The 72,089-nt window shown below is 49.5% G+C and overlaps 1 protein-coding gene across 1 annotated transcript; it reads left to right on the plus strand.

The window, feature by feature from the left end:
* The first annotated feature begins 21,878 nt into the window (after positions 1–21,878).
* On the plus strand, positions 21,879–48,799 carry PEX39 (peroxisomal biogenesis factor 39). The gene is made up of 2 exons (XM_069608921.1): positions 21,879–22,011; positions 46,553–48,799. Exon 2 carries the CDS (start codon positions 46,663–46,665, stop codon positions 47,029–47,031), a length of 369 nt encoding a protein of 122 aa, XP_069465022.1. The 5' UTR covers positions 21,879–22,011; positions 46,553–46,662; the 3' UTR covers positions 47,032–48,799.
* Positions 48,800–72,089: the final 23,290 nt, after the last annotated feature.

Raw genomic sequence — 72,089 nt, forward strand, 5'->3', positions numbered from 1 at the left:
GGACAGCTACTTGGGCCCTCCACCTTCCCTGAGGCTCTTGACCACATACACAGAACAACAAAATCACAACACTGTGGGGCTGTTAGGCATACAAGGCACTGATATGTTCTCATTTTTCTTCCGGACCGGTCCAGAAAAAGATATGCAGGACCCAAATTTGCACAATATGGATTGACATGATCAGAAGCAACATCACAGTAAATAATACTGCAAGCAGTGGCATCCGCCTTCAGTACTCTAGGAAACCAGTGGTAAAGCCATTAAAAGAAGTGTTCACATGTAAGCCAGTAGATTAATGTGCTGGCCAAAATATAAATATTCACTATTATTGATATGCAACAACTCAAACGTTTAGTAAACCATGATGGTTTTTCTTCATAGCTAAAATTGCAAACTAAATCACCCCTAGCGACACCCAGTGTTAGCTGATCAAACACAGTGGGCCTCATTATGAGTTTGGAGGTAGCCATGCCATTCTTACCGGCATGGCTACCCCCAAACCGGGTCCCAAAAATAGGGAATTACCGGGCCATTCCGACCTTGGAGGGCCCGGTAATTCCTTTTTTCAGGACCCGGTACGTCCCCATTACCATTTGAGCCCCCATAGCGCTCAATGGGAATGGGGAGGATGCTATCAACGGGCCCATTAATGACGTGCCCGTTGTTAGCATCCTGGAATGCTAGCGGGTCCCGCTCTGCACGTCTGGTCTGGCTAGGCGTCCAGAGCGGGACCCGCTGCAGACCTCGTAATGTGGCGGCCCGGAATGAACAGTGCCGGTCCCATACTGGCACCGTTCATTCTGCGGCTGGACACGTTGCAATGAGGCCCAGTGACATTTAATGATTTGCCCAGGTTCACACATTTCGTTCAAGTGGTGACATCAGTATTTTGACTCAGGCTGTTATTTAAGCACTTGACTACATATCTTCCCAGTGATAGGCCACACATATGTTTTAAGGTTGGGTTTCCAAAATCAAAATAATTCGTTTTTATATCAATGCTTTGAAAAGTACACAAATCACATAAGAAACCAAACTGATATTATATACATTGTTATAGAAATAGGTCAAGCAAAAGACATGTATAGCTTTATTTTCACCACCGTGAATGCACGATTGCAGCAGCAGCAGCAGCCTGCAAAGGAATGTGGACCTAAAACAATATGGCATCCTACTGGCAATTTCTCTACCCCAGAACATGTGTAAGGGTTTTAGATACGTAAGTAGCCCGCCCAGATGATTGTTATGTTTGAATGATGAGGGAGTTGTAATGCACTGCATGATGAAGCTGATTTCTTATGTTTAACTAGTTTTGCAACAGCGCACTGATGCCCTCGGGCTTAGGCGCTTTACAAATGAAAAATAAAAAAATACATATATATATATATATATATCATTTGGTTTAAAAAAAGGTATTCACAGTGAAAGAGAATTCAATATAAGGTAATCTGCTTGAGCCATTATTTTACACAGCATGCAGCGTTATACTCCCCTCCTTTTTATTATCACCCAGCAATTGCATCTTCTAAGGGACAGCACCCCTGTGTCTGGGTCATCAACCTCTAATCGGTTTATTGAAATGAGGTTGACACACAGCTGACCCTGGGCATGCTGGGGGAGCAGTTAGAAAGGCCATGTGCTTGTCAGCGCTTTAAACTGTCACACAAAAATTGTGTGAGCTGGGAAGACTTTGGACAGCCGATCCTGCTTCACAGGAGAAAAGTGGATCTACGTTAAAATAACGAATTCCCACAAGCTCGAGATTCAAAATTGCGAAGCCGACTTGCTCGCATTTTTGTTACACCCCGACATTCGCCTCATCCCACATCCCGGTGTCTGCCCCGTGCCCCCCCGGTCTCCCGCATTAACAAGGACAGTTGGGGAGCTCTATGTAAAACTAGAAGGAGGAACAAGAAAGTGGTTGCTCTTCATAAGGGGCTACGGCGCTGTCATGCACCTTTTTTCTCACAGTGGCAGCTGCCATGGAGAATAGCTGCAATAAACTACATTTCCCAGAAAACCTAACATGGGTTGTAGTTTCCGGCATTAATACGGGAGCCTCGTTTTCGATTATGTTCCGCCTCCTTGTTGTTACTTAACCTACGGCGGTTTTTCAGAACACCGCTTCTGTTTATAGTTGCAGCCGGCATTTTTTTTAAGTGCTACTTTCTGTGCCTTAATTCCGGAAGTCTCCCGTTTTCCCCGTGTACCGATCTTGCCTGCACACGGACTCCTAAATCTTGATTCTGCCTTGGGATTGTTTGCTGTCCGCCCGTGTACCGACCTTGCCTGCACACGGACTCCTAATTCTTGATCCTGCCTTGGTTTTGTTTGCTGTCCGCTCGTGTACCAGATCCTTTGCCTGCTCCTGGACTCCTGGATTGTGGTTTGGTTTTGTTTGCTGTCCGCTCGTGTACCAGACCTTTTGCCTGCATCTGGACTCCTGGTTTATGACTTTGCTACAGTTGCTTCCTGTATGAATACAATCTCTCACTTGTCCATGGACTATCGAGCTCATTCCTCGGAGTGTGTGCCTTCTCCTGGGGAATAACACTGGTAAGGCCAATTCTTCATTTTTGAGTCCTGTTTTTTCACCGAACTGTTACCCCATCTTTTGGATTACATTGCTTTAATTCCTAAAGTACATTTTGGAACGCTTTGCTGTGGTGCACCATCCCAAAACCAGTGCGACCCTCGTTCCGTCCGGGGATAGGTACCCTACTAACCTTCCTTTTTTTTTGTTTTATACTTTCGTTGTTGCCCGGGATTCTTTGCACTATTCTCGCCTCCACCAGTGGTAAAGTATTATTCCTTGATTACCATCATTGGGCCGTTTTCACATTTAGCTAGTACCTAAAGTCTCTTCTGCTTTATAGGTTGCTCCAGGTCCTTTTTTACTGCATAAGGGGAACTCACTCAGGTACTCTATTAAGGGTAATGGTTTTGGGGAAACCAGGGTTGATTCTGTTAGAATATTCATCTCTTATCTTTTCTTTACAGCTGGGTCCGTGGCGGTGTGTTCTCCCCGCTCTTTTGATTGATCGGTCACCTTGCCTGGTGCAGTTCAGCAGGTGGTCATATCAGTTTAAAGAGTTCATTTCCCTCACAGAGAGGAGGCTCGGGTGGAGGCTCCAACCCGAGCTCTTCAAGCAAATACCCAGCACAAAAGGACCGATCTGTTTTTACACACTCCCCATACCGGTGAGTAACAAAAACAGAAGCCATGGAAGAAGTCGATCCTTTGGCCACCTTGGTTCGTTTGGCGTCCGAACTTCGGTCTGACATGACAGCTGCACATGATGCTATCCATCATAGGATCGACAGTTTACGGAGTTTTCCAACTCCCCAAACCCTGGGGGTGGATACTTCTGGTGCTACTGCATCAAGTTTGAGTGTTTCTACGGCCTCTGCTTCTGGCTTTACGGCAAACCCGGTGCTTATGGCTACTCAGTTCCCGCTGGCCCCCCCAGAACGTTTCTCCGGGGAACCCAAACAATACCGGACATTTATCAACCAGTGCAAGTTACATTTTCTGTGTCAGCCCATTGCTTTTCCTAATTCCACTACAAAGGCAGCCTTTGTTCTTTCCCATCTTGGGGGTACAGCAGCAGCTTGGGCTAATCCATTACTCGAGTCCAATAGCTATGTCCTTTACAATTGTGATGCACTCAACACTGCCATGAACAGAGTTTTTGACACCCGCTATAAATCTCAGGCTACTGACCTGGAGTTCCTCAATCTGCGTCAAGGCACGTCTTCTTTGTTTTCGTACCTTACCAGGTTCACCAATTAGCAGCTGAGACAGATTGGCCTGAAGAGAAAAAATCAGCCGTTTTCTATAAAGGGTTGTCTGAAGAATTAAAGGACGTTTTGGCTACAGTACCGGTGGTTCCTACCACTTTTGGTGAATTGCTAGATTTGGTTTTGCAAATAGATGCTAGAAGGTCCGAAAGAAAAGGGGAACGCAAGGCACCAGTCTTTGTTACTCCCCCTTTGGACCAGACCTCTCCTTCCACTTCTGCTCCAGAACCTATGCAAATCGAGGCAGTAAGAAGCCCTTTGACCCCTGCACAACACGAATATCGTAGATCACATAATCTATGTATGTATTGCGGGTCTGCTGAACACCAATTGAAGGACTGCCCTAAGAAACCTGTCAAAAAGACAGGAAACGCCAGAACCCGGCGATAGACAGAGTCCTTGCGCCGGGGGTACTTTCCTTGGACTCCCATGGTGCTGCTTTTGCTCCCGTTAGCCTTCCGGTGGTGTTTACCACTATTGAAGCTAATACCTTTCCGTCCTTGGCTATCATTGATTCTGGGGCAACCGGAAATTACATGGATTACGATTACACCACACGTAATAATATTTCTATTTTGTCTAAGGCCCAACCCGAGGCTGTTCACGCTGTGGACGACACATCTTTGATCTCTGGCCTGGTTACACAAAATACCTCCTTAGTTCGTATGCAAACAGAGGAAGGACATGCAGAGTTGATTTCCTTCGATCTAATCAAGGCCCCTCAATTCCAGGTCATTCTGGGCATCCCTTGGTTGCAACACCATAATCCAGCTATTGATTGGACAAAGAAAACCGTTCAGTTTCCTTCATCAGAGTGTAATGAGAAATGTTTCCAAGACACTAGTGTTCCCCTGAGTCTTCCTGTCAGGCTTTGGTGGCGTCCATGTCTGTAATTGGAGCCATCACTAAGTCTCCTGAACCTGAAATCCCTCCTGAATACAAGTCATTCCAGGGCGTATTCGACAAAGGAGGGGCAGACCAGTTGCCGCCCCATAGGCCCTATGACTGCCCCATCGACTTTTTGCCAGGGGCTAAGATTCCTGCTGGAAGGGTCTATTCTCTTACCTTACCAGAAGATAAGGTGTTGAAGGAATATATAGACAAGGCCTTGGCTATAGGCTTCATCAGAACTTCCAGGTCCCCTGCGCCCTCCCCTCTCTTTTTTGTCCCTAAGAAGGAGGGAGGCCTCCGCCCCTGTATAGATCATAGGGCATTAAACGCAAAGACGGTAAAGAACCAGTACCCCCTCCCACTCATTTCAGTACTATTAGATCAACTCGGTTCCTCCGTAATTTTTACTAAACTTGATCTTCGGGGTGCATATAATCTCGTTCGGATTAGAGAAGGGGACGAGTGGAAAACCCTATTCAAAACACGTTATGGATTGTATGAATATCTGGTTATGCCGTTCGGTCTGTGCAACGCCCCGGCCACTTTCCAGGCGTTTATGAATGACATTTTCCATTACTATTTGGATCAGTTTGTAGTGGTATATTTGGACGATATGCTCATATATTCGTCCTCCAAAGAGGAACACACGAAACATGTGCAAATTGTCCTGCAACGGCTGAGAGAAAACCACTTATTTGTCAATGCTGAAAAGTGTGTTTTCAATTTCACTGAGGTGGAATTTCTTGGTTATGATCTGACCAGCCAGGGTATACGAATGAGCCGTTCCAAGGTTAGAGTTATTTTGGACTGGCCCGTTCCTACATCGATTAAAGCTTTGCAATAATTTTTGGGTTTTTCATACTTTTATAGGCGCTTCATCCGTTCTTTTTCCTCTATCTCTGCGCCTCTGACGGCACTGAATAGTTCTAAGAAATCCTACCAATGGAACCAGGAGGCACAGCAAGCTTTTGATGCCCTTAAAGCAGCATTCACTTCCGCTCCAGTAATACAGCATCCTAACCCTTTACTCCCATTTTTGGTTGAGGCCGACGCTTCTGGGTCGGCTATCGGGCAGTTCTCTCCCAGAGATGTCCAGATTCGGGAGAGGTTCATCCAGTTGCATTCTTTTCAAGGAAATTGACCCCTTATGAGCGTAACTATCCGATCACTGAGCGGGAACTCCTAGCCATAAAAGATGCTTTCTCCGAATGGCGGCATCATCTTTTGGGGGCTCGTCATCAGGTCACGGTCTTTTCAGATCATCAGAGTCTTTTGGCATTTAAATCAATGAAATGCCTTACTGCCCGACAGGCTCGCTGGCATCTTTTTTTTTCCCAGTTCCATTTCACAATCACATATTGGCCAGCCCGATTGAATTCTTGCGTGGATGCTTTGTCACGCATTGCCCTTCATTCTGGCAGCAAAATGTCTGACAAACCTCTTTTATTACCTTGTAACGTTGTCTGTGCCTGCACCCCTCAACCTACTCTGCGGACTTTGATTTCAGACTGGGGCTCCACACATAAAGAGGAATGTGACACTCTTAATCTTGATGTGGTGCAAGGCCTGCCCTACATTCAGGGACACCTGTTTGTGCCTCCAGGGCAGGCACGCCTGCGTGCCCTGGCTTGGTCGCACGGCTCCCTATTCGCAGCTCATCCAGGTCAACAGAAGACGCTGGAGGCCTTACGCCGATGGTCTTGGTGGCCCACTATGTCCAGGGATGTGGTTGACTATTTGGCATCCTGTTCACTATGTTCTTAATGCAAGTTCTACCGTTCTAAACCTGTGGGTCTGTTACGGCCTCTTCCTGTGCCCCACAAGCCATGGTACATGGTTTCTATGGACTTTGTTGTGGACCTACCTCCTGTGAAGGGCTTTGATACCATATGGGTGGTCATTGACTACTTCACCTGTTCGGTTCTGCCCTCCGCTCCTGTCTTGGCTTCCCTTTTTCTTAAGAACGTTTTTCGATTCTTTGGTCTGCCTACCATCATGATTTCGGACCGTGGCTCTCAATTTACATCACGTTTTTGGAGGGCCTTGACTGCGTCCCTTGGTATTGATGACCGGTTCAGTTCGGATTACCATCCTCAGACTGATGGAAAAACTGAGAGGGTTAATGCCACCCTTGAGCAATTCCTTGGATGCCTCTGCCTTTGCTTTCAAGCCTCATGGTTGACGATGCTTCCCTCTGCGGAATTTGCTTATAATAACTCTATGCATACCGCCTCAGGGGTCTCACCGTTTTTGCTCTGTATGGATGTCATCCACGATCATTGCCACTAGACACAACTCTTCCCATCGACAACCTGGCAGCTCAGGATTGTGTGAGGGAGTTGGTAACGATCCGTAGAACGGTCCAGTCCCATCTATTCCAAGCCCAAGCGAGGGCTAAAAAGAACGCCGATCATCACAGAAAACCTGCACCCGACTATAAAGCGGGCATGAAGGTTTGGTTGTCCACCCGCAATTTGCGAATGCCTGGTAAACACTTGTTGCTGCCTAAATTCATGGGTCCTTTTTCCATCACTGAGATTGTAAATCCGGTGGCTGTACGTCTTTCCTTACCTACCTCTTGGAAGCAGCATCCTGTGTTTCATGTCTGTCTTTTGAAACCTTGTCCGCCCTCTACTCGGCTGCCCGATCGCCCTCCTCCGGTTCAGGTGGATGGGGGTGATGAGTATGAAGTGGCAGAGATTTTGGACTTTCGTCTCCGCAGGGAGCGCCCCTTCTATCTGGTCGATTGGAAAGGGTATGGTCCCGAGGACAGATCCTGGGAACCATTATGCAACATACATTCCCCAGTGCTCTTACGCCACTTCCATGCTCGGAGGGGGTCTGCGCCGCCTTTGGGGGTGGATGCTGTTACACCCCGACATTCGCCTCATCCCACATCCCGGTGTCTGCCCCGTGCCCCCCCGGTCTCCCGCATTAACAAGGACAGTTGGGGAGCTCTATGTAAAACTAGAAGGAGGAACAAGAAAGTGGTTGCTCTTCATAAGGGGCTACGGCGCTGTCATGCACCTTTTTTCTCACAGTGGCAGCTGCCATGGAGAATATCTGCAATAAACTACATTTCCCAGAAAACCTAACATGGGTTGTAGCATCTGACATTAATACGGGAGCCTCGTTTTCGATTATGTTCCGCCTCCTTGTTGTTACTTAACCTACAGCGGTTATTCAGAACACCGCTTCTGTTTATAGTTGCAGCCGGCATTTTTCTGAAGTGCTACTTTCTGTGCCTTAATTCCGAAGTCTCCCGTTTTCTCTGTGTACCGATCTTGCCTGCACACGGACTCCTAAATCTTGATTCTGCCTTGGGATTGTTTGCTGTCTGCCCATGTACCAACCTTGCCTGCACACAGACTCCTAATTCTTGATCCTGCTTTGGTTTTGTTTGCTGTCCGCTCGTGTACCAGACCCTTTGCCTGCTCCTGGACTCCTGGATTGTGATTTGGTTTTGTTTGCTGTCCGCTCGTGTACCAGACCTTTTGCCTGATCCTGGACTCCTGGTTTATGACTTTGCTACAGTTGCTTCCTGTATGAATACCATCCCTCACTTGTCCATGGACTACTGAGCTAATTCCTCGGAGTGTGTGCCTTCTCCTGGGGAATAACACTGGTAAGGCCAATTCTTCATTTTTGAGTCCTGTTTTTTCACCGAACTGTTACCCCATCTTTTGGATTACATTGCTTTCATTCCTAAAGTGCAATTTGGAACGCTTTGCTGTGGTGCACCATCCCGAAACCAGTGCGACCCTCGTTCCGTCCGGGGATAGCTACCCTACTAACCTTCCTTTTTTTTTGTTTTATACTTTCGTTGTTGCCCGGGATTCTTTGCACTGTTCTCGCCTCCACCGGTGCTAAAGTATTATTCCTTGATTACCATCATTGGGCAGTGTGATGCTGGAAATGCATCGGAGGGACAGGGCCTCCGTATCCTTGTCCTTTACTGCTTTTTATCGTATGTTCTGTCGTGTTTTCCGCGCAGAAGTTCATGTGGGACTCCTGGCGGTGCAGCTCTCTCTCTTTTGGTTTGGTGAACGGACCCGTGGGATACTCTTATGGCACCCATGGGTGGGGGTACAACCCTGTGCCCCTAGTGTATGTTTTTGGGCACCTGTGGGTGGCCCGCAGAGCAGGGTATGGGCTGGTGGCAGCTCAATGCTGAATTTGACAGGTGCGCGGAGGATCCTCCATTTTGGGGATACCCCGGCCCTGCCATTGGGATCAGTTGATTCCTGATGGAAAACAAGATAGCCCCTGTGGCCTCTTGCTTTCTATTACCTATTACCTTGTTTTCCCAAAGTCCTTGTAAGCCCTGACTCTGTCCCTTCCCCCTGACTGGCTGTTGGGTGGAAATGCCATATATGGTGTTGTTGTGAAGGCCCGGCCAGACTAGCTGGAGCCTTCCCAGTGATGTATGTTGTGGGTACCTCCTGTGGGTGGGACCTGGGTGAATAGAGTGTGTGACGAATATGCATTCTGTGTTGTGGATGTCTAGTATCTGGTGGTTGACACAATAACTGAGACAGCCCTGCCCGAAACCGGTATGAATGCAGTTTGGAGTGTTGAATGGCTCTGTACTTGTCCCAATACACATAACTTGTTGTGAGTGTCTGGAGAGAAGTGAATGGCCTGAATTCCTCATGTGCCTGATTGGCTGCCTGCCTGCATGAATGCCCTTAGTCGTGATTGGATGCTTGAGTGTGACCCCGCGGAATGAATGGGAGATCAACAGTATATCTGGGGACCTCTCACTGCTAGGAATCGTGTTCAGAAGCTGAAGACCACTACGACGAGTAACTGGAGTAACTGAAGCTTGACCTTGAAGCCCCACTGGATGAGAAGAAAAGCTGTTGCTCTCCTTCACTATCTGAAAGCTGCTGTGTCTCCAAGGACTGACCCAGAGAGGACCTGGTAAGGCGCCCTCTTCCCGAGCTACGAGGGACCATCGTGCACCGCTGATCTTTGCCAAAGCTCCCTGGTCGACAGACCTTCGACAGGCTCCCTACCTGAGACGGGGACTGCCACGGAATCCCAAAGAGAAGCACCCGGACTGTTGTCCGCCACTGTCGACGACCGCCATCGCCGACCGGAGCCGCCGTGCTCCTGTTTGCCTAAGAACTTCATTTGATCATCAGACGCTCTTGTCTGCATCGTCGCCTGCTTTATCCTGCTGGAGAAGGCCCGACCGTTGACGTGCCGAGGAGCATCCGCCGGTGAGTTTCCCGCCACCAAAGGACCACAGAGACGCCGACGACTCGACGCCCTTGCTGGGCCACAGTTCTTCATCATCTCTTTGCAGTCCAGAACTATCGTCACCGAGGTGCCCCGCACGCCTCTTCCTTGCAGGACGCCAACGCTCTGTCGTCGACGAGCACCGCTAGGAACGAAGCTGCCACTTCACGGCCGTAGTTCAACCTGTTCGCTGTCGGACGTTCGATGACCCGTGACTCCTGCATTAAAGCGAGGGCACTCAAGAAGGGCCGTCGATTCCCCGACACCGAACGCCGAGTTCCTCGACGCCTCTCGACGATCCGTGGCTCCTGCTTTAAAGGGAGCCACTCAAGAAGGATTGGTCGACGCATCTTCGGAGAACTCTACTCCACCAAGTACATTGGGGGGCTAAAACCTTAATAGGAGGTAATAAGACTACCGTTTCAACCATCTTACGTTCCTGCCTATCTCTATTGCTGGTTTCCTCGTTATTGATCTGTGTGACATTTTAACCGTACAGTTGATGCACTTTAATGAGATTCGATAACATTGGTGGTACCGCTTTAGAATTGTATATATTTATCATTGTTGACTTCCGAGTACAAAGTGCGTTATTGTGATTGTGTACATACCTTTGAATATTAATTATATAAAGATTGTGTTTTCAGTAATACAGTGTGTGGACATTCCTTTGTGGGGGTTCGGGGACTACTCTGTACTTAAGAACCAGCCCGCATCACCTCCTGAGAAGCTAGGCCTTGATTGCTCGTCCATTGCTACCAAATAGAGAATCTTGGCTGGGGTCCTCTGTGCCTCTCCTCTACCATATAGAGAGCGGAAGTGTAGATACCCCCTGCCAGTCTTTACACTGGTGGCAGCGGTGGGATGCTTATGGTTTTAAGAATCAGTGTATAACCGGGCCACTTACAAAATATCTGCACTTTATTAAATTAAGGTTTGGTTGTGTACAAAATAACTGCATTACAAGCAATGGAGTCTATTGCAAATGGTAAATTGACTCGGATGAGCTTAGAGGCTCTCCAGAGTGCTTGTGAAGCCAGGGAGTTAGACTTTGTGGATAAGTCTAGGGCGGAGCTGATAGCTGCCCTGGTGGACTACCAGACCGATGGTGAAAGTCTTGATGAGGGGGGGAATGCAACCAATGAGGACTCTGCCCCTGGGGTTTCTACTGAATCTGTTTCTGGGAATGCCACCATTCCTGCTGCCTCTAATCCGAACCCCAGCAATTCCTTGGAGCTTGGGTTATTGAGGATGAAATTGGCCTTTGAATATCGCAAGTTGGAAATAGATGCTTCGGAAGGAGGAGTTGGCTCAACAAGTGGAGCTCAAGAATAGGGATCTGGAACTCAAAAATAAGGACCTTGAACTCAAGAGCCAGGACACTGAATGTCAGAGAATCCAGCTAGAGAAAGCTAGAGGGGAGACTTTAGCGAAACCCAGTGAGAGTGTCAGTGTCACAATCACACTTTAAAGGAAAGGAAGAGAGCTCGACACTCTCCCCCGAACCACGGAAGCCGAATGAACTCGACCCTCCCACTGTGGTTGGCACAGATGCCTGATATATAAAACAGGTCGCCACGTGGCAGCCAATGGGGGAAGAGTGGTTGGGGAGAGGTTGTGGATAGGATGGGGAATTTAGGAACACCGGAAAAAGGGTAAGGAACTCCTACTTTGGATGGGACAGGGGAAGCACCAGGAAAGAACCCTACTCTGTCCAGCATGTAACACTGTCCACGTAAATAACCTGACTTCCTACCTAGTACACCTTAATACGTGAACTAACCCCTGTTGGTTCACACGAAAACACATAAGCAAGCAACATGATGAAAACAAACATTAGGAAAACTTCCCATCATGATAGACAAGACACATGGCCCTCTGGGCAGCAAAGCAACATATAACATAAATGATTTCCCCCCTACACTAGTTTACTGCACCAGTGAAGATTTGGTGAACTTGGTAAACGTAATGTCCATGTATCATATTGAGTCTTTTGTCAGTAAATAGTTTGTTACTCATAGACACCCAGTAAAGATGCAGATTCACCATTGCTTGATACACACTAGGTTTGCCCAGCACAACCGTATATGAGTGAACACCCTGGATGCCCAACGCAGCAGTACATGAGCGCATACACTGCGTTTTCTCAGTACAACATTCCAAAAAACATTTGCCGCTACTTATCCTATGTCTGGGAGCCCCTCAGGACTTCCCAGACAAAATGCGACCCGCTGTAAATCACTCCCAACAATGTAAGCAATCACTGTGCATTTCCCCGTACTTATCTTTGGTCTGGGGAGCCCCACGGGCCTTCCCAGACAATGACCGTAAAGCTGTGATCCTTATCAGCACTCTCCTGCTCTTTCCGAAATGTGGCCGTCTGTAGTTCATGCAGTCCTGCTCTCCATCGTTCCTCTCCGCACGCGGCCTGCCTGCCTCCACGCTGAATCAGAATAAGCCACACCTGCACGCTGCCGTTACCAGTTAATATGCTGTCCTTAATCCCAGACAGCTGGCCAAGAACACCCGTAGGTTTTTGAGAAGTGTCCTCCTGAATGGCCAGCCTTCTACTGGTTTGAGAGACACTGGGGCAAGCATGACAGTGGTGGACAGGACCCTGCTCAAGCCAGAGGACTATGTAGGTGCTCCTCTGAGAACCACCAGGTTAGCTGGTGGGCTTCCCAAATTATCGCCTGTTGCCCGAGTCACACTCGTAATTGGAGACAAGACAGCAAAGCTTCCTGTCCTGGTTCAGGACAATGTCCCTGCTAACATTCTGTTAGGTAATGACCTAGTAGAGTTGGGATTGATCGCGGATGGTCTTCCCATGACTGCTGCTGCGGTCACTCGGTCACAGGTGACACCGGGTCTGGCTGTGAGTCAGGTACCCCAGCCGAAGGCGCGGCCTAAGGCAAGACGAAGGAAGAGCAAGAAGGCCACCTCTGTGGAGGGAGCTACTTCTCTTCCTGCTGTTTCTACAGCACCCATTGGGATCCATGCTCCGGACCTGCTGGGTCCAGTGGTAAACCCCATCTCAACTCCTGTGGGAGAAGAGCCAGAAGACTCTCCTGTGGGAGAGGTTCTCAACCCGGAGGATCATCCCGATCTTCAATGCTTGTTAGCTGAAGGGGGACCCTCCCGGGCAGACTTCTGTAAAGGACAGAGAGAGTGTCACTCTCTCGAGGGTCTGAGGAAACAGGCCCTGTCCCAGGCACAAGGAGAAGTGCCTAGGGCATTCTGGATTTATTGGGAGGGTGAGCTCCTTGTTAGTGAGCCCACTAAGCCTGAACCTGGTGCCCTCAAGAGGTTGGTGGTACCCCAGGTTTACAGGCCCTTCCTGCTGCAGTTGGCGCATGAGATGCCCTTAGCTGGTCATCTTGGTACCAAGAAGACTAAGCAGAGGCTCTCTGCCCATTTCTACTGGCCCTGGATGGGAGTAGAAGTGGAGTCCCACTGCAGGACCTGCCCAACTTGTCAGTTGTCTGGCAAGACTGGAGGCAGTGTCATTGCCCCACTGCAGCCATTGCCAGTGGTTGGCACACCATTTGAGAGGGTGGGCATCAACATTGTCGGTCCCCTTGACCCTCCCACGTCAGGTGGACATCGGTTCATCCTGGTTTTGGTAGATCATGCCACCAGGTACCCTGATGCTATACCCCTTCGGACTGTTACTGCCATGGTGGTTGCCAGGGCTCTCCTGGGCATTTTCACCCATGTTGGATTCCCCAATGAGGTTGTCTCTGACAGAGGATCCAACTTCATGTCTAGTTACATGAAAACCATGTGGAAAGAGTGTGGGGTAACCTACAAGTTCTCCACCTCTTACCACCCCCAGACCAATGGTCTGGTTGAGAGATTTAATAAAACTCTCAAGGGCATGCTAGGTGCTCTGGAAGAGCCCCTAAGGAGGAAATGGGATCTCCTCCTGCCATGCCTGCTGTTTGCTTACAGAGACCTCAAGAGGGTGTTGGTTTCAACCCCTTTGAGTTACTCTTTGGACATCCCATGAGGGGGCCCCTTGCCTTGATCAGAGAAGGTTTGGAAGCCACCCCACCCGGTCCCGCCAAGCAAGTGGGGGACTATGTGTTAGGCCTCAGACAGAGGATGACACAGATGATGGGTCAGGCAACAGCGAATCTCAAGGCCAGCCAGGAATTGAACAAATACTGGCATGACCTTAAAGCATCGCAAGTGGATTGGACACTGGGACAGGAGGTCCACGTGATGGAGCCTACCAAGCCTCGGGCATTGGCAGATAAATGGACTGGACCCTTCAGCATAATCTCCAAGATGGGCAAGGTCAATTATCTGTTTGACATGGGAGTCCCAGTGGTAGCCCCTCAGGTATTCCATGTTAATAGGCTCAAGCCTTTCCACAGGCGAGCCAAAGTCTCATGTCTCTTGTTGGCTTCAGAGCAAGAAGAGGATGAGAGTGAGCCCCTTCCTGATTTGCTGCATAGCAACCCTCAGGATGGCTCAGTGGAGGGAGTGCATCTCTCTCCAGATTTGACAACCGAGCAGCAGAGGGCCTGCAGGACTTTGCTCCAGCAGTATGTCTCTCTGTTTTCGCTGACGCCAGGCCTTACACCATGGTATAAGCACGAGATTGACACTGGTGTCAGCGTGCCTGTCAAGGGCAGGAGCTACCGAATGTCAGATACGGTTAAGAACCACATCCAGGCTGAGGTCGCCAAGATGTTGGATCTGGGTGTTATTGAACCCTCAACCAGTCCCTGGTCCAGTCCCGTGGTCCTTGTCCCCAAGGCAAGTTCCCAGTCAGGTACCAAGGATTGGAGGTTCTGTGTGGACTACCGAGAAGTCAATGCCGTCACCAAAACTGATGCGCACCCATTGCCCAGGGCTGATGAGCTCGTGGACACCATAGGTGCTGCCAAATTTGTGAGCACCTTTGACCTTACCTCAGGCTATTGGCAAATAGCTCTGACAGACCATGCCAAGGAAAAGACGGCGTTCTCAACACCAGAGGGACTCTACCAGTTTATGGTCATGCCTTTTGGGTTGAAGAATGCCCCTGCCACCTTCCAGAGATTGGTCAATCATGCTCTCAGTGGGCTGGAAGCCTTTTGTGTGGCTTATTTAGACGAATTGCTGTCTACAGTTCCACTTGGGAAGAGCACTTCACACATCTGGGTAGATAGAGTGTTGCAGGCCTTGAAAAGGGCTAACCTCACTATCAAGGCCACCAAGTGCCAGATAGCGCAGGGGAAAGTCACGTATCTTGGTCATGAGGTAGGAGGGGGTCAAATCCAACCTCTCCCCAGTAAGGTACAGGATGTACAGGACTGGGAGACTCCCACTACTCAAACTCAGGTGAGAGCCTTTTTGGGTCTCACTGGGTATTATCACAATTTCATGGCGGACTATGGAACCATAGCTGCACCACTGACAGCTCTGACTTCGCCCAAACAGCCTAGGACAGTTAATTGGACTGAAGACTGTCAGAGGGCCTTTGATGGCTTGAAAGAAAGTCTGTGTAGGGCACCCGTGTTGTGTGCACCTGACTACAGCCGACCCTTTATCGTCCAGACGGATGCCTGCGACACCGGAATTGAAGCTGTCTTTTCCCAGTTAGATGACAAAGAGAGGGAACATCCTATCATATTTATCAGTAGACAACTCAAGGGTAGAGAACTTAGGTGGGCTACTGTTGAAAAGGAATGTTTTAGTATAGTTTGAAGCCTTAGGCGTTTTAGGCCCTACCTTACGGGGTCTACCTTCAAGGTCCAAACAGATCATAAGCCCCTGAAGTGGCTTATGCAGATGAAGGGTGAGAATCCAAAACTGCTCAGGCGGTCCATTAGCCTGCAAGGGCTAGACTTCACCATAGAGCACAGACCAGGGAAGAGTCACGATAATGCAGATGGCTTTTCCAGAAGGCATGTTGACCGTCTGGATGAGGGTGTCTATCCCATGGGAGATTAGGCACCCTCCACCTCAGTCTGGGGGGGGGCGACAGTGATGCTGGAAATGCATCAGAGGGACAGGGCCTCCGTATCCTTGTCCTTTACTGCTTTTTATTGTATGTTCTGTCGTGTTTTCCGCGCAGGAGTTCATGTGGGACTCCTGGCGGTGCAGCTCTCTCTCTTTTGGTTTGGTGTACGGACCCGTGGGATACCCTTATGGCACCCATGGGTGGGGGTACAACCCTGTGCCCCTAGTGTATGTTTTTGGGCACCTGTGGGTGGCCCGCAGAGCAGGGTATGGGCTGGTGGCAGCTCCATGCTGAATTTGACAGGTGCGCAGTGTATCCTCCATTTTGGGGGTACCCCGGCCCTGCCATTGGGATCAGTTGATTCCTGATGGAAAACAAGAATGGCCCCTGTGGTCTCTTGCTTTCTATTACCTATTACCTTGTTTTCCCAAAGTCCTGGGAAGCCCTGACTCTGTCCCTTCTCCCTGACTGGCTGTTGGGTGGAAATGCCATATATGGTGTTGTTGTGAAGGCCCGGCCAGACTAGCTGGAGCCTTCCCAGTGATGTATGTTGTGGGTACCTCCTGTGGGTGGGACCTGGGTGAATAGAGTGTGTGAAGAATATGCATTCTGTGTTGTGGATATCTAGTATCTGGTGGTTGACACAATGACTGAGACAGCCCTGCCTGAAACCGGTATGAATGCAGTTTGGAGTGTTGAATGGCTCGGTACTTGTCCCAATACACATAACTTGTTATGAGTGTCTGGAGAGAAGTGAATGGCCTGAATACCTCGTGTGCCTGATTGGCTGCCGGCCTGCATGAATGCCCTTAGTCGTGATTGGATGCTTGTGTGTGACCCAGCGGATTGAATGGGAGATCAAAAGTATATCTGGGGACCTCTCACTGCTAGGAATCATGTTCAGAAGCTGAAGTCCACTACGACGAGTAACTGGAGTAACTGAAGCTTGGCCTTGAAGCCCCGCTGGACGAGAAGAAGTTCTGTTGCTCTCCTTCACAATCTGAAAGCTGCTGTGTCTCCAAGGACTGACCCACAGAGGACCTGGTAAGGCGCCCTCTTCCCGAGTCCCTCGTGCACCGCTGATCTTTGCCAAAGCTCCCTAGTAGACAGACCTTCGACAGGCTGCCGACCCGAGACAGGGACTGCCGCGGAATCCCAAAGAGAAGCACCCGGACTGTTGTCCGCCACTGTCGACGACCGACGTCGCCGACCGGAGCCGCCGTGCTCCCGTTTGCCTAAGAACTTCATTTGATCATCGGACGCTCTTGTCTGCATCGTCGCCTGCTTTATCCTGCTGGAGAAGGCCTGACCCTCGACGCGCCGAGGCGCATCCGCCGGTGGGTTTCCCACCACCTAAGGACCACAGAGAGGCCGACGACTCGGCGCCCTTGCTGGGCCACAGTTCTTCATCATCTCTTTGCGGTCCAGAACTATCGTCACCGAGGTGCCCCGCACGCCTCTTCCTTGCAGGACGCCAATGCTCTGTCGTCGACGAGCACCGCTAGGAACGAAGCTGCCACTTCACGGCCATAGTTCAACCTGTTCGCAGGACGTTCGATGACCCGTGACTCCTGCCTTAAAGGGAGGGCACTCAAGAAGGGCCGTCGATTCCCCGACACCGAACGCCAAGTTCCTCGACGCCTCTCGACGATCCGTGGCTCCTGCTTTAAAGGGAGCCACTCAAGAAGGATTGGTCGACGCATCTTCGGAGAACTGTACTCCACCAGGTACATTGGGGGGGTAAAACCTTAATAGGAGGAAATAAGACTACCGTTTCAACCATCTTACGTTCCTGCCTATCTCTATTGCTGGTTTCCTCGTTATTGATCTGTGTGACATTTTAACCGTACAGTTGATGCACTTTAATGAGATTTGATAACATTGGTGGTACCACTTTAGAATTGTATATATTTATAATTGTTGACTTCCGGGTACAAAGTGCGTTATTGTGATTGTGTACATACCTTTGAATATTAATTATATAAAGACTGTGTTTTCAGTAATACAGTGTGTGGACATTCCTTTGTGGGGGTTCGGGGACTACACTGTACTTAAGAACCAGCCCGCATCACCTCCTGAGAAGCTAGGCCCTGTTTGCTCGTCCATTGCTACCAAATAGAGAATCTTGGCTGGGGTCCTCTGTGCCTCTCCTCTACCATATAGAGAGCGGAAGTGCAGACACCCCCTACCAGTCTTTACTGGCAGTTTTCACATTTAGCTAGTACCTAAAGTCTCTTCTGCTTTATAGGTTGCTCCAGGTCCTTTTTTACGGCAAAAGGGGAACTCACTCAGGTACTCTATTAAGGGTAATGGTTTTGGGGGAAGCCAGGGTTGATTCTGTTAGAATGTTCATCTCTTGTCTTTTCTTTACAGCTGGGTCCGTGGCGGTGTGTTCTCCCCGCTCTTTTGATTGATAGGTCCCCTTGCCTGGTACAGTTCAGCAGGTGGTCATATCAGTTTACAGAGTTTATTTCCCTCACAGAGAGGAGGCTCGGGTGGAGGCTCCAACCCGAGCTGTTCAAGCAAATACCCAGCACAAAAAGACCAGTCTGTTTTTACACACTCCCCATACCAGTGAGTAACAGTTTTGAATCTCGAGCTTTTAGAATTCTGTGTTTTTGTCCACCGCTTCACATTTAATGCATGCAGGGACACATCTGAAACCCTCAAGCCCGTAATGCTGAACTAGGTGAGCGGGGGACACCCCCACAACCGCTGCTCACCTAGTTCAGTATTTTGGGCTTAGTCATTTTCTTTCATGCCGAATGCACAGAAAAAGCGCATTCAGCATTTTATTTATGTTATTTTGGTGCAATACCGAGAAAGGTCAGGCTTTATTCCTGTCCTGCGATGGCTGTGTGCGAGACACGGGACATGGCCCATAAAATTGGGACAGTTCCACAAAATGCAGGATGGTTGGCCACCCTAGAGGCACACCCAGCCCTGTTCCCCAACCTTGGGTTTCTTCTGGGCTTGTATAGCTGCCAACTTGGTATACGTTTGTGAGGTAAGAACACTAGAGACATGAACACAATGGTTATGCATGCTGTAGGAAGTATCCCATGATATCGCCTCCTGTAAGGGCGCTCCCCATTGCCTTGAACCCTATCAATTCTAACATTAGCGTCAGGCTTGATCCTTGAATATTACCATCATTGACAACAAAACCTGGCGAGGAGGCCCAACAAATGAAGCATTTGTCCCTAAAGGTCATCATTGTGCAACTCTGCGCATTCTAGGCTTCCCCTCCAAGACCTGCCCACCTGGGGCCCTCTGTAATTGTTGCTCACCAGGCCCTCTGCCTGTCTGTGCCAGTCTCCTAACTTTAACCTTACTCTGCATAGATGCCGAACGATGCAACTGGGGCCTCGCTGAGCCTCCCCCAGCACCACGAGGCTCTGCTTTGGTCTGGGGACTGCAGCCATCTCTTTTCAACAGGTAGGCTCTGTTGAGAACTCGTTGCTCGAGGTGCGCTTTTTGTGATTCTAAAAAGTAGCGCTCACTGCCTTAAATCGCTCTGATCTTCCCCCATCTCTGATCAACGTGAGCATGCTTCAGGGGCATTTCTTTATTCATATTTGGACATATTCCATGTTATTTGACCATCTTCAAACATGGGTGCCCTATGATTGCTCCCTCCGAGCACTACCTGAAGCATCGATGCTGCTACTTGATTGGCCTGTTTGAAAGGGGCCCCTAGGGGCCCCTGACGTCTATGGAAACAAGGCGAGTCACCACACACGATAGATACGCCAGACACGAGGTTGTATTCCCAAAGCTAGGGTTTATTGCAAAGCAAAAGTCTCAGTTGGCCAACTCGGTCTCACGTCCCGCGACGTGTATCTCTAGACCTCGAGGGTCGCAAGAGAGTGAATTACGTACATCAGTTAGATATATACAAAATGCATATCAAACAATCAGCTATGACATGTTTAACACCCCCCTTTTATTGGATTTCTTTGAACTTGGTGTGATGATGGACATCTCCAACAACTATGACACCTTCAAACATCTATTCTAGTAACAATTTGCAATTTGTGAGTGCGAAGGCATCTTTCAGTTGTTGAATAGAACACAGCGCTTCTGTTCTTGGAAGCGAGCTTCATACGGGAGGGAAGAGTTGCATTCCGGACCTTGCTATCTATTAGGTGCTATTCGTGTCCTCGGAGCCGACACGCACTAGCGGGCTCAGCAAAAGGGGGGGGCCGTAAGAAGAGCATAATTCAAGCGTTTAGCTGTATTATTCTAACATATTCTACCATATAACGAGACTGGCTGCGAAATGATTAAATGCCCTGCAGCTCTGCTTCAAGGCTACATTCGGGAGGGCGCCAGGCATTCTTCCTGGCGCTGCCTACGTTTGTGTTTCAACGAACTCTTGTTATCCTCTCGGCCCTGCGGCCTTGTCCTTTTTACATACAGACAACAATGGTTTACAGTCGAGCAGTGTAAGCGGAAAATATACTGCGAAGCAATAGGAACAGAAAGCAATGAGCAATGGTTAGAAAACAAAATGGCGATTCTTGTACATCAAAATGGCCGTTCATTGGCAAACTCGAAAACCTATATTCTGTCATATCGTGCATGAGACGGTTGGCCCACGGCCACCAAAATACGTTTGCGGTCACAAAGTAGAGGTATCCATTTTTCTAGACTGACATGTTCTCCACCTAAAGCGGCCAATACGAAGCCGGCAGGCAAATGCCGGCCTCCTCTCCAAGGCCCCACTCCTAAGTCTCCTGTCCGGGTCTGGCTGTACTGGCTGGGCCCCCTTTTCTTTCTTTCCATCCTCAACATGCCACCTCTGCACATCCAATTCAATTCACCGGCCCTGAGGACTGACATATGATCCTGCCTAGACTGACAAAAAACTCCTTGCAACCAGGCTGTCTTATTCGTAAGTGGGCAGTTTCCGATTTCCGTTACATTATGACTTTACTTTGCTGCCACTTGCGTTTTGCCTGTGTTAGTGTGTCTTGCTTTAAAGTTGAATTAAGGCATTGCTTCATCTGCTGCCACTCTTTTTTTAGTTGTGCATAGTGTGCCCCCCTCCCTTCTTTGTGTCTATAGCACTTATTTGTTCCCCATCACCCTATTCCACCCCCTCCCCTCTCTCCCTACTTGATGTTTAGCGGTTACCAATTGTAACTACTGTCAGGCAAGTGCAATATTTCTGTCATCAGTTGTAACAGTCTGTATTTCTCTTGTCCTATGTTGTACCACTGAAACGCATAGTACTTGCCTATTCTGAATATACCAATGCCAACTAAGAATGTTAATTTCTGCTTTCACCCTCTCTGCGTTGGAGTGCTTTGAAACGCTTGTTTAAGTGCATGTGCCATTTAAATAACCAATAAATAAATAAATAATCTGCCACTGCTTTTACAGCTTTTAAATGGACGCTGGTCCCTGAAATTCTCAATTACCAGCGGCCTCTTGCATTGATGGCAACATTCTGGCGCACCTGTGAGGGAGATTTCATCAGATAAATCTTGAGACACACATTTTGCCATAGGAATGCATTGGGGGCTATAATTATTTTAGGGGGATGAATGTGACAAATAGTAACATTTTTCACTAAAAATCGGGAGTCGCCCGCCTAAATCGCGAGAGTTGGCATGTATGCCTTGAAACCTGACTTCGGACTCTTGAGCACAGAGAAGAAATGCTACAAGTGCTTCTGAGGCAGAGTGGGTCCCGGCAGCGTAGCTCGGGACACGGGTGCAGCGACGGCTGGCCCCGGCTGACTTAATGCTGCCTCTCGTGTGTGAGGAAGCAGGCCTGGCAGTCTCAGGAGCTAGGCTCCTAAGATGGCCGCCCGGGCCGGGCGGTGCCGCTAGTCCCTCCTCGGTGTCGCTGGCGGGGCGTCGGATGAGCGAGTCGTGCCGCTTGGTGCGGCTTGGTACAGCCCGCGCGCCCCCGCGCCGCCTCGCGTGGTCTGCCCCTGCCGCCGCTGCCTCTGCCTCTGCCTCTGCTGCTGGCTCGCGGCGCGCCGCCTCCATCTCAGAGGCTCCATTGTTCGCTGGATGCGCTGAGGCTCGAGGCGGCAGGAAGGAAGCAGCGCGAGCAGAGGGGCCAGGGGCCACACCGCCGGGTCCTGTGCAGCTGCAGCATCCGGGCAGGTCAGGCTGGGGCGAGGGTGCGTGCGTGCGTGCCCGCCCGCCCGGGGCAAGGCATCGGTGAAAACAGAGGGGGGAGTACTGAGGAGCAAGGGTAGGGTGCGCGTGCAGGGGGCGGGTGGCATGGGGGGGGAAAGGGTGGCATGGGGGGAAAGGGTGGCATGCATATTATTTGCCTGTAACCCCCCGCCCCGCCGTGCTGGGAGGAGGGAGGGGGGGAGATTAGTGGAGGTGTGAGAAAGGGGCGGGGGATGGATTTGAGGAGTGAGGGAGATGAGGAGGGGGCGTAGGAATCCAAGGAAACGTACTCTCGTGAGAGGCAGCGTGACGAATGGATGATGCTATGGATTATCAGGCCCCTGACTCACTGATGCTGAGGGGAGGAGGAAGAGGGGAGGGGATGAGGTACCAGTGCTCTAGTGCCTGCCTCTGAGCCCCTGCAAGCCCCCCCTGCTTACTAGTGCAGAGGTCTCTACCCACTCCCTGCAAGCCCCCCTGCTTACTAGTGTAGAGGTATATACCCACTCCCTGCAAGCCCCCCCACTGCTTACTAGTATACAGAGGTATATACCCACTCCCTGCAAGCCCCCCCTGCTTACTAGTATACAGAGGCCTATACCCACTCGCTGCAAGACCCCCCTGCTTACTAGTATAGACGTCTGTACCCACTCCCTGCAAGCCCCCCCTTGCTTACTAGTGTAGAGGTATATACCCACTCCCTGCAAGCCCCCCCCTGCTTACTAGTATACAGAGGCCTATACCCACTCGCTGCAAGACCCCCCCCTGCTTACTAGTATAGACGTCTGTACCCACTCCCTGCAAGCCCCCCCTTGCTTACTAGTGTAGAGAGGTATATACCCACTCCCTGCAAGCCCCCCTGCTTATTAGTATGCCAATCTCTCTACCCACTCCCTGCAAGCCCCCCCCCCCTGCTTACTAGTGTAGAGAGGTATATACCCACTCCCTGCAAGCCCCCCTTGCATACTGGTATACAGAGGTATATACCCACTCCCTGCAAGCCCCCCCCTGCTTACTAGTATACAGAGGCCTATACCCACTCGCTGCAAGACCCCCCCCTGCTTACTAGTATAGACGTCTGTACCCACTCCCTGCAAGCCCCCTGCTTACTAGTACAAAGGTCTGTACCCGCTCCCTGCAAGCCCCACCCTCCTTACTAGTATACAGAGGGCTGTACCCACTCCCTGCAAGCCTCCCTGCTTACTAGTTTACAAAGGTCTGTACCAACTCCCTGCCAGCCCCCCCTGCTTAATATACAGAGGTCTGTGCCCACTCCCTGCAAGCCCCCTGCTTACTAGTATACAGAGGTCTGTACCAACTCCCTACAAGCCCCCCTGCTTACTAGTATACAGAGGTCTGTACCCACTCCCTGCAAGACCCCCCTGCTTAGTATACAGAGGTCTGTACCCACTCCCTGCAAGCCCCCCTGCTCATTAGTATACAGAGGTCTGAACCCACTCCCTGCAAGACCCCCTGCTTACCAGTATAGAGGTCTATACACACTCCCTGCAAGGCCCCCCTGCTTATTAGTGTGGTCTGTACCCACTCCCTGCAAGCCCCCCCTGCTTACTAGTGTGGAGGTCTGTACCCACTCCCTGCAAGCCCCCCCCCCCCCCCGCTTACTAGTATACAGAGGTCTGTACCCACTCCCTGAAGGGGCCACCACCCCCTGCTTACGAGGGCACAGAGGGCTATACCCACTCACTGCAAGCCCACCCATTTCACCTCTAAACCTCAGGAAATTCTGACCTCTCTCTTCCTCCCCCTCTTACTTTTTCCGCCTTCTCACCTGTCACAACGGATGAGATCTCTAGACTAGTCTGCTCTATGAAGGTCTCATCCAAACAGGTGTTTCCCTGTTCTTCCAGAACCATTAAGGACACTATTTCGGCTCTGGCTCGTGTTGGCTTTTGCAACCACTCCCTAGCATCTGGCTTTTTCCCCTCTTCCATAGGGTGACCAGATTCAAAAAGTAAAAAACCGTGACAGGACAACTAACATGAACGTAGGTCTAACTCTTGAAAGCGGTTCTCAAGGCACTACACTTCAGTAGCGGTTGGAGGAGAAGGGGGGTTTAAGAGTTGCTGTTCAAATAAACACCATATAATTTGTCATAAACTAACACTATCCTAAATTGTAAAATGAAGCATTTCTTCTGTGCGAGCTGTGCTTGCCAGCTATGAAGATCTACTGCCAAAAAACCGGGACCACTGCAGTTCCCAATGTAAACATAATCTTAACAAAGGGGGACAGCTCCAATTTCCGGGATGTCTGGTCACCCTACTTTTCCCCTCAAGCACTCCCTTGTGCACCCCCTCCTAAAAAAGCCTTAAGCTGACCACTCGTGTCCGGCCTACTACTGTCCAATTCTCCTGCTGTTCTCATTCTCCCTGACCTCACTTCTGCCTTTGACACGGTCAACCGTTCTATGCTCATAAAGCGGCTTCAGGATACTCTTGGCATCTCAGAACGGGCACTGGATTGGTTGACCGCTCTTCACAGGTGCTCTTTCTCCTCCACCACTCTCTACTTGTGGTGCTCCCCAGGGCTCTATCCTCTCGCCTTGGCTTTTCAACATCTACCTTGCTTGCTCACCTGATCTATGCTTTCTATCCTAATTTTTAGTGTTATGCAGATGGCACACAACTCTTCTTCAAGCTCCCCTCTTCCCCCTCCATCGTCCCTGACTGCTTGTCTGCTATTCAGTCTTGGTGCACCTCCAATGATCTGTCTTAATGCCACCAAGACCGAGATCCTTCCTATCTGGACACCTGCTCCCTTTTTTCCTCTTGCACTCTGGCCATCCTGTATGGGCTCACCCCCATCTCCTTCCATTGAGGCCAGAAACATTGGTCATTTTAGACTCCTCCCTCTCCTTTACTCCTCATATCTTGGACTTAGCCAAGAAGGTACACTTTCAACTTGGATCTCCTTGGGGGAATTCTCCCTTTTCTCACCTTCCAGTAGAAGCTGAATGTCTCCAGAGCTCTGGTCCTCTCCAGGCTAGACTACTGTTAACAGCCTCCTCCTCAATTTCCTCTCTCTTAACTCTGTCCTCTTCAACTAATTCAGGATAGGGCTGCAAGACTTATCTTTGGCCTCAAGCCCTTGGACTGTATCTCTCCAGCTCTATAATCTCTCCACTGGCACCAAATGCAAGACCCTTTGCATCATCCACTAAAAACTTCCAGATCCCTTCTGGCTCCAACTCTCTGCTGATCAAACGCTTCTCCAAGCAGAGAGCTGGGGGCAGATGTTTCTCTTTCTCCTTGAACCGGACCACCTCGTTCTGCACAACTCCAGACATTTCTCTCCTCCTCCTCCCTTCCTAACCATCCCCTCTGTTGCTGAGATTGGTGGCCTGGTCCCTCAAGAGTCCAATATGGTCCTGTCCTTCTGCCCAATCGCCCCCAGCACAGCCCTCTGGGCCCACACTCGGCTGTTGGGTGGTTTTCCTCTGTTCTGCACTTACCTGTTGGGCGGTGGACCTCCCTACTTCATCTGGTATGTCTCTGACCATGCACTGTTGCCTCCCCAACGGGTACCTCTGGCACTTCCTCCCTTAGAGGACCCTAATTTGCACTTACCCCCACTCCACCTTTTATCCTTTAACTGCACTTACACGCTCCAAATGTCACAAGGCCTAGTAGGACCGCTGTCCATATTTATTAATTGTCAATTTCATTGTTTATTGCTCGGTTGTTCCCTTCCCTTGTGGCGCTTTGAAACACTATTTTTGTATAAGCACGTGTAAGCGCCTTATAAATAAATAGTGCAGAGGTCTGTGCCCACTCCCTCCAGAGGTCTGTGCCCGCTCCTCCCAAACCCCCCCTGCTTACTGGTGCGCAGAGGTCTGTGCCCACTCCCACCCAGCCCCCCCTGCTGACTGGTACGCAGAGGTCTATGCCCAAGCCCCCCCCTGCTTACTGGTGCACAGAGGTCTGTGCCCACTCCCTCCAAGCCCCCTTGCTAGGTCTGTGTCCACTCCCTCCAAGCCCCCCCCCTGCTTACTGGTGCAGAGGTCTGTGCCCACTCCCTCAAAGCCCCCTTGCTAGGTCTGTGTCCACTCCCTCCAAGCCCCCCCCCCTGCTTACTGGTGCAGAGGTCTGTGCCCACTTCCTCCAGAGGTCTGTGCCCGCTCCTCCCAAACCCCCCCTGCTTACTGGTACGCAGAGGTCTATGCCCAAGCCCCCCCTGCTTACTGGTGCACAGAGGTCTGTGCCCACTCCCTCCAAGCCCCCTTGCTAGGTCTGTGCCCACTCCCTCCAAGCCCCCTTGCTAGGTCTGTGTCCACTCCCTCCAAGGCCCCCCCCCCCGCCCTCGGCTTATTGGTACACAGGGCTGTACCCACTCCATGCAAGCCCCACCAAGCCCTGCTTACTAGTGCAAAGGGCTGTATCCACTCCCTCCAAGCCCTTTTGCTTACTAGTCCAGAGGTCTGTGCCTGTGCCCACTCCCTCCAAGCCCCACCTGCTTACACCCCACCTGGTGCAGTCTGTGCCCACTCTCTCCAAGCCCCCCCCACTCCCGATTACTGGTGCGCAGAGGTCTGTGCCCACTCCCTCCAAGCCCCCTTACTTACTGGTGCAGAGGGATCCCCATATCCCTCTGCCTCCTGGGACACTTTTTTTAAATATATATATATATATATATATAATTTTGTTTTTTTTGCTTTTTGAGGGTCCATCGCCTACTATGGAGGGATGTGGGGGCGTGCTTGAGTTTGTCTGTGGTGGGTGGGTCACTTCACCATTCCTCGTTAGCCCACTCCACTGGTCCTGTATGTACCTAGGGAACCCCCCTATACCTACCTGTGGGTACATAATGGGTTCCCAATATGTACCCTCACCTGCTGGCATGCTTGGACTTCTCTGCCAGCCTCTTCTACTCACTATATAGCTCCTGTACCTGTCTCCTCATTAACCTGCTCTTGTGTGTCTGCACGTAGGCACTATGCCCATGCACTAGCCTTGCGCTCATTCTACAATTTGTCCATCTGCTGACTATTTTCAAGCACCACCTCACCCCTTCTCCTCCCCAAGTCAAGTGATCTTCTCAGTAGCTATCATTCGGTCCCCTCCCCCACAGCAGTACCCTGTATACCGTCTGTAACAATGCTCCCCAGGGCCTTAGCCGTGTTTTCTTTCTTCAATGGTATGTTTGTAAGCGCAGGAACTGACTGAACGGCCTTGAACAGTGGAACCTAGACGTGACATGTAAACCCTTTAGGCTCCCACCACAACGCACCACTTCAAACCCACCCAGCATGAAGAACTGATTTGGGTCACCACGGAAACGCATATTGGAAGCAAAGACGCTATTCTACAGATCACCCGCACATGATTAGAAGTCCCGAACAACCTAGAACAGATGCACGTGTAGCCACGTGCCCCAGCCTGTTTGCTTAGAATCCCTGCACATCAATACAGCAGCCTAGTGCTGCTACTTCTACTAACTAAACCCAACATGTTTTCCTGCAGGCTCTGGCGACCAGAGAGACCATGAACATGGCAGCAGTTGGGCTTTATGAAACCCAAGTACCTAATGTGTTGACAAGCCTGCCCAGAGAAGCCTACCCAATCTCTTTAATAAAGCCAACCTGCTGCCATCATGGATTAATAAGCCTACAGTAAATGGAAGTAGTCACCAGTGAAATATCAAATCTCTCCGTTCCTTGAATGGAAGTGCACACAATGGGATCGGCATTGGTTGGGGAGCATCCTAGACAGCATGATGCTGCAGAGGCATGGGTTCCCCTGCCCTCAGTGGTGCATGGTGAGGCAGGTGTGGCACATACCGCGACCCACCGTTCAGTTTGAGAGCTGGTGAGAAGGAGCGCATTCACACACTTTTCAAGTGCTAAAGTGCCCATTGAGCTGCATTGCCAGGGTGGGGAGGTGCCCCTGAGCTTACAAGCAAAGCAGCAGAGGATTGTGGTCCTGAGGACCGGTCCCTTCGCCTAGTCTGTGCATGCAGAGGGCATGTTCTGAAGAACACCATCATCGCCTGCCCAAAGCATATATCGAAGTTTGGGACATGTCTGGCGAGCAGGCCTCAGAATGCGCACTAGCTTTTAGCTGGTGATAATTGATTCTTGGTGCCTGGTTAGTAGCATGCGACTTTATATTTGTGCCCCTGTTGTGCGACTTTGAAGTGCAGTAAAAGGCTATGGAGGCTCGTTCTCTTAGCGAGGCCAGATAGGCTAAACGTCTGCACTTGCACGGTTATTCAGAACACACAACCTGGCAAGCTCTCCCTTTGCCTTGCCATGAACACAGAGTACGTATGTTTCCATCGAAATGTCCTGTTCTACACACTGCGCCTCTAGTTTGAGATCCACGAAAGAAGACTTGCATGCTAGAGAAACGAGTCGCATGAGGGCGCACTGCAGAGGAAGGTTTGAAGGCCCCTCCCCACCCCTTGAGAAACCTGAAACGAGGCATTGATTATAGCGGAGTATCTGCTGCCCCCTGTGCCTGGCCAGGTGGCTTTTTTATCGTTTACCCAGACTTGCCCGTGCTATTCGCATCCACTGCCAGAAACCAGCACACAAGGTGAAGTAATTTTGTTTGCGGACAGCCGGCTATGTACATCCACCACCTGCCAGGACGGCACGTCGGTGGTGGTGGACCGGTGCTTGTCACCAGATGATTGCAGGCATATTGTTTTCTGTAACACTATTAGTACCTTAGGGTACCATTGTGTTATTAATAGCATGAAAGTACCAACAGTGCACAAAGTAATCCCCTCTGGGCTTGGAAGTGATTGGCTGGTGATTGCCCTGATGGAACGCAAGCAACCTCTTGACATCTGTTTGTGGTCCTCGAGCATCAAATACCATCATAGGACCCAGCTGAGTTATGTTTCCGACACTCCTGCAGGAGAGCATAATGGAAAATCTGCCCCACCCCATTTGTAGGGTCTTGCTACTACCTTTTATTCTCCCCCTGTGCCTCTTCTTCCACGCCTACTGGTTTAGATCAAACCTCACCAGCCCCTGAATGTTATTTTGTTTTGATGGCATATCTTTCCCCGTAGCCAGGAGAAAGCTGCGGCAGCCATCCTTTGCCCATGTCTCTTCACCAACCAGCGCTTTTGAGGTCTTCTTGCTCCCCAGCCCAGATGCCTTGGCGGGCACTCTACTTTTACCCCATGCTAGGAGTGTGTACTGTACTCTGCCCAGGCAAGAGCAATTTAACAATCTCCTACGTGCCCCGGTACCGTTGGGACTACTGAGTGGATTCTCAAATCTGTTGATCTCAGTTTATATCAATTGCTCTACCTCGATCCAGAGCTCCCGCCCCCTCGTTGGCTATGTCTTAAGGGGAGGCTGTGGTGCTGTAGTCTGTGCCATGCTCTACCTCGATCCAGAGCTCCCGCCCCCTCGTTGGCTATGTCTTACGGGGAGGCTGTGGTGCTGTAGTGTATGCCACTTTAGGCCAGGGCTGATTCTTCCCATGGTTCCCCGGGTCTTCATATGGGTGCTACGGACAGCAGGAACTGATGGTCATTTTTGTGCTGGCTGGAGAACCTTGTGTGCACATCATGCCACCTACCCTTCTTCGTGTAACTGTCAATGCTGCACCTCTTTAACCCCTATCCCCATCTATCTTCCCGCTCCTTACACCCACTTGATTATCCCTTGTAAATCCCTATCCCTTCTAAGTCCCTATCTTCCCACTCCTTACACCCACTTTATTATCCCTTGTAAATCCCTATCTTCCCACTCCTTACACCCACTTGATTATCCCTTGTAAATCCCTATCTTCCCACTCCTTACACCCACTTGATTATCCCTTGTAAATCCCTATCCCTTCTAAGTCCCTATCTTCCCACTCCTTACACCCACTTGATTATCCCTTGTAAATCCCGATCTTCCCGCTCCTTGCACCCACTTGATCATCCCTTGTAAATCCCGATCTTCCCGCTCCTTGCACCCACTTGATCATCCCTTGTAAATCCCGATCTTCCCGCTCCTTGCACCCACTTGATCATCCCTTGTAAATCCCGATCTTCCCGCTCCTTGCACCCACTTGATCATCCCTTGTAAATCCCGATCTTCCCTCTCCTTGTGCACCCACTTGATCATCCCTTGTAAATCCCGATCTTCCCGCTCCTTGTGCACCCACTTGATCATCCCTTGTAAATCCCGATCTTCCCACTCCTTGTGCACCCACTTGATTATCCCTTGTAAATCCCGATCTTCCCACTCCTTGCACCCACTTGATTATCCCTTGTAAATCCCGATCTTCCCGCTCCTTGCACCCACTTGATCATCCCTTGTAAATCCCGATCTTCCCGCTCCTTGCACCCACTTGATCATCCCTTGTAAATCCCGATCTTCCCGCTCCTTGCACCCACTTGATCATCCCTTGTAAATCCCGATCTTCCCGCTCCTTGCACCCACTTGATCATCCCTTGTAAATCCCGATCTTCCCGCTCCTTGCACCCACTTGATCATCCCTTGTAAATCCCGATCTTCCCGCTCCTTGTGCACCCACTTGATCATCCCTTGTAAATCCCGATCTTCCCGCTCCTTGTGCACCCACTTGATCATCCCTTGTAAATCCCGATCTTCCCGCTCCTTGTGCACCCACTTGATCATCCCTTGTAAATCCCGATCTTCCCGCTCCTTGTGCACCCACTTGATCATCCCTTGTAAATCCCGATCTTCCCGCTCCTTGTGCACCCACTTGATCATCCCTTGTAAATCCCGATCTTCCCGCTCCTTGTGCACCCACTTGATCATCCCTTGTAAATCCCGATCTTCCCGCTCCTTGTGCACCCACTTGATCATCCCTTGTAAATCCCGATCTTCCCGCTCCTTGTGCACCCACTTGATTATCCCTTGTAAATCCCGATCTTCCCGCTCCTTGCACCCACTTGATTATCCCTTGTAAATCCCGATCTTCCCGCTCCTTGTGCACCCACTTGATCATCCCTTGTAAATCCCGATCTTCCCGCTCCTTGTGCACCCACTTGATCATCCCTTGTAAATCCCGATCTTCCCGCTCCTTGCACCCACTTGATCATCCCTTGTAAATCCCGATCTTCCCGCTCCTTGTGCACCCACTTGATCATCCCTTGTAAATCCCGATCTTCCCGCTCCTTGTGCACCCACTTGATCATCCCTTGTAAATCCCGATCTTCCCGCTCCTTGTGCACCCACTTGATCATCCCTTGTAAATCCCGATCTTCCCGCTCCTTGTGCACCCACTTGATCATCCCTTGTAAATCCCGATCTTCCCGCTCCTTGTGCACCCACTTGATCATCCCTTGTAAATCCCGATCTTCCCGCTCCTTGTGCACCCACTTGATCATCCCTTGTAAATCCCGATCTTCCCGCTCCTTGTGCACCCACTTGATCATCCCTTGTAAATCCCGATCTTCCCGCTCCTTGTGCACCCACTTGATCATCCCTTGTAAATCCCGATCTTCCCGCTCCTTGTGCACCCACTTGATTATCCCTTGTAAATCCCGATCTTCCCGCTCCTTGCACCCACTTGATTATCCCTTGTAAATCCCGATCTTCCCGCTCCTTGTGCACCCACTTGATCATCCCTTGTAAATCCCGATCTTCCCGCTCCTTGTGCACCCACTTGATCATCCCTTGTAAATCCCGATCTTCCCGCTCCTTGCACCCACTTGATTATCCCTTGTAAATCCCGATCTTCCCACTCCTTGCACCCACTTGATCATCCCTTGTAAATCCCGATCTTCCCGCTCCTTGTGCACCCACTTGATTATCCCTTGTAAATCCCGATCTTCCCGCTCCTTGCACCCACTTGATCATCCCTTGTAAATCCCGATCTTCCCGCTCCTTGCACCCACTTGATCATCCCTTGTAAATCCCGATCTTCCCGCTCCTTGTGCACCCACTTGATTATCCCTTGTAAATCCCATGCCTCTTTCTGCTCTTTCTTCTTTCAAACAAACTCTTGTTCCTTCATCTTCCAAACCGGTCGGTTGACTCAAAGCTCTAATTATTTATTTTATTTATTTATTTGAATTTGTAAAGCGCACAAACAGCCCGCAGACATCGAGGCGCTGGAGCAGAGGTTAGGAATGCTTACTTGAGGGTTACAGTGAAGCCGCCCTAGAAAAATACTTGGAAACATTTCGGTAGTTACATGTTAGTGCGTTGCAGGTAGGTTTTGAGAACTCAAACAAAGAGGTTAGTCTTGATGGCTTTGCGGAATACAGTGTGGGATTCAATGGCTCTACTTTCCAATCTCTCTCTTTTCAACGCCAAGACTCCTGACCACCTTAACTCCTGCCATCCAAACTCCTTGTGTCCTCAACGCACCGCCACTATGTAAACCAGGTTCTTTTCGGTGGGTTGCTCGCATGGTAGTGCATAATAAAACTTCAATTAATGCAATCTCCATAACTTCCCCTGTCACACACCTGTCCCCTAGGGAGCGTTCCTGTGACTAAAGAGGAGGGCCTTTCCTTTGTCTGTCTGCGTAGCTCTTAACTCTACCTTACCTGGAATTGCATTTCGCCCATAACATTTGTCCCAGAATGAAAAGAGGTATTGGGTGAAAACCCTACACTTTGCCCCAGAGGCCACTAAACTCATACTCTGACCAGGGAATCCTACATGTAGGAATGACCCTAATGGGCCACTGGGTAGCGTGTGGCGTGCTCCTCTTGGCCGACCGGGATGAGTTGCCAGCATAACTAACAGGTCCACATGGAGTTATGCTCAAGGCAGCAGTCTGCTCTCTGCTTCCTCGGGCTGTGTGCTAAGGGCTGCTGCATGCGCTGGAGTGGGCAGTTCCGGCCACCTGGCTGTTCTTGAAGAGTGGTAGGGAAGCTGTCTGCTGTAGTGGTCACAGTTCTGGAGCTTACTCTGAATGTTGCAAGTTACGGGCTGGGCACATTGAGACCCAGAGATTGGGAATGCATAAGGGTTAGTCTTGCTACTGACCTTTTGGGTTCATTTTTTTCTACTTGGAGACCGTTAGCCATAGATTTATAGCCACCTGGAAGCGTTACTCGTAATTATCGAGGTTCACATTATGACCTGCACGTCTTTTTGCCGCCTTAAAGTTTTTCGTTTGCGCCCCCGCCGTTCGGTAGCCAATGAGGGGGGCACTTCTAAAGTTACCATATGTCCATCACTCTATGCTGCTTTTCAACCCTATTTGGGAAACGTGTAGGTCCTTTCATGACGCAATACCTCAGGTTCTACCTGAACCAATATAGGATTTGGGCGGCCTGACATCTGAGCTGTCCAGCCTTGCACCCTAGGTCTCTTTCTGATGCAGTCAGCCCAGCCTTTCCGGTTTCTCTCATGCTCCAGCTTGCCCTCTTAAGATCACCTGTCAAGGTCTTGTTGCTCTCATGCTCCAGCTTGCCCTCTTAAGGTCACCTCTCAGGGTCTTGTTGCTCTCATGCTCCAGCTTGCCCTCTTAAGGTCACCTGTCAGGGTCTTGTTGCTCTCATGCTCCAGCTTGCCCTCTTAAGGTCACCTCTCAGGGTCTTGTTGCTCTCATGCTCCAGCTTGCCCTCTTAAGGTCACCTGTCCGGGTCTTGTTGCTCTCATGCTCCACATGCCCTCTTAAGGTCACCTGTCAGGGTCTTGTTGCTCTCATGCTCCAGCTTGCCCTCTTAAGGTCACCTGTCAGGGTCTTGTTGCTCTCATGCTCCAGCTTGCCCTCTTAAGGTCACCTCTCAGGGTCTTGTTGCTCTCATGCTCCACATGCCCTCTTAAGGTCACCTGTCAGGGTCTTGTTGCTCTCATGCTCCACATGCCCTCTTAAGGTCACCTATCGGGGTCGTGTTGCTCTCATGCTCCAGCTTGCCCTCTTAAGGTCACCTCTCAGGGTCTTGTTGCTCTCATGCTCCAGCTTGCCCTCTTAAGGTCACCTGTCAGGGTCTTGTTGCTCTCATGCTCCAGCTTGCCCTCTTAAGGTCACCTGTCAGGGTCTTGTTGCTCTCATGCTCCAGCTTGCCCTCTTAAGGTCACCTCTCAGGGTCTTGTTGCTCTCATGCTCCACATGCCCTCTTAAGGTCACCTGTCGGGGTCTTGTTGCTCTCATGCTCCACATGCCCTCTTAAGGTCACCTATCGGGGTCGTGTTGCTCTCATGCTCCAGCTTGCCCTCTTAAGGTCACCTCTCAGGGTCTTGTTGCTCTCATGCTCCAGCTTGCCCTCTTAAGGTCACCTGTCAGGGTCTTGTTTCTCTCGTGCTCCAGCTTGCCCTCTTAAGGTCACCTGTCAGGGTCTTGTTTCTCTCGTGCTCCAGCTTGCCCTCTTAAGGTCACCTGTCAGGGTCTTGTTGCTCTCGTGCTCCAGCTTGCCTTCTTAAGGTCACCTGTCAGGGTCTTGTTGCTCTCGTGCTCCAGCTTGCCTTCTTAAGGTCACCTGTCCGGGTCTTGTTGCTCTCGTGCTCCAGCTTGCCCTCTTAAGGTCACCTGTCAGGGTCTTGTTGCTCTCATGCTCCAGCTTGCCCTCTTAAGGTCACCTGTCAGGGTCTTGTTGCTCTCATGCTCCAGCTTGCCCTCTTAAGGTCACCTGTCGGGGTCTTGTTGCTCTCATGCTCCAGCTTGCCCTCTTAAGGTCACCTGTCGGGGTCTTGTTGCTCTCATGCTCCAGCTTGCCCTCTTTAGGTCACCTGTCGGGGTCTTGTTGCTCTCATGCTCCAGCTTGCCCTCTTAAGGTCACCTGTCGGGGTCTTGTTGCTCTCATGCTCCAGCTTGCCCTCTTAAGGTCACCTGTCGGGGTCTTGTTGCTCTCATGCTCCAGCTTGCCCTCTTTAGGTCACCTGTCGGGGTCTTGTTGCTCTCATGCTCCAGCTTGCCCTCTTTAGGTCACCTGTCGGGGTCTTGTTGCTCTCATGCTCCAACATGCCCTCTTTAGGTCACCTGTCAGGGTTTTGTTGCACCCTCTGTCTTTCTGATGCAGTCAGCCCAGCCTTTCCTGTTTCTCTCATGATCCAGCTTGCCCTCTTTCGGTCACCTCTTGGGGTATTGTTGCAGCCTTGGCATAGCCAGATCCTTCCCTTGCTTAGCTGCGTGTTATTTTGTTTTGGCCCTGGCATTTATGTCCTGCAGTTGCTACAGTCTTGTCAGTTCTTTACGTTTTCAGGAGCTATATGCATGGCATGGCCTCCTTGGCGTCAGCTTTAGGATTTGTTCCTTGAGTTCATGCGGGGAGCCTTGCCTGCCACGAGTCCCTGCAGGGAGAGCTTGCTACGACTCCCTGCAGGGAGCCTTACCTGCTCGCCTTCAGCTAAAAGCAGAGCTTGCTACGACTCCCTGCAGGGAGCCTTGCCTGCTCGCCTTCAGCTAAAAGCAGAGTTTGCCACGACCCCCTGCAGGGAGCCTTGCCTGCCACGAGTCCCTGCAGGGAGCCTTGCCTGCCAACCACCAGCTGAAAGTGGAGCCTTGTCTGCCAAAAGTCCCTGCAGGGAGCCTTGCATGCTCGCCTCCAGCTGAATGCGGAGTTTGCCACTAGTCCCTGCAGGGAGCCTTGCCTGCTCGCCTCCAGCTGAATGCGGAGTTTGCCACTAGTCCCTGCAGGGAGCCTTGTCTGCTCTGAGGTTGGAGACCAAGACCTATGGCTGCCCTTACTTCAGAGTTCTGGGGGGCAGCCCAGGCTACCTACTTTGGCTTACTGATGGTCTTTGGGGTATTTCATAAGCACCCCTGCTTATCTTTCAGTTCATGGATTTGAATAGTGCAGCTTTGTAAAATGATTAGTCTCTGTGCGCTTCTGGTAGGTATGGTAGGTGGTACAGAAAAATGAGTACCTTATTTTTCTTGGATTTGGTGTTGGGCTGTATTGTTATAGGGCAGGGGTCTAGAACCTGTGGCTCTCGACTTGTCATTGATTATGCAGACCAGAGCTGATGGGATTTATAGTCCAACACATCCAGAGTGCCAGTGTGTGTCCTCCTGAGCTGCAGAGGGGTTTGTGGGTTCTGGGTAATGCTTGTCTGAGGAGCATCCAGGGTTGAAGCTTTAATTTTATGGCAGAGCTTCTGTTACTAAGGGTCTTGAAAGTGATGTGGATGGTGAATGTAAGCTGGTGTGATCGAGTCTTAGGGCTGCATCTAGTGAGCAGCCTTGTTCTGGACCACTTTCAGACGGATGGGACTTCTTCTGTATTCACGCAGGCTGGGATAGTTTGCATATTCTAGTCTGAACATTATGGTGGTTCCCGTTCAAAGGATGCTTGTGGGTGTCCACAGCAGACATGATGGGAATTGGAGATGTTATGGAGGTGGACTAGGGGGAACTGGAATGCTGCCTCCGATAGGCGATTGAGCAGGGTCCCTTGTGACCTACAGTCTTAAACGCAGCACTAAAACCTACACCTACTGCAAACCTGTCATGCCTTATGCACTACTTTGTCTGCAGAACAATGAGGGTGTCTGTTTCTGTGACATAAGTGTGGAAGTGTACCTCCAGAGAATTGAGAAGGCATGCGTGCCATTATGAGCATGGAGTTGGGCCACAGCTATTTCCCTGGGTTCTCTGAGGTTGTAGGGTCTACAGTTGCTGGGAATGGTCCTATGTGGAGTGGGTTTACGTGAGGGCTGATGTGAGGTGACTTGGAACTATATTCCTTCTTGGAAGGGTGGCTTTATTAGAGTTCCTGGGCTGGGAGGATCTCGCTAGTTGTTCCTGGGCTGGGAGGATCTCGCTAGTTGTTCCTGGGCTGGGAGGATCTCGCTAGTTGTTCCTGGGCTGGGAGGATCTCGCTAGTTGTTCCTGGGCTGGGAGGATCTCGCTAGTTGTTCCTGGGCTGGGAGGATCTCGCTAGTTGTTCCTGGGCTGGGAGGATCTCGCTAGTTGTTCCTGGGCTGGGAGGATCTCGCTCGCTGTGATGCTGTCACGGAAGCTGCTAGTGCCATTGGTGGTGGTGGAGGAGAAAGTCTGGATGGTGGCTGGTATTATTTCTCAAACACCCTTTTAGAGGGGTTTTCAGAAGAGGGCAGACATGTTGTGTTTATAGGAGTTGGGCAAGACCCTGCTTGGGTGTATCCACTCTGGTATAGTACTCTGACCAGTTGTGTGTTCTGGAACGGTTAAGGGAGTCTTCTTTTGTGCAGCCAAGTGGCCACTGAATGTGTGAACAAAATAAAAAAGATGGAATAGAAGGTGAGCGGCGGTGATGTTGGAGTAAAAGCACCCGTGTGTTGTAGGCCTAGGGTAGTCCTGTGGGGAGGAAATGGCAAACCTCCTCCTTGCCCTTACTTTCCATCATCCTGAATTCGCTGCCACCCCATCCCCACTTTCGGTTGTGTTCTGGTATCATGGAAGTGAGGGTATTGGTACAGGCGAGGAAACGTCTGTCTTCTTGTACAGTTTACTGAATCATGTTGGATTTACTGGCCATAAAGATAACTGTTTTAATATTTAGTTAGACCTTGCTTCACTGCCACCAGTTTGTAATATTCCAGACCCTACGGTCCTCTGGCTACTGGTCTCGTATGTAGCATAGTTCTCCCTTCCAAATGTCCCTACCATACCTGCGCATCTGTCATTGTTTTTGGCTCGTGCAGTTTATTCTTGGCAAGGTGGTGCAAGTTGAACTTGGGGGAAACCATGTGATTGACAGACTTCTACTAATGGCTGATGCAGGTCCCCCCCCCCCTACCACCTGGCTGTAATCTCAGATGGATCCCTGCCTAATGGGGATTCCTTACTTGCCTTCCACTGGTGGCCTACCCCAGGAGGCCACACCCCCTTCCACTGCTCATCTATCCATAGCCCACAGGCAGGCATCGGGGCGCACATTAACACCAGACAGGAAGCCGTTCTGCAGAGCCGTGGCCTACCTGAAGGTAGTCCAAGGTGGGAGCCGCAGAGCCCTGGCTGCCGTGACCGGCATGCTCTGCCATCAGAGCCACGAGCCTGTGAATATAGGTGCATTCTTGCTCTATAGCGATAGAACACCCTCTCCCTACCTGCTAAATGCGTAGCTATCGGGGGCTTGGCCAACACCCGCGTTGCAGGAGACCCATGTGCTGACCTCTGGGCGATTAAGAGAAGAATTTCCCATTGCTATCAGAGCACCAACCCAGCGGGACCGCACATGCCAGAGGCTAAAACCTGGCACAGACGGCAAAATAATAAAGAAGCCAGTTGGCGCGGACAATGGTGAGCCACTGCTAGTGCTTGAATGCTGTGCACGCCGACGCCTTGCTGCAATGTGCTGCAATGTGCATGCTCGGGCGGAGGAGTTCGCGGACGTCCACTGGACGTGGAGTGCTTTTGGAGAGGCTGCACTAGGACTAAGCTTACCTTCATGGTGCTAGTGGGAGCATTCAGGTGGGAAAAGTGGCAAGTGGTAATTCAGTGGCCCAGCAGTTATTGTGGCTGATGGATTCCAAACAAAAACGCCCGCTGCTGGCGGCAGATGCATCCTGCAACTGCACGCTCTGGAAAGGGGGTGTTGCTCGCTTGAGCAGAGAAATCCTACAATAACCAAATAAAAAAATAAACTGCAGGTGCCCGGCTGGAAGATGGGTCCTTGCTGACCCCATCTACTGGCAGCTGCTCGTTTTCGACTTTCGACGCCATCTTCATTTCTTTCTTTTTCTCTGCCGGTCAGTGGGGGTTTATGGTCATTTCATCTAAAACCATTGCATCTAATGCCATTCCATCGAAATGTTTCCATCTAAAAAATGTCCATCTCATTTATTTTCTTTTTGGGTGGGGGGTCCCCCCAAACCCCTGTTTTTTACACTTTAAAATGCACCTGAATAGAAATTACCCCTTTAGAAGTCCTTTTTTGGAGGTAGAAAGTGTGCTCTTAATGAAAATAAATACAGGACAGTGGCCCACCTACTATCGCAAAGAGCAGGAGCTTAATCGCCATGGAAGCCAAGAATAAACTTTGTAGCGGTCCAGCTCGGCGCTAGTAAGGAGGTCGGACTTTGGCCTGGTAAGGGTGGCCTCAAGGCCTTTTTAGGAGTTCAGAAAGATCCAGGTCTGCAGGAGCAAGGGAGGTCATTCTAGGAACTGACCAATGTGAAGGCATTGCCCAAATAAGAATGAAGCATCACTAATCGGATGTAGTGATGGAAAGCAAGTTAGTAGGTAAGGCCAAACAAAGAAGGTGACGAGAGTAACAGAGCCAGTAGTCGCCGAGACTGCTGCTTTGCACTGGAGACTGAGGGGGGATTTAGAGACTTGCTAGAAGTCTGGAAGCTCCTCTGGTCACCGGGCCACGCTTCTGTGGCTTAAGGGAAAGTCCCAGGAGGTGGACCCCCTTGAGGACTTTACTGCTTGCCAGAGAGCAGCATCGTTTCCTTGCAGCTGAGAAGGTCACCATAAGCCTTAGGCTGAGCAGGGCATCATATCCGGGAACTGACATGATTAAACCCCAGATTTGGAAGAAGTGGACCAGACACTTTCCTCGTGGTTGCATTACAAAATGGGGTGCTTGGACGCTGTGAAATAAATTTTAGCAAATAAATAGCGGGGCTAGATATGCGGAGAACCCTGGGAGGAGGGTTCAATAGCTCCACTAGAGAAGGGATCCTGTCACCTATAGTTTAAGCAATCATGACCCCTTTTGTATTTGGAGGGGTTGTTGTGCAATCCTGCCCCCCCTTGTATTTGGAGGGGTTGTTGTGCAATCCTGGCCCCCCCTTTGTATTTGGGGGGAGGGTTTGTTGTGCAATCCTGACCCCCTTTGTATTTGGGGGGGGGGGGTTGTGCAATCCTGACCCCCTTTGTATTTGGGGGGGTTGTGCAATCCTGACCCCCTTTGTATTTGGGGGGGGGGTTGTGCAATCCTGACCCCCTTTGTATTTGGGGGGAGGTTGTGCAATCCTGACCCCCTTTGTATTTGGGGGGGGGGGTTGTGCAATCCTGACCCCCTTTGTATTTGGGGGGGGTTGTGCAATCCTGACCCCTTTGTATTTGGGGGGGGGGGGTTGTGCAATCCTGACCCCTTTGTATTTGGAGGGGGGGGTTGTGCAATCCTGACCCCTTTGTATTTGGAGGGGGGGGTTGTGCAATCCTGACCCCTTTGTATTTGGAGGGGGGGGTTGTGCAATCCTGACCCCTTTGTATTTGGAGGGGGGGGTTGTGCAATCCTGACCCCTTTGTATTTGGAGGGGGGGTTGTGCAATCCTGACCCCTTTGTATTTGGAGGGGGGGTTGTGCAATCCGGACCCCTTTGTATTTGGAGGGGGGGTTGTGCAATCCTGACCCCTTTGTATTTGGAGGGGGGGTTGTGCAATCCTGACCCCTTTGTATTTGGAGGGGGGGTTGTGCAATCCTGACCCCTTTGTATTTGGAGGGGGGGTTGTGCAATCCTGACCCCTTTGTATTTGGAGGGGGGGGTTGTGCAATCCTGACCCCTTTGTATTTGGAGGGGGGGTTGTGCAATCCTGACCCCTTTGTATTTGGAGGGGGGGTTGTGCAATCCTGACCCCTTTGTATTTGGAGGGGGGGTTGTGCAATCCTGCCCCCCTTGTATTTGGAGGGGTTGTTGTGCAATCCTGCCCCCCCCTTGTATTTGGAGGGGTTGTTGTGCAATCCTGCCCCCCCCTTGTATTTGGAGGGGTTGTTGTGCAATCCTGGCCCCCCTTTGTATTTGGGGAGGAGGGGTTGTTGTGCAATCCTGGCCCCCTTTGTATTTGGGGAGGAGGGGTTGTTGTGCAATCCTGGCCCCCCTTTGTATTTGGGGAGGAGGGGTTGTTGTGCAATCCTGGCCCCCCTTTGTATTTGGGGTGGAGGGGTTGTGCAATCCTGACCCCCTTTGTATTTGGAGGGGTTGCTGTGCAATCCTGACCCCCTTTGTATTTGGAGGGGTTGTTGTGCAATCCTGACCCCCTTTGTATTTGGAGGGGTTGTTGTGCAATCCTGACCCCCTTTGTATTTGGAGGGGTTGTATGTGCAATCCTGGCCCCCTTTGTTTTTGAGTGGGTTGTGCAATCCTGACCCTTTTTTTATGTGGGGGGGGGGGGTGTTGTATGTGCAATTATGACCCTTTTTGTATTTGGGGGGGGTTGTATGTGCAATCCTGGCCCCCCTTTGTATTTGGAGGGATTGTATGTGCAATCCTGACCCCCTTTGTTTTTGGGTGGGTTGTTGTGCAATCCTGACCCCTTTTTTATTTGGGGGGGGGGTGTTGTATGTGCAATTATGACCCTTTTTGTATTTGGAGGGGGTTGTGCAATCCCAATTCCCCCTTTTGTATTCAGAGGGGGGGGTTGTATGTGCAATCCTGACCCCCTATTTATTCGGAGGGGTTGTGTTGATCAAACTCCTACATCCCGTAGGCGTTTTCTCAGTACTGTTTACTTGGTTGGGAAAGCAAACGAGCGAGCTCTAGACTAAGTGCTTCTCAAGAGGCAGGCACAACCTGACCTTACTGGGGAGCCAGGCACTCCATCGCCTGACCCTTCCCGCCACCCATTGCCTGCTCGTGGATACATTGAAGTGTAACCTCTCCTCTGGCCTGGGAGATGCCTCCCTGCCCTTAATCTCTGGTCTGCAATTCAAGCTGTTCTATTCCTTTTCCCTTTTCTCCGTTATTTTTGTTTTCTTCTTTCTTTCTATTGCTTCCTCTTCTGGGCTGTTATTCGGGGCCTCGCTTTTTGGCTACTTCCGATGGGAGACTCCTCGCCCCCCTTGCTACCTCCTGTCCTCCAGCAGTATTTTGATGGCTCGCTCCTCTTGCCAAGGCTGCTTGTTTTGAGACACCCCACTCTGCTGCTGGACTAATGCCTCACTCACATTTCTAGTCTACAGACCCCAGTTCTCTTGTAACACTCTAGTAAACCTCTGTTTGGACTGTTAGCTTGATTTATACCGCACACTGCTACCACCCGAGGGCAGTCTCCAGGCACTCGCGTGGCTCTGCAAGAAAGAGGACGGGTTGGTTAGTGAGGGCAAAGTGATAAGATGGGTCCAGAAACTGGCGTCTGTGTGTGCTGTTTGCAGATGGAAGGTGGTGCAGTGGCTTATTGTATCCGTTCGGGTAAGGTCCAATGCCTGCGTTGTTTCAATGTGACTGTTGATCAGGAGTGTCTGTGTGTTGTATGTGTAGATTGGATGGTATTTCAGGTTGTGCGCACTGGCTTGTGTCTGTATGGGTAAGGTTCAGTGTCCAGGTTTGTTGTTGTAAGGTTGTGTAGGTGTGTGTTAGTGTAACAGTTGGCGTGTCTAGTATTTGGTGATGTGTTGGAGGAAGTGGGGTGATTAGTACATTGGCTACTCTCCAAGTTCCTTGATGTGGCTAATCTACACAGTATCAGCAGAAATGCTCGCAAGAAAAATACCAAATGGAAAAATGACTGCATCTTTTTTGCAATTTTGGGAATCTTTTACAAAAAATGTGTGGGGTGGGGAAAAGGTAATGGTAAGGTGGGGGGAAAGGGGCTGGGGCTCCCCACCCCCGCATTATTAAAAAAAAAAATTCAATTTGGTATTTTTATGGACATCCAATCGACACAATTCTATATGATGATACACATCTCATCTCACTCTCAATCTAAATGTGACGTGTGGCTAAGCTGCACGATTCTATCAGACGAGTTGGTGGTCCTTGCATTTGCTAAATGCAGAGTGTGGCTACATATGGCAATTGAGCTAACCGAATTTCTACCTGACAAAGTTGGCCCAACTGCATGTAGGCATATGATATTCGTTAATAGGAGGGGTGAGGTTTTACACAAATAGACTAGTGCAAGATATGGCTGACTAATACAAATGGGCTATAAGCGAGGTGACATATTTATAATGGGTAATAAAGAGTGGTGGGCTTTTAATGGAGTACAGCAATAGCTGTACTACCCACCCACCCACACCACACTTATCAGTCGCTGCTGGTTGACTGTGGCAGGCTTCCTAGGTGAACACAGGCAGACACGGACTGGAGCTGCTTCTTCAGGGGCTGCCCTGTGGTCTGCCTGGGCAGGGGCTGTGCTGATAGCTTATCCTATGTGGGTCTTGAGGCCCAAATGGCTGGGAAGTGGAAGAGGGCCAGGGGAGACTGGGTGAGCAGCAATAAATGGCAAAAGTTGCAGAAATTAAATAAAATGCCAAAAACGAACACACAATGCAGCAAGGATGGATGGGGCTGGTGAAGCAGGAAAAGAGCACCGTAAACCTAGGGACAGTGCAGTAAAGGAGCTGCTGTGGGAGTCTGCGCAGGTCACACTTATGAGGACCCCTATGGGCATCGAGCTGGTTGCTCCACATGACAACGAGAGCAGGCTATGAAGTATGCTCTGTCACATTGCAATGGGGAAGTGAAGGTGCATGTCGGCTCAGATCTTATTGAAGGGTATGCATACTTTGTTAATTGGAAACCTATTTATTTGGGCATGTGGAATCCATGAGTTGCCTTGTGCTTCTTGGCTCAAACTCGGTCAGCGGAACTGCTGCTCGCCAGCTACGTGGCTTTGTTGCTTTTGTGAGGGCAGCAGCCAGTGCTTGAAGTTAAGTCAGTAAGACTAAAGGAGATTGCCTTATGACTTGAAATGGGGTCTGCTGTACAGAAAAAGAATCCTAGTTATTGATTGATTTTATTTCTATCGCGCTCGTACACAAGTGTTTCACGGTGCGACAAGGCAAGGGAGGGGCACAGGGGAGAACAAAACGGCGATTTTACTAGGCCCAGTGACATTGGGAACGCGCAAGTGCATGGGAGAGGGGGAGGGGAAAAGTGCACGGAAGGGGGTGAAGTGGAAAGTGCAAAGCAGAGGAGAAACAGATAAATAACAAGAAATAAATAATAAAGGCAACGAACAGTAGTAATGCAGCCAGCAATTTGCAAATGCTAGGTTTAAGGCAGCAGACAGGGTAGGTCTGATAAGTGCAGGAAGAAAAAGGGGGGGCTGTATGGGTACAGATGCAGACCCCAGTGCAAGGGGTGGCCCGGATGCACTGCAGGACAGTGGCAGGATGAGCAGGTACCTGGGCCCGAAGGACAGAGGGTGGCCAGGTGCACAGTGCCAAGAGAGAACAGATCATCAGGGGAGAGGGGGAGCGAAGGCAGAAGAAAAGAGGAAGGTCTTGAGGTGCTTCAGGAACCGGAGATGGTTCTCAAGTTTTAGAGTGGCAGGGAGGCTGTTCCAGATGGAGGCCCCAGCCGAAGACAAATCTACCCCCGGCTCGTTTCTTAGAAAAACGACTGACCCTGAGGGAGTTGGAGGTAGAGGAGCGAAGAGCTCGAGAGGGGAGGTATTTGCGGAGGGATAGCTGAAGGTATTTTCGACCCAGGCCCCAGAAAGCCTTGTGGACAATGCAGAGGGTTTTGAATTTAATCCGTGCATCGACTGGGAGCTAGTGGAGAGATTTCAGAGCTGGAGAGATACGATCCCAGGGCTTGAGGCCAAGGACAAGTCTCCCAGTCCTTTTCTGGATTAGTTGCAGAGGGCGGAGAGTGGAGGCAGGTAGATTTAGAAAGAGGCTGTTACAATAGTCCAAGCTAGAGAGAACCAGAGCTTGGGATACCATGAGTTTCTGGCGGAAGGAGAGGAAAGGCAGAGTACCTCTGAGGTGGTGCAGTGAGACCTCAGAGATGTGGGCGGAGAAGGAAAGGGTGGAGTCGAAGATGACCCCGAGGTTCTTAGCCTCGCAGGTGGGGGTAGGAGGAGGGCCAAGGGAGGCCGGCCAGAGAGTTGAGGGGAAAGGAGGGTGAAGGTGTGCCGATGAGGAGGATCTCCGTCTTGCTGGCATTCAGACAAAGATCATTGGCGGCACACCAATCTTGAATGGCAGTTATGCAATCAGAGATGAGAGAGGGAGAGGAGGTGGCAGAGGGCCGCCTTATATACCATGTGTGCAGAGCACTACTTCTATTAAAGATTTACCTGGTCGTCCTTCCTTTGACAGCTGAAGGAGATTCCCTTTGCATTGACTGCACTTGTGGGGTCATTAATATATGCAGCCGCCACCTTCCCAAGCCCTACTCCACTGGAAGATGTAGGGCTAGGAAAAAAAGTCCTTAAACCACAAGAAATGTCAAATCCTGGTCTTGACTGAAAGGCGTAAGAGCAGACCGTTTCCAAGCCGGAAAGCGGTTTGGAGTGATGAAAGGTGTGCATTTATCGGGCAGCCTTAACACAGAGACTGGATTGTAAGACCTGGTTGTAAACCTGCGACCCGCCTATGGAGAGAGGATCAAGAGATGCTAGTGACGGATGCTCGTCATTTCAACTATGGAGTGAGCCCCTCTGCAGGCTCCCAGGTCAGTAATTGTTCCCGTAGTGCGGTTAATGGCAGCAGTTTCTATTTTCCAAGGCAAAATCTTTCTGGGACTAGGAAATTACTCTTAAGGTACGAGTAGCCTTGGAGGATCTGGGAAAAGCCAACTGTGGTAAACTAGTGTTGGATGACCGAACACACTCACTAAAAGGCAGGTTGAGCCACGCAGATACACCAGCGTTCATTTTATTTCCACTTTAGTGACCTAGAGTGAGGTACTAAGTCTCCATGTTTGGGTTTGTGGCGGGGGCAGCAATGCAGCGCGCTGTGTGGGAAACTTTAACGTGGACAGATGGAGTGATCCACTGCGAGAGAAATCTGAGCAAGCGGGAAATTAATCATGATAGCACATAGAGCGACCCTTTTAAATGAACATCGACATGGACTCAATTTGAGGCGTTCAGCTTTCTTAATGTGTACAATATAACGTTATGTCTTCTATGTTCTTTACAAACCAACAAAAGGCTTTAAGCAAATGCAAAAATCCTATTAATTGGTGGGGTGGGGGAATAAAGGTAATCTCCCTCTCCTGCGAGACTTGTGGATGGTCTGTGGCTGCATCTAGGTCCACGCCCGAGTGATGGCCAGGCACAGGATCTCACAAACTGGGAACGTGCATCACAATGTTAGCACGTGGCCCGTTATCTGGGTAGGGGCCCCTGGGATCTCGCAATCACCTTTTGATGTGCCTTAAGCGTCCATTGCAGAGAGTCCAGCCGAAAGGCTCTGGGCTTAAGGTGATGATGGCACGTATATTTCGAAATGCTGAGGGGTGCAGGGAAGACCATTGGGAGGACCTGGTCCGACCAGGAATAAGTCTGGGAAGTGTGCAGTCTGTTCAGGGGAACTTTAGAAAGGGATTTGCACATTGATGTTGAGTATCTTGTGTGGAGATCCTGGGGGTGTGCACACCTCTGACGGCAACAGAAAATGATTTCCATCAGTTCATTTCCCTGTCGTTCACTCACTGCTTGGCGCGCAGATGTCGAGACCCAAAACCCATCAACCCGGACACTAGAAGTGTCTTGGGAAAAACCAGAAAAAATTCTGTCTTCACACCAATCTTGCCTGTTACTATATAGCCGCATCTGCCGCCCTTCATGGCTTTGGTCTTGCGTCATGGAACCTTGCAGTGTATCGTTGCCTGGAAGCAGTCAGACTATATACCTTGATGTCGTTGGTTTTGGCAAATGTGCAAGAAGCCCTGACTTGACCATGGTCTCGTTTGTGTAAGCTGATGTGTTCAATCTTCTGCTCGTTTTGCTTTGTTGACTTCATTAGGAGAGATTGAAGATGTTGTACACAAAAAATAAACTTCTTTCTTGTCTTCCTTTTTTTAGGTGTAGTTCTCACCCTGGACAACGTCAGTACTTTAGCCTCTCTCTCCCAGAGAGCCATCGACTGGGATCAGGACCGAACTTCAATTTCCGCTCCTCTGGATAAAGGAAAAATGGCTGCTCAAGAGAAGGGAGCTGCAGAGGAGGTCGTACAGATCTGGGACAAGAGGCAGGACCTGGATCTTAAGCCACACGACGACGATGATGATGATACTTTGCCGCGGTGTGGGGACAAGGGAGACATGGACGATCCAATAGGTGGTGGGTTGAAAGGCGACGAAGCTGCCGGTGTCAGGGAGCCAGGATGTGGCGGGGAGGAAGGGGATGAGGACTCTTCTGTTCCCTTTTCTGAAATTTTGCAATTGGTCCAGAGTGGGCAGGAAATTCCTGGACTGCAGAAGCTGAACATCAACGCCACCCAGGAGAGTCCAACTGCCTCTCAAATGCCCCGTCGATCGAAGCCCTGGGAAACAACTGTCTGATTGGATACTACTAGCTCCAGGAGGCCCCACCCTACCTACCCCTGTTGTACCAAACCCAACGGTAGGCCCTTTCAGCCCCAACTTGACGAGATGCCCTCCCTGAGATGTTTCCATCTCAGGTCAACAAAGAAATATCAGGAGGATGCTAAATTATATTTCCAAAATTGAAATGCTGTGGAGTCTGCTCTCTGGCCAGGGTCAGTCCTTGGTGCAAGAGGACACACCAGTTAATTAAGTAGGTTCTCGCACCCATCCCAATTGTAAACCTTAGCCTTCATTGCTGGCTCGCTGAAAATCCTGTACACACCCTGAGATGTAATGCTCATTTTAAGTATCCTAACCTATTTTCACTGTTTAACCAGCCAACTACCACCTGAGGCATGCGTTTTATTTTGCCATGGACTGCAGCCCTACGAGGCTCAGTTTTGAACCATTAGTCGTACAAGAGCCAGTTTGGGTCATACTCTTCTTCACTGGTGACTTAAACCTTGAGCCTTTTACCTCCCGTGAAAGGGCCTAGTATATGCTGGAAAAGCCATATTGATTTTGTGTAATGAAGTGCACAGCTGGACAGCCTGTGTCTGGAGTACACCCCGGGACAGCTGTTAATTGCTACCTTTCCACCGGGATGACTTCTTTCATGGTTCTGAATTTAGATTTGCCTTTAGGTCATTTGGAGGCAAAGCTTCCAGATTCACTCTTCATCATGGATTCTTTGCCCATTTCTGCCAGTATGCCATGTCCCATTCTAATAGTCCTTTTGCCCCAATCGGTCGCCACATCGACCCAGACCTGTCCACCTCAAATCTCTAAACGTTCTGGTGCTTGCATTTAATGTAACGCTCATGTGCACTCTGCATACCAGAAGGCTTTCCCAACTCCACCAACATTACTGAATAAAATAAAGATGCAGGGTCTGTGGCAGTAGCGCTGGTTCAAGGACCCCAGGGGGTGCCGTTTGGTCTAATTGCCCACAACAGTAGATGTTACTTAATCATTCTACCAAGAGCATCCTGAAGGTATCCCTCTTGTGGATTGGAGAGCTGTTCCATCATTGGGTGGGCTGGCCATCCGATTGGCTGGCTTGCTGTCTCCTCTGCAAAACCCAAGGTCTTCTAGTTTAACGACCAATTCCCTCCCCTGTGTGCTTCTGATTCACACCAAGACACCAGATTTGGAGCTCATTAAATGATCGCTTCTTTTAGCTAGTGGGCTGTTCCAGAAAGAGCACATTTGTTGTATCACTCGTTCATCTGCTTTTTGAGTTGTAGGAGGATAGACCAAGATAGCCTCCAAGGTCTCGTTCACCTTGGTTCACCCTCCACCCCACCACTTGCTGCCTATATGCGTTTTCGCACAACCTTCCATGCCTCTCCACTTCCTGTGCCACACCTGCAGTCCCCCAAGCCTTGCTGGCTACCCTTCCACACCGCCCTACATGTCTGCCTCCTCTGGGGATCAATCTGTACCTCACCTGCTGTCCCGCTCCTCACCCCCCGCTTGTGGTCCTGTCTCCTGAAGGGGGGGGTCCATATCGCATCTGTACCCCCAGCCCGCGCCATGGCGCACAGGCCGTTTTGCCACCTTGTGGTCTTGCGTGGGGTCCTCGCACCACATCAGTTTCCCCTCTTTGCCACCCTGCTAATTTTATTTCTTAGAATCACATTTGACATTGTGACGTGTATTTTATTTTTATTGTGCCAGTAAAATGTATCGGGATACATTTGTATGAAGCTGCTGTATAAATAAAATGGTATTGTATTGTAAAGCTGTGGGATTCTTAAGGAAGGCCTGTTGAATGTAGGTTGTCAGAATTGTTACATAATGCTTACCAAAAGCGACTGTGGGACTCCCACCCGTTCCTTCAGATTAAAGGGCTGCATTCCTGATATGGCATGGGTCCAGGGCTCTTGTACCCGATACTATGTTACGTTAGAAATAAAAGCTAGCGTCAGACACAGCCACTCACTTATGACCGCCCTTAACATGGCTGTGTACATCGTAAGAATACTTGCCTGTAACGAGCGCAACTAAGGGCTAGGGTTACAAGAGTCACTGTAGTGAGTAACCTGTATTCAGCAACCTGGTACCCCATTTTCCAGGTTAAAGGGATTCCCATTTTGTATTGATAGCAACGGAGCAAGAAATTGGAGTAATGTCTGAATCCCAGCCTGTACACTTAACACAGGTACCAGCTTGCCTAAACTTCATTCTTTTGCCAAACCGGCAAGCCTTGTGTAGGCTTGGAGGAATGGAGTTACTTTGCAAAGTGACTCTTGTTCAGTCATCCACCCAGTATCCCCTCTTATCCAGATTGAGGCAGTTCCAATCGTTTATTTAAAAAAAAAAAAAAGTTTCCACTGTGGGGAAGCAATTGCCTTATGACGTTATACAGACCTATGTTTATCCAGACTGTCTGACAAGAGTTCCCATTAAACTCAATGTTGACAAAGTGTGCAGAGTGGTGGTCCAAGTGTGGTGGCTTGTGCCACTGTGCAGTTGCCTGCATACCTTGCGAAGGAGAAGGGCTTCTAATAGAACATCACGCAGAAGCCCATACTCTTGAGAGCTTATTGGAAGAGCTAATAGCCTTTGTATGGTTCAAAGGTACGTTTACCTGGGTAGGATTTCATGGCTATTCAGTGTTGTGGTGCACCCTGAACTCCTCTATCCTCCTGAGCAGCAGCCTTCTTTTCACTTTAATAAAGGCTGCACAGGGGCGGTGGTCCCTCCGTCCCCAAATCTACAATCTCGAGCTGGGCTGTAAAGGGTATAATCGTTGTCGGAGAAGAGATTTTTTTGCACAGTAAAGAACATGTAATGGTTTACATTCAGTCTGATGCAACCTACAGTAAATCAAAATGTATTGCCTAAGGAAGAGCGTACTCTCATGGGGACCGGGTGCTGTCTTTCCGTGGCGGACAAGGTTTCTTAAGTGAGAACCTAATCTTATGTTGGACACTATGCTTCCTTCCACGTCAAAAATATATCAAAGTAGGGGAGCCCCTTGAGAGAATACATGGTTGGGGTCAATATGAGGTAATAAAATAAAAGAGGTCCACGCTACAAACGCAACTTGTTGCGCAAATTACAATTATTTTAAATAGATTGTGGAGAGTATCTCGAATATTCATAACAGAAATGTTATGTACTGTAAAAGAATGCATGTCCTTATCATACAGGCATAATAGAAACAAACAGTATATAAGACAGGTATACAACATTCAAAGTAAAACTATAACTAATAACATAAAACAATGACTGTGAAACAGGTTATAGATGTACACATAATACGTTCGTTCTTTGTGGTCCATATTGTTAAATACTGAAGGGTATTGGTAAAAAAACAGTCATGCGGACACTGCTTCTGTCCGTGGCGGACACTGTGCTTCTGTCCGTGGCGGACACTGTGCTTCTGTCCGTGGCGGACACTGTGCTTCTGTCCGTGGCGGACACTGTGCTTCTGTCCGTGGCGGACACTGTGATTCTGTCCGTGGCGGACACTGTGCTTCTGTCCGGACACTACGCCCTAAGGGAGACCCTAATCTTATGGAAGACAGGCTTCCCTCATGGAAGAAAGTCGTTGTGGTTAGATCTGGTAGGAGGATCACGAGCGTACCCACACGTACTTATTTGATAATACACCACCGCATTTAATAATGTGCATGAAAATGTATTTATCATAGAATTTGACTCAATGAGATTAGGATACAGTCCGCAAAGTGCCCATGACCGTCGCATCCACATGCCATTAATGACTTAAACCAGACCGTGTCGCATAATTGTAATTGGTGCATCATTAACTTAAGACATACTGCTAAATGAAGAGCATTTTAAAATGACTTGATGATGCAAAGCTTTATTCATATAAAATGCATCCATAGAAGCAGACCATCAGCCGGAGGGAGCCCTGGAGCGGACAGGAGCCCCTCCTTAGCCGTCATCAGACCAGGAGAAGCAACATCCCATTCTGCTTCAAACACCCTCGCATAGGCCATTAAGCTGCCAGGAGTCTCCACGGCCGAGTACCCAGATACAGATGACCTGATTACTGCAGCCAAGTTCCTCTTGCACCTACCGGCTGTTAAATGAGCTCTGGTGCATACCCTGCCCAGCAGCCACACACGATCAGCTGTTGTGTTCCCGCGAGCGCAGCCTGGCTCCAAAATGGCTGACCTCACTGAGTGGCACGGAAACGAGGCTGGTGCCTGTTGCTAAGCAACACCACCACATTACCCCAGGAATGCCCGCCGGCAGGCGGAAGCCGGCCCAGTCGAGAGAAGGCTCACGAAGGAAAAGAATAGAACTCAAACCATGTGTGTATACAGGCACACCATCAGTGTTTCTCCTACATTCATTATGTTTAACTCGGTCATAAAACAGACCATGTGGTCACATTTCCAAAACTCAACATCTAAAAAAGAATCACAATCAAAGTGGGGATTCTAAATCTAAGCAAATAGATATATGCTAGTTTTAAGTCATCATGTGTTATGATACAAATTATTATGCAAATGCCGGTATCTAAAGGGAGCAAGTTGTCATCCCTCTAGTTTATATGCTTTGCATCCAGTCCTCCGGCAACAGGCCCCTACTATAAACAAGAGGACACACGCTGTAACAATCTGCTCATTGTTTGCTCCACGAAGGAAAAGACTGTGGCGTGGGTCGCCCCTGCCACTCATATCAACACTGATAACCTGTACACAACACATCATTTTCAAAGGCATTTGCCCAGTTTTGAAAGTGCCCTGTATTGCAATGACTACTATTGATGACCGGCACAATCTAACGTGCCCCGAACATTCGTCTACTTGAACTCTGGCTCCCCCAACAGACACATAACGGCACTTTCCACTTATACCCACCAACTACCACCCCATCAGTTCCTTTCTTATTAAAAATACTTGATAAGTGATTTTATCTCCAAATCCAAAAATATTTGCAATTCCACAAACTCTGAGGAGCACGGCAATCAGGATTCTGTCCCCAACACGGAACTGAAACTGCCCTCATCGATTTGAAGGCTCAGGTTGATGAGTTAAGAGACCAAGGCAAAACAGCCCTCCTCCTACTTCTCAACCTCTCTGCTGCATTCGACCTTGTTGATCATAAGGTCCTATGCAGATACCTGGACTATGCTGCCCATTTTTCTAGAGAGGCCATACTATGGATCGAGTCTTTTCTGATCGATAGGACATTGAGGATTTTCTCCCCATCAGCAGCAGATGACCCCATTCCCATCACGTGTGGGGTGCTCCAGGGCTCTTGTGTATCCCCCACCTTATTTAATATCTTCACCAAGCCCCTTTTCGATGATTTGGACCATCTGGGTATCACCTACACCAACTATGCAGATGATACTCGAATCTTCTTCCCACTCTTTGGGATTACGATAAGGATTTGGCCTTGGTGAATAGGGTGTATCTCATCATTCAGGCATGGATGGATACCCATAGTCTATGCCTGAATAATGATACATCGGAGCTTTTCATCCTGGCCACCTACACTAATCTGAAGAAACTAGGCCAGGAGTACTTGTCATTCACAATTGATGGTAACCTCATTAAGGTGGCCAGGGAGGTTAAGACCCTTGGCTTCTACCTCGATTCCTCCCTCTCCTTCACCAAATAGGTGAACACCATGGCCTCTGCCATGGTCTATACATGTAAGCTCATCAGAACCGGAAAACCCTTCCTATCTGAAAATAACTGCATTATCTTGGCCAGAGCCCTTATACTCTCCAGGCTTGATTATTGCAACGCCTTATATATCAATGCCAATAAAATTATAATCCAGAAGATAACAAATTCTTCAAAACAATGCCTTAAGAGCTGCACTTGGAGTACCTAAAAGATCACACATCCCCACCCACAACAAAATTCAGCTTAAAACTGCATCCCTCGCACACAAAGATCTAAACAACTCTGCCCCCAGCTACCTTAGACAGATTCCAGAGGAGAACCTCCACCAGATCCATGAGATCAATCAACACCAGCTCCCTCACCATACCTAGATTTAGGCTCTCCAAGGTGGGTGGATGCAGCGGCCAAACTTTGGAACTCACTACCACGTTACATCAGAGAAGCCCTACCTTATCTGAACTTCAGACTTGGATACATCAACCTGCTCAAATCCAACAATATCTAATGCCTGTTGATGTGTGACTGCTAACCTGACCCTGCATACTTGTGCATATTCATGCGCCGCTGTACCATACCTGCCTGTGTCTTGTGACATTGTGGCCCCACTTTGTAGATATTTGTGATATTCTTGTACCTTTTGTATTCCTTGCCGCTATTTTTGTAACATGTTAACTAAGCTTTGCATTTTCCTGTAACTGCTGCGCCCTGATATCCGTGGGTCTGGTGCGCATTATAAATGGATCAACAAAACAAATCATTATCAAAAACATTGTTATAGCAAAGGACATACATGGTCCTAAAATGTGGTAAGGAGGTGATCTGTCTAGGCTTCTGGAAAGATGATGGCAGCTGTGGCGAGGTGGTCAACGTTCGGAAGCTGGCTTGTGCACCCGGTCCCCAACTAAGCAGGCCTTGAAAAATATGTAAGTCCTGCAACACTGCAGGTTGAATAGCATAATGCATCTACACAACCAAAGTGAAATGCACCGGACCCGGGAACTTGATGATGTCAATCGGTTTTGGCTAGAACACGTGATGCAGCAGCAGCATTGCTAATGCGCGTTTCAGTATGTTCTTTCCCCTGGACATGAGATGATCCCAGATCGGACGAATCATTAAGCAAGACTAATAGGGTCATAATGCATCTGGGTGATTGCCAAAAGCTTGTTTATTCGAGTTAGGATTAAAATGAGGCGGATGTTGGGATTTAAATTGGGATAAATGATCCTATACACAATAGACCGTTGAGAATTGCCCACAAAGGGGGTAGAGTGTGCATAAGTATTTGGGCTTAAAACGGAAGGAGTATTAAATGGTGCCGGATGCTACTATGGACGGTTGCAATCCGATGCAGATATATAGTGCTTTAAGTAATATTGCATGTGTTTGCTTTAAACGGTCTGTCATCTGTTCCCCACAGTGCAGCCACCCCTACTGCCTGGCACCTCACTAATGATCTGGGTCAATACGCAGCAGTGGTGTCGGGTGGCGTGCAGAAGTTGCAACGTGCTATGGCCGACTCCAATTTTCAAGAATTTCACTGGATGAGATGTGTCAATCATTAATTATGAGCCAGGAGTCCCCTTCCTCCCCTCGAACTAAACTCGAAGGGTAACGTTTTCTGGATCAATGTTGTACAACTTTCACTCCCCGCAGGGGAGCGAGGCTCGGGTTGCTGTGGATACAAGGCTGAGAATGTTATGATTACTTACCGGTAATCTTCATTACTCCCATTCCTGCTCTTCCTCGTCACAGTACTTACCTCATGAGGCACCCGCCTCCGACACAGGACCTTCTTCTATTTCTTCTTATTTCTATAACTCCTCCCCCACACCCACGTCACTTAGTTTCATATTACCAAGCCGTAGCATGGGACCTTCCCCGCTGGGAGGGTTGAGGAGGGTCGTCAGTACTGTGATGAGGAAGAGCAGGACTAGGAGTAATTAAGATTACCGGTAAGTAATCAGGGCATTACCTCCACGTCCACTCTTCCTCGTCCCAGTACTTACCTCATGAGGTATACCAAAGCAACAAACGGGGGAAAAAGGTCCCAATGAGACACAGAGTCAAAACAGTGCAGAAACACACACCTTTAATAACTCCAATTTTACATCCCCACAGACAAAACTCCAACCCCGAAGGAACCAACCCCAGAGTGGGAGACATTCAACCTATAGTGGTTGATGAAGGTGCTCTGATCAGCCCAAGTGGCAGCTCTACATATCTCCTGTAGAGAAACTCCCCCTAGCATCGGCCCATGAGGCCGCCAAACCTCTGGTGGACCGCCCCTGAACGTGCGCAGGCACAGGCAGGCCCGAAGCCACATAGGCCATGGAGATCACAAGACGGATCCATCGGCTAATGGACACTACAGATGCCTTGCGCCCAGCCCCAGCCGGGCCAAAAGTAATCAGAAGACTGTCAGAGCGGCGGAAAGGGGCAGTTCTAGCCAAGTACTCCAACACCGCCCGCCGCACATCAATGTTATGCCAAGCCACTTCCTCTGGCGTTTGCGGATTTTGAAAAAAGGCAGGGAGAACCAGATCCTGAGAGGTGTGAAAACGAGAAACAACTTTAGGGAGAAACTTCGGATCACACCTCAGCACCACCGAGTCCGGCAGAATCCTCAGGAAAGGGGGGTGACATAACAGAGCCCCAATCTCCCCAAGCCTACGGGCAGAAGTTATGGCAATCAGAAAAGCAGTCTTCAGCGTCAGATGTTTCATATCAATTTCGGAAATGGGCTCAAAGGGAGGCCCTTGAAGAAACTTTAAGACAAGAGGGAGATCCCAAGGAGGAAGCCCCTTATAAGTACAAGGACGGGAAGAAGAAAAACCCCTGAGCAACTTCCGCACCAACGCCTCCCCATCCAAGTGCCCATCAGAGTCCCCCAAAAGGAATTTTATGGAGGCCCACTGAGAGCGAAGCGTGGAAACCGCCAGGCCCTTGTCAAACCCATCCCGGAGGAATTGAAGGATAGCGAGGAGGCCAGAACGCATGGGGGGAATCCCAGACCGCCCACACCAGTCCCGGAAATGGCTCCAATGTCTGCCGTAAGCCTTCAGAGTGGAGGGTCTAAGAGCATTCATTATGGAATCCACCACAGGACCAGAAAACCCCTGAGATATCAGCCTAGCCCGTGCAATATCCACACTGCCCATTGTATCTGGCGGACCCCCAACCGTAGCTCCCCCAGAAGGGGACAAGGCCACTACGGAACCAGCCAAGGCTCCTGGCACCGAAGGTCCAACGGAGAGGGGAACCAACTCCGGGGGGGCCAGTACGGAGCGAACAACAATACAGTCACCCTATTCTGATGCGCTGAACCACCTGAGGCAGAAGAGGAATAGGTGGAAAAGCATAAAGGAGAGACCCTGAGGCCACTGCACAGAGAGGGCGTCCACCCCCCACGCACCCTCTGTCTGAAAACGAGAGCAGAAGTGGGGAACTTTTGCTGAGGCTGGAGACCCAAACAGGTCCAGAATAGGGGTCCCGAACCTGACACAGATCTCTGCAAAAAACCTGGGTCGAGAGGACCAGTTCCACCGAGGAGGGAAACCGGTGGCTGAGTAGATCCGCCCGAACATTGTCCACCCCCCTGATATGTGAAGCCACCAGGGACACCAGATGTGATTTCCCCCCAAGCACCTATCTGAGCTGCCAGGGCATTCAAGGAGAGGCCGGAACCCCCTTGGCGGTTGACGTAAGCCAAAGCTGTCGTATTGTCCGTCTGGACCAAAACTGCCCGGCCCATCGGCAACCTCCTGAAGTACACCAGAGCCCGGAGAATGGCACACAACTCTCGCCAATTGGATGTCCGATGGCTCTCTTCCGGATTCCACAACCCCTGAGGAGAGAGGACTCCCAACATAGCTCCCCAGCCCCTTCCACTGGCGTTGGTAGTAAGTGTGGTCACAGGAGGAATGATCAGGGACACCCCAGCCGTAGTTTCGGAACCCTCAACCACCACTGCAGGGAGACCCGCAGCGCCAGAGACACCAGAATCAAAGCCTCGAAAGCTTGAGATGAAGGGAGCCAGTGGGAGAGAAGGTAGGACACCAGAGGGCGTAGATGAAGACGGGCCCAAGGAACTAGAAACACGCAAGAAGCCATGTGCCCCTGCAATTTCAGCAATAGGCGGGCCGGGACATACTGCCTCCCGAGAACCCTGCCCAGAACAGTCAGCAAGCGACGGACCCTCTCCAGGGACAGGAACACCTTCCCCATCCTGGTGCAAACCTGTGCACCAATGAAAACTAGATCCTGAGAAGCCTCCAGTTGGGACTTCTGCCAGTTCACCAGGAAACCCCAGTCCTGCAATGCCTGGCAGACCAATCGGAGATGAGAAATGACAGTCTGCCGGCAGGACGCTTTGATCAACCAATCGTCCAGGTAGGGAAATATCTGAATGCCCCGCAGATGTAAGTGCGCCACCAGGGGAGCCACCAGCTTGGTGAAAACTCTGGGGGCAGATCGTAGTCCGAACGGGAGCACCCTGAACTGAAAATGTCGGGCTCCCACTGCAAAGCGGAAGAACTACATGTGCCAGGGACGGAGAGCCACATGGTAATAAGCGTCCTGGAGATCCAGAGATGTCATCCAATCCCCCTTTAACAACATCGGAAGAATGTTCTGTAAAGTCTCCATCTTGAAGTGTTCCTTTTGGACGAAGCAGTTCAGGGCTTTGAGGTCCAGAATTAGACGGTACTTCCCGAAGGTTTGGGGACCAGGAACACCCGTGAGTATAACCCCTGACCCTGCACAGGGAGAGGAACGGGCATGATGGCCGCCTTCAACACTAATTCGGAGAGCTCGGCGTCCATGGCCAACCTCTTGAGCCGAGACCTGGGAACCACAGTCCGAACCATGCAATGCTGGACAGGAGGAGACAGGAAATGCACTCGATACCCCCTTCGTACTGTGTCCAGAACCCATGAGTCGGAACACCACCTTTCCCATACTGGAGAAAAACTGCCGGAGCCGCCCGCCCACCGGCAATTCCAAATTCTAAACCGTCAGGACTTAGGTGCCAGCCCAGGACGTGAAGAGCGTGGGGGACCCCGACCCCCACCCCCCCCAGCTCTCCGAAAAGAATGTGATGAGGAGCCAGGAAAAGACCTGCTGGTCACTGGACCAGCCCCAGAGGAAGATTTCTTGGCCGTTGAAGGAGGCTTGCGTCGAAGTTTGTCAGCATGTTTGTCCGCCCTAAAAACTTTGTGCACCTTATCCTCAAGGCAATCACCAAAAAGCCTGGACCCAGTGAAAGGAAGTTTCAGGGCAGCCGCCTTCTGACTGAGACCCATCAGTCTTCCAGTCCCTTAGGTGCAAATGCCTCCGGGCAGACACACCAGCCCCCATGGTCATGGCTGAACCACGCACCCCATCAAAAGCCATCGGCCAAAAACTCAACCTGTCTCTGCATGTCTGTAAGCAAAGGGGCACAATCAGAGTCTTCATTGACAGCCTTTTTCAACTCCCTGAAACCATTCAACACTGTTTCAGCTGTGTAGGAACCATAGATATTTGCTCGAAGGGCCAGATGCGCCCCTGCATGAACCTTCTTAAGGCCGGAATTAACTCGGCGGTCCACTGGATCCCAGACGGCCGCCTTCTCGGCCGACAGAGGAGCGACCCACCAGGCTGGCGAGGATATCGTCGACCTCAACTGGATCAGACAGCAAAGTCTCGCCCTTCAAAGGGTAAAGTTTGGACATGAAGCGGGGTATTGCAATCTTCTCCGGGTCATGCCATTCCCGGAGGATTTTTTCCCAGATATCGGAAACCAATGGCAACCCCTTCCTAGGTGTATGCCTATACTGGCGAATAGAAGGGTCGGCCCCCTCCACCGGCACCAGGGGCTCTGAAAATCCCATACAATCCCCAACATGAGCCAGCACCTCCTCCACTCCCTCTGTGTCCAGATACTTCCCTTCAGCATCAGCCGAAGAGGAACAAGAAGAGGCCGATGACTCAGCGCCAGAAGAAGAGGAGGATGAGGAAGACAGACGCCTGCGCTTGTGTCCATGAGCACGTGTGCGACTCCCTCTACGATGCTTAAGCAGCTTCTTCAACTCCTTTCTGGTCAGGGAAAAACGCTTAGCCTTCTTCTTTCTCTTTCTGTGTAAATCAGGAGAAGAGGAAGAAGAAGAAGACAGGACCAGATGCCTGCTCTTTGCAGAATGTTTTCCCATGTTGAGTAAGCTCAAACGGTGACCAAGGAAGCCTGCTTCACCAAAGACCCCCGTACAACGAATCAAGGCTCCACATACAAACAATTGCTAACGTGCCTCTCCCACATTCAAATAGAGGCCAGAAAGAACAACAACCAATAGGAGCAACATGCCTACAGCACCAGAGGAGGAGCCCACCCTCCTCCGGAGCACGTGGCTCAAACAAGAAAAAGGAGCCGCCAATCCGTGCACAGCCGCCCATGCATGGCCATGCAACAGGAAAAACATGCCCCCCCTTCTCCTTACCTTAACCCATGTCCGTTCTCCCAGAACCCGGGCAACGATGCCCTGCGCTGGCCAAAGCCCAGCAGAAACCAGGCAAGGCAGCCTGACTCAACCGGGTCCCAAGCCCCGCAGGGAACCCAGGAGTCTTGCCACACCTGAAGGAGCCGAAGGCCCCGCCACATAGCCCCACCAGGGGGCCAGCATTCGGAGCTCCCCCGCGCCGGGAAGAAAGAACAAGCCCAACCTGCCGGAGGCAGGAACAATTTAACTAAGTGACGTGGGTGTGGGGGAGGAGTTATAGAAATAAGAAGAAATAGAAGAAGGTCCTGTGTCGGAGGCGGGTGCCTCATGAGGTAAGTACTGGGACGAGGAAGAGTGGACGTGGAGGTAATGCGGCAAGCACCAGGTGCCAATTCAGCTGCTCTCCTCTCCCGACCACTAGCTTCTGATCTGTCCTGTTAGGAATGCACAAAAGGATACGTCAGAGGCCTGTAATCAACATTTCGGTCTAGCTGGGCACGCATCGAGTCTCTGGCACTAGCACTCTATCATAAACCACCAACAGCACCCGCCCGCATGCCTGACCTCCGGGCTGCTTGCTGGAGCCTAGCCAGCCCGCCGCAAAATGCACACAAGCATCTAATAAAATAGCCCATAGAATCTCCCACACGTGGGCTACGGTCCCCAATGGTGTTCAAACCATAAGGCGCATTGAGGCCGTACGAATGGGGGGGGGGGCGCTATATAAATTAATACAATACAATGTATTGAGCATAACAACCGCCCGTGGGCCTCTCTAACACCTATATTGAAACAATGATTTGGGCCTGATCTGGTTGTCATCGTCAGACAACGATAATAAGCAATCGCAGACCCAATAACACACATGGAGGACCTTAGCCTAATAGCCCTGAACCCCTTAAGGGGAGATAGCATCCGCTCGACAGGCACTAGATAAGAGCTTGACCAGGGGTGGGGCGGGCGTAGGCTACTTTGTTGGCTGAGGATGGGTCTGAAAGCCATGTACGCTCAAGGGTATGTTTCCTGTTTTTTTTTTTTAAGGCTGGCGTGGTGTTGGGAAGGAGCTAGCGCCTTCCTTCATTCCCAAGCGGGTTAGAATTAGGTAAGACTTCTGTTGACTATTTGTAGGCACCACAAAAGACCAGGGGGATTGGAGGGGCACTGAGAAGGCAATTATTATTTAAATGTAAGGTGCAAATAACTATTAGCTGAATAAATTGGTAAATGTCAAATTATATTTAGTTTTAAAATCTCAACACACGACAGAAGCAGGCTCTCTGCCAAAGGAGTGTGGCCTGTGCTAAAAATGGATCACAGAGCTCATGCGGTGTTGCGTCACTGAGGCTAAGCTTTGGCAGAGCACACGAAGTGGCTGAGCAGCAGTTTGCTGTATGTCAAAAGCCCATGTATGCTAAATAGGAATTCTAACATGCAGAATTATGGAAAATAAGGTTTTAAGGGGAATTACTGGACCAGATAAAAGTATGATATGGCATTTATAACGTGCCTATACACGGGTGTTTCAAGGCACGATGCGGCAAGGGAGGGGTGAACAGAGGGAAGACAGACAGCAGTCCTACTAGGCCAAGTGTCATTCAGATCATGCAAGTGCAGGGGAAGGGGGAAGAGAAGTGTGGAGTGGGAGGGGGGTTGGGGAGTGGGGACAGTGCAGTACATGAGGGGAAAGGGAATAAATAAAACAATAGGAGAAGTAGAGCCAGCTGGTGGCAAGTGCAGGGGTAAGTGCAGACATCAGGTGTCAAGTGCTGGTGGGGGACTGTAGGGATACAGAAAACAGTCCCCAAGTGCGGCGGTTGCCATGGAGGCAGTGCAGGTGTATAACTGGTGGGGAGGGGACCTGGGCCCGAGATCATAGGGGGCCCAGGTAACCAGCACAGTTTCACCCAGGAATTCAGCAGGGGAGAGGAGTAGAGAAAGCGGAAGCAAAAAGGAAGGTTCTGAGGTGCTTCCGAAACCGAAGATGGTTCTCCTCAAGTTTCAGGGAGGCTGTTCCAGAGGAAGGCCCCAGCCGAAGATCTACCACCAACCCGTTGCTTGGAGAAGCGACTGACCCTGAGGGAGTTGGAGGCGGATGAGCGAAGAGCTCGAGAAGGAATATATTTAGGAAGAGAGAGTTTAAGGTACTGAGGCCCCAGGACCCAGAAGGCCTTGTGGACAATGCAGAGGGTTTTGAACTTAATCCTTGCTGTTCCTGGGAGCCAGTGCAGAGATTTCAGTCCTGGTGAGACATGATCCCTGGGCTTGAGGCCAAGGACAAGTTTCGCAGTCGTGTTCTGGATGAGTTGCAGAGGGCGGAGAGTAGAAGCAGGCAGATTTAGAAAGAGGCTGTTGCAATAGTCCAGCCTAGAGAGAACCAGAGCTCTGGAGACAGTGAGCTTCTGGGGGAAGGATAGGAAAGGAAGAATACCTCTGAGGAGGTGCAGCTGGTAGTGTGACTTCCTAGAGACATCAGAGAAGTAAGGAGAGTGTGGAGTCGAAGATGACCTTGAGATTTCTAGCCTTGCAGGTGGGAGCAGGAAAAGGGCCAAGAGAGGGTGGCCAGAGAGTGACCGGAAAGGAGGAAGCGGGTGTGCCGATGGGGAGAATCTTGGTCTTACTGGCATTAAGGCAAAGATCATTGGCGGCACACCACTCCTGGATAGCAGACAGTCAGAGATGAGAGACTGAGAAGAGCTGGCCGAAGCTAGCTGGAAAATGAGCAGAGTGTCATTTGCATAGCCCTGAAAGTCTGGGCAGAGAGAGGCAATGCGGTGGGCAAGAAGTGCCAGGTATTGGTTGAACAGCCAGGGAGAGAGGTTGGACCCCTGGGAGACACCAGTGTGAGTATAATGAGTGAAGTATGGAGAGCACGACGGGAACATGTTTTTATATAGCAATGTTCATGATGTAGCAAAATGATGAAAAATTAAGCTACAGTGTATTCTTGCATAGGCTAGCAGTATGTTAAGTAGTATGTCCTAGAGAGGAAGACTGGAGCATCCCTTGTAGGGAAGAAGGACTGTTTTGGATTGAGTCATGCCAGTATCCAGTGACCAAGTAAACAGTATATAAGCTCCTCTCTGGCTCCAGTTTGGCAGAAGCTGGGAACGGTTGAGGGCAGAACAGACCGTTCAGGAGCAGAGTAATTTGCTCCATCCTCATGTAAAGGTTAAATGTATCCTTGCAAGGTAGACTCTTGGCCTTAATTCCCTAGAGGGTTTGAACTTTAATATGGGTTAGTGTGATTAAGAGTACCCCTGTGATTACGGCCTTCCTTTCAGTGGTGACGACTCAATGTGATCTGAGTTTTTTTGCCCCCGTACTTTGCAAAGACCCGGGCCAGTCAGCCACGCCCATCTATAGTGACCCTTTCCCTAAATCAAAAAACGCATGTATCCTGCGCGATTTTAGTAGGAGCCATTTTAAAGGAAATCCTCTCCCCTCACTGAAGCAGGGCGTGGCTCTAGAAAGACAGGCCAGCTTCGTAACGGAGGAAAACTCCAGTGAACGCCGCCCATGTGAGTATACTCTTGCAAGTGATAACAACATGGGAACATGTATGTATGATAGTATGGTGTGTGTATATGATATTATGGTGATGTGGATGATGTATAAGGTCAATGGAATAGGACTTCTAGTGATGTATTATGGAATAGGACTTTTGGTGATGTGTTAAGGAATAGATGTAATGGGATTTCAGGTGATGTGTTAAGGAGTAGATTGGATAGGAGGTGGGTTATGTATTGAAATTGTCGCGTATTTCTGTTTTTCTACTTTTTATAATGGAAAAGGGGAGCCTCCGTTTATAAAGACTGGGAAGTAAGGGATCCTCAGCCATAACAGGTTGAGAAGGTAGTACCACACATTATTCTTTTATGACGATAAAAGCAATGGGATCCACAGCATATTAAAAAATGCTGGGAAGGTGGTATTACAAATGATATAAGGGGAAATAAAAGTAGTGGCTCAGTGATTTTAGTCAATTATTTTTGTACATTTTCTCCTGCTATCTTTTGTGGTAAAAAGGGAATGAAGATGGATGCGGGGGAGGAGGGGATGGGGTGGGCAGAGCAGGGCTCACATAACAGAAACATGCTAGAAAAAAGATGGATGGGGGGGGGGGACTTCAAGGAATTTTAGATCTCTGGCCATCATTTAAGGATGTGGAAGATCAGGAAGGTGAAAAAGATATCGCCTAAACCTGCAGTCGGGTTATACAAACCCAGTCTATAAGCCTCCAGTGGTGTAGAGTGTGTCAACAACAGGAGTATCAGGATTAGCAACTATGGGAGGCGGGGGGGACTCAAGAGCTTTTGCATATCCACCTCCATATAACCCATCCACAAGCGCTGATATGCCCGTAGCATCAGTGTATCCAGAGGGTCCACAGGCAGATATGAACGAGTGGGAAAGGTTGGTCAGGTTACAAGAACCTGAAGAAGTATCACCAGAAATAAGGGTACCGATGCAGAAAATAGGGGATTGGAAGTCAGGAGAAGTTTTGTTTAGATTCAACCCTAGGGCAATAAGAAATGTTTGTGTTGAAAAAGATGATGGGGAGAGGGTCTGGACGATCCTGGGACAAGAAGTAGAATAAGCAATGGAAAATGAATGGGGAAGATAAAGGTGGTAGAAATAATGAAGAGGCAGGGCAAGAAGGAGATCAAGGAGAGGAGGCAGCGAGAAACCCATCTCTGCCACAAGAGGCAGTGAGGAAGGATAGTCTAAGAAATAGACCAGATTTAATTGCGGTAGTGCAAAATCAGAAGAATACTAAAGGGGTAGAAAACAAAATAGATATGCAGATGCCTCTTAGAAATAAAGGAGAAGAGATCGTGCAGTATGTGCCATGGCCGCAAATGGACAAAAATAATTTGCTTAAAGCTCTCCCCCAGCTTATAGATGAGCTAGTAAATGGATCTATGAATTTGAAAAACAAACAGCAAGAGTAACGTTAGCAATAGAAGACCTTAAGAGTTTACTGGTCGCATAGATGGGGACCAGGCTGGGGACATATGGACAAGGGCTGGGTGCTCTGGGGGGTAAGCCCTGCAGATAATGAACATGATGGAGCAGCCTTTAATGAGGTAAGGGTATGGGATGCCCTACGAAGGATGTACCCAAATACCCTTGACTTATATTCTTTAATGTAATGTACAATGGGTGATGAGGACCCAGTTAGGTTTATTCTTAAGGTACAGGACATGTGGAGAGTTCAGACAGGAGGGCAATGGGACCACTCTGTATCATTTCTATCATAAAGGGGATTACCAAAACAGGTCCAGAAGGCACTAGATACAACTGTGGGAATTGAAGCCGAAGGGTGGGCAGAGATGCAAAGTATAATAGTCCACCATTGTAAGAGAATCAAGGAGCGGGACAGGGAGTCAGCCCAGAAGCGGCAAACTGCCAAGGCAAAACTAGTGGAAAAGAAACTAAATAAGGTTGTCATCCAAGCACCAGTGACGGCACCGGCGGAAAGGAAAGGAGACACTCAACAAATTGTGAATGTCACAATTGAAGCACAATGGGGCGAAGGAGGACAGGGAGAATGGGGGGAGACGGACAGTACCCCAACCCACAGTGGTAGTATGAAGGAGCACCAAGGGGAAGAGGATTGGGAACATCACAGTGCTCGGTATGCGGGAGATGGGGTCATTTCGCAAGGGAATGCAGGAATAGGCCTGGGATCAGATTTAATTATGGGCCATCACCTCCAGGGCCTCAAGGAATGGGACAACAGTAATTTGGGCGAGGGGGTCAAAATAATTTCTCTTATGGGGATGACTGGCAAGGGCAACGTGGGAAACGACCACAGAAGGGTGAGGTAACACAGTTCAACAGCATGGTAGTGGGAACAGGCGCCCCATTCGAAGAAGTTACAATTGTGGGGGGTGGCCCTTTTTCATTCTCCGGGACAAATGCATATTCTGATTAGGACAGCCCACAGAGAGCACTCGTGTCTCCAATCCTATTGACAACCGCACACCCTGAAGATGAGCCCTTAGTGGAGGCGGAAATAGGGAACAAGCAATTTATATTTATGGTAGATGTGGGTGTAATTAAATCATGCATTGTGGAGGGAAACTTTCCAATATCAGGTAAAACGCTTGACACGCAGGGATTCTCTAGGGCTATTTCTACGGTTCCATATACTGAGGAGCTGGATATAAAAGTGGGAGGGAAGGTAGTACGAGCCCCCTTGTTATATTCAGATAGCTCCCCTGTTAACTTGTTGGGTAGGGATCTGCTTAGTAAACTAAATATAAATAGATCATTCACAGATCAAGGGGTAGTGTGTTCCATTCCAGGGATGTGTGTAGCTCGAGCAGTGGTAGTAATCAATGCAATGTCAAGGGAGTCCGTAGTCCATGGGGTTCCTGTGGTCCCAGATATATATTTCTATGGTATCAAGGTATTAGTAGCCTCAAATTGCGACAAAATGTTGCCGAGTGCCCACAGATTTTATTTTCCGACCCATGGTGCCACCCGAGATATTGGCAGAGACAATATTGTCATTAGATTTAGAAGGACTAGTAGTGTCAGACAAGTGTCAGACAAAAGAGTAGTCCTGATTGGAAAAGACCAGGTTGGATGCGAGTGGCTACAGTATTATGTGTAGACCCAACAGTACAATTAAAGGAAATGACTGATGAGGGGTTATTTCAGGACAGTAAGAAAAATGGGGATGTTATTTAGGAGATCTGCATCCCCTGTGATATCATGGTGCAGTATAGGAAAGTACAGTGCCCTCTGATGGCAGTGGTGACCCTGGCTTTATGTTTGGAAGAGGAAATGCGATATGTGCCAGCACAAGTATGGACTGTTAATCCACATGATGTTGGGTTACTGAGAGATGTGACCCCAGTATAGATGACACTGAAGTCAGGTGCTAGCACAATCCTCTAGTATGTGGATGATCGGTTGGTATGTAGTGAAAATGAACATCAGTACAGGAGGGATTCTGTTGCATTATTGCAATTGCTGGCTCACAAAGGGTACAAGGCAGATAAAAAGAAAATACAATACTGCCATCAGGAGGTACTACACTTGGGACAACTAATTCTTTCAAACGGGGGGAAAAAAAATATTACCAGATGGGGCAGCGGCAGTACACGCCACCCCTATGCCCAGTACTGTGAAGGAAATGCAGTAGTTTTTTGGGTTTATGTAATTATTGTAGGGCATGGATCTTAGACTACGCAGTTTACACAAGACCACTGTTACAAAGTCTCCGGGAAGGAAAGAGAACTTAAAAGTAAACTGGAATGGACTGACGATATGACTAGACAATTTGAGAACTTAAAAGAAGCTATTTGCACAGCCCCTGTTTTTAGCAACTGCGGATTATATGCAGGGGTTTTATTTATTTTCCCACTCTGATGAACGGCTCATGCATTGACGGAAGGAGACATACTATATGTTGATGGGTCATGAATAATTGACCAGTAGACTGGCACACAGGGGCGGCAGTGGTGCGGTAAAGGGGGGCAAAATAGTGACCACCCCTGTAGAAAGCGAGACCACAGTTCCATACACAGCATTGCCCATATTACAACTGGATCATTATTATCTAGGGAACTGATCCGCCCCAGGTTTCAAAGGTCCTTATGAGGTGGTGGTCTGTACTGCTCTGCCATCTGTGTGAAGGAGTGAAAATATTGGGTGCATCCCTCGGATGTCAGAAGAGCACATGAGACGAGGCAAAGCTTAGTAAGGACATAGCCAAAGAAGAGACACTTTAAGGATCCATTCCAGGGTGGTGTGTAGTAACACATGCCTGATTTTTTTGTTTGTTTTCTTTTTTCATTTTTTAATTCTTTTTTAAATTTTGTTTTTGATTTTATTTCCTCCATTTTTGAAGGTCCAGAACCCGGTCGGCCCTGGTGGGAAAATCTTTCTCCCTCCCTCTTTCTTGATAACCTTTTTTCTCCTCTCCACGAATAAGCAAGGATGGATGACTGACATGTTCAAACCTCTGTTACTTTTTTCCGGCCCCCCCTACAAGTTTTCTTAGATGAATGAAACGGGAAGTACGAATGATGTATGATTCATATAAGGGGTTGGGCTTTGACGTCAATCCTCCAATAGCTGGTACTCTAATATGCGCACTGCAGGAAGAAATGTAATAAATGAAAGCTGTTACGTGTGTGCACTTATCCTGCACTCATCAGAGGCTCCTAAGGTTTTAGTTCCACATCCAGTATCAATTACAGAGGCACAATGCCTGGTACATCTTGTAGTATGAAGGATAAAGGGCACATTCCAGGCACACACTGTGCAGTTGAGGAGCATTGATGTAGACCCAGCATTATGCAATGACAACACAAAATACCATCAGTGTCAAGTACCATATATTTCCTTGGCAATGACAAATGGCAGGGCACCACAGTGACCAGTACAGCAGAGAAGCAATAGGCCAAGTAGAGACTATGGGTGCGCAAATATGGTCCCAATACATCACAAGGCTGACGTGGATTGCAACAATGGAGAAGCCAGTGCGAATAAATAGAGCCATAGACTATGAACTTTGTTTTAGCAATGAAGGTACAGTTCCTGTTGGCGCAAACACACAGTGCAACCACAGTCTTGTGATCCCTGATATGATGAAAGGTATGGCAGCGGTGATGGATTACTACTGGGTTTGTGGCCAACAAGTCTACTTGCACCTCCAACCCTCATGGAGGGGCAAGCGTTCACTGGCCACCCTGCACTCAGTGCTACTAGTAATCCCGGAAGAACACCTGAAGGGAGTAGAAATGCCTGCCGAGGTGCTAACAGCCACTCTAGCACCTAAAGAAGCAGAAAGAAACTTGCAAATCACACACGAATTAGGTATGCTGCAAATAAAAGGATGATTTCAACAGCAGGGAAGAAAGAAGAGGTAGAACTACATATCGAAGGACTCTTCCACACTGCTCAGAGGAATACCTGACTAGTATCAACTTTTTAGCTCAACAGAGACTTTCTTTTCATCTTTTTTGGCTCATGGGGTACAAGCAGCTGCTCCACTTTTATACGCCCAGAGGATGCCGAGAATGGGTCCCTACCCCACGTCATCAAGGTGGGGCACAATCTAGGTGTTCAAATGAACAAAGAAGGTGGAGTTCAGAAAAGGGATTGGCTATCACTTGCCTTTCATTGGGTCCCGTCATGGCTGGGGGCAGCAGTAAAAATACTGGTTCCTGTTATCGTATTCTCCTTGGTGGTCTTCTGCACGTGCCAATTGGGTCTCTGATGTTGTGTTAATATAGTCTGTAGTAGTGGAAAGATTATGGTATCAACTGGTTGATCTAAAACACCTTGCCATACGATAAACAGTGAAACTCAAACTGATATTTCTGGGGTTGTAGATCTGTTGGATGGGATGAGTTTGTAACTGTGGAAGTAACAAAAGGTGGGATTGACCAAAGGAGCTAGCGCCTTCCTTCCATCCCAAGCGCTTTAGAATTAGGTAAGACTTCTGTTGACTGTTTCTAGGCACTATAAAAGACATGGGTGCTTGGAGGGGCACTGAGAGAATGCAATTATTATTTAAATATAAGGTGCAAATAACTATAAGCTGGATAAATTGGTAAATGGTAAATTCTATTTAGTTTTAAAATCTCAACGCTCTCTGCCAAAGGAAGGTGGCCTGCGCTAAAAATGGATCACAGGGCTCATGCAGTGTTGTGTCACTGAGGCTAAATTCTGGCAGAGCACACAAAGTGACTGAGCAGCTGTTTGCTGTCTGTCAAAAGCCCATGGATGCTAAATGGGGAGTTTAACATGCTCAATGCAGAATTATAGAAAGCAAGGTTTTAAGGGGAATTACTGGACCAGATAGGGGAGCATGACGGGAAAATGTTTTTATATATAAATGTTCATAATGTAGCAAAATTATGAAAAATGAAGCTACAGTGTATTCTTGCATAGGCTAGCAGTATGTTAAGTAGAATGTCCTAAACGAAAATCTGCCCATGAAGAGAGGAAGACTGGAGCTGCCCTTTTAGGGAAGAAGGACAGTTTTGTATTGAATCATCCAGCGACCGAGTCAACCGTATATAAGCTCCTCTCTGGCTCCATTTTGGCAGGAGCTGGGAATGGTTGAGGGCAGAACAGACCGTTCAGGAGCAGAGTTCTTTTCCCCATCCTCATTTCTGTAAAGATTACATTTGTTATGCTTGCAAGATAGGCTCTTGGCCTTAATTCCCTAGAGGGGTAAACTTTAATCTGGTGTGAGCGTGATTAGGGGTACACATATAATTAATGGGTACCTCTGTAATTAGGGCCTAACTTTCAGTGAAACATCAGGGCTTTTCTATTTGAAAAGGATCCGACAGGCGAGAGGAAGCTGAGTGATTTGGAGAGCTAGGAATCGAAGATAGCGATAGTGACCTGAGCTGGAGAAAGGGAGGTTTGGGAAGTAAGTAGTGCACCTGCCAGGTCCTGTGCACTTTGATTTCTTTCCAGAGTTGGGATTGGGTAGGTGGTTTGGGCAGTTTCACATGGGGGGGGCGGAGTGTGTGATTGTGGGAGGAGAATCTCCAGAGGGCAGGAAGAAGATAGATGGTCCGACCACAGCGCTGAGTCGTTGAGCTGGTGGCATGGTCAGGGGATCCGAAGATAACATCTAGCGTATGGTCAGCAGTGTGGGTTGGAGCTGAGATTAGCTGTGTTAGTTGCATTGTTTCCATGTTATCCAGTATCTATTGTGTTGAGGGGCATGACAAACCAACTGTTGAAGTCCCCTAATACTGTTAGGTGGGGATGGGAGACCCTGATGGCAGCGGTGGAGTCACTTAAGGATTCCGCATAGCTCCTATTGTATCCCACAGGTTGGTGTATATAAGCAGGAAGCTGTGTGTAGATGAAGGGGAAGAATAGGAATTTGACCACAAGTTTTTTGCATTCTGGGTTAAGGGGTGGGTTGTCGATGTGAGAGGCAGAAAAAGATGTGTTGTGGAGGATCTCACCTGCTCCACTGGCCCTATTTTGACAATTAGCTTGTATTCTAGTGGGAAGGCTTCATGTGTGATTTGGAGGAAATCTTGGGAGAACAATAGTTCAGTGATGAAGAGGATGCCAGGGTATTCTGTTACGATTAGGTCATGTTTATTGCAAAGATTTTAGAGACAGATCTGGCATTGATGAGAATACAACTGAGGCAGCTTATTGTTTCATTGTGGCTTGGTGGTTTAGGTGCTGGGTGGGAGCTTGGTGTGGAATGGGGTGGTCTGGGGAGGGGTTGGCTAGGGGTGGAGGCTGGTACCTCTGCAGTGTTGTAGGGTGCGATAGGGAGGGTAGAGCGGTCGGCATATTGACTGGTGGTGTGGAATGGAGAGTTGATAGGGTATGGTGTTGGGTGGGAGCTTGACGTGGAGACGGGTTGTCTGCAGAGGAGAATGGTTGGTTCGGGAGGCAGCGGCCGGCTGACCCGGAGTTGGGGGCTCTAGTGGTTGGGTTTGTCCGTGGGGAGTGTGGCTGGGACAGTAGAGGATGTTAGTGGGGGAGTGTGCGAGTTAGTGTGTAGGTTAACAGGACAGCGTAGGTCTGGAGAGGTTGCGTCTGTGGTGAAGGTGGGGGGGTTTGAGGTCGGTCGGTCGGTCGGTCGGTCTTGGTTTTGAATAAGGAGCTCCCATTGGGTGTGGTGGGTCTGGGGGCGATCTCCTCTTGGGAGTGAGATGAGACTTGTTTCCCTTGCAAGCTGTGGGGACTGTTTAGCAGGCTGAGGAGGGATTTTACTGGGTTAGGTAGGGATGGTCCGGGCGAAAGGGTTAGATGCGATGGAGGGCGAGGGAGTTGGGCTCGCTAGGGAGTATAGGGCAACCAAGATGTTTATTCCTTCCATTTTTTTGTGGGTGCTAGGGGTGTTATGAGTGGGTGTGTCAGCCGGGATGGGGATGGGGGCGGACGCAAGAATTGCTTGCAAGGTGCTTAGTGAGGCCAGGCGGGAATCTGATTGGGGTGACTGCAGTGCAGATGGCTGGGTGGTGCTAGAGCTGGTGGGAGTGAGTGGGTTATGATAGGGAGGACCTGATGGGTGGAAGAGGGGTGAGTTGAGAGCCTACGCGGACGGTGATCTATGTGGTGCTGGGGTCAGTTCAGGGTGAGGGGGTATCCTGTGAGCGTAGAAAGGGTCTGTGTTGGGAGGAAGCGATCCAGGGGGCTGGAGAGGCAGTATAAGTATTGAGGGGGATCCCCTGCCTGGATGGGATGAGGGGTATGCTGTAGGAAGAGGTGGCACGTTGTGTGCATGTTGTCATTTTGGAGGTCATAGATGTGCATGCATTCCCCGTATGCCATAATAAATCCGGTTAGCAGTTATACATGTTACACGGTAAGAGCTATTTTTTTTTAAATGTTTTGGTTTGTCTTTTAAACCTTTCATTTTGTTTGCTTTTCATCGTTCGCTGTTTTGTGTAGTTCCTTGTGGCCTTTGAAAGTGTCTTTTCTTTTTTTTTTTTTCGTGTTTTTATCCCATTTTTGCAAGCTCCATGATGTTATTCCAGTATCAGACAACCGCATAAATGATTTTTTTTTCTTTCCCAGCTAAAATTGATGCCCATCAGTCTTCTTGCGAGAGCGGTGTATGGTTTTGTATAAACCATCCTACAGCTAAGTCTCTTTTTTCGCTTAGACCAGGGCATACCATTATTATGTGGTGCAAGGTTTCTATTGTTGCTTCATCTTTGCAGAACCTACAGAATTTTTCTTGGGCTGATATTTCTTTCCTGGCAGCCATGATTTCTCGTGTATGAGCGATGTTCGATCTCATTCGCATGAACGTGTCTCTGATTTTCGCTGACGGGAAGCATTTAAGGTATTCTGGTAGTTTGTTGATTGGTCTAATGTCTCGTATACACGGGACAGCCAATGCATATGTGGACTTGATCTCGTTTGTCTTTATCCAATCATTTTCAATCAATCTTTTTTTCGCCCTCTGAGGTCTATTTAT

Source organism: Ambystoma mexicanum, chromosome 4q (assembly GCF_040938575.1).
Source record: "Ambystoma mexicanum isolate Mex_15411 chromosome 4q, UKY_AmexF1_1, whole genome shotgun sequence".
In the NCBI taxonomy this organism is placed as follows: Eukaryota; Metazoa; Chordata; class Amphibia; order Caudata; family Ambystomatidae; genus Ambystoma; species Ambystoma mexicanum.

Excerpts from the sequence above, each read along its gene's own strand:
- PEX39 (XM_069608921.1), top strand. The coding sequence starts at position 46,663 with ATGGCTGCTCAAGAGAAGGGAGCTGCAGAGGAGGTCGTACAGATCTGG.